The 52,604-nt window shown below is 42.0% G+C and overlaps 1 protein-coding gene across 2 annotated transcripts; it reads right to left on the reverse strand.

The window, feature by feature from the left end:
- Positions 1-4,182: 4,182 nt before the first annotated feature.
- Positions 4,183-32,061, reverse strand: tph1a (tryptophan hydroxylase 1 (tryptophan 5-monooxygenase) a). Of its 2 annotated transcripts, XM_020534498.2 has the most exons (12): positions 31,680-32,061; positions 25,504-25,650; positions 20,316-20,499; positions 19,833-19,862; positions 15,484-15,584; positions 14,188-14,255; positions 11,785-11,981; positions 10,383-10,518; positions 9,498-9,624; positions 9,300-9,395; positions 7,899-8,032; positions 4,183-6,825 (listed from the first exon to the last, which is right to left on the reverse strand). In XM_020534498.2, the coding sequence occupies exons 1-12, from the start codon at positions 31,767-31,769 to the stop codon at positions 6,651-6,653; spliced, it is 1,485 nt and encodes a 494-aa protein (XP_020390087.1). In that variant the 5' UTR covers positions 31,770-32,061; the 3' UTR covers positions 4,183-6,650. The 2 variants fall into 2 exon arrangements, with proteins under 2 accessions (XP_020390087.1, XP_020390088.1); XM_020534499.2 differs by lacking the exon at positions 19,833-19,862.
- Positions 32,062-52,604: the final 20,543 nt, after the last annotated feature.

Below are 52,604 nucleotides of genomic sequence, written 5' to 3' on the forward strand. Positions count from 1 at the left end.
CCCAGTGTGAACTCATGTGGGCCCTGTGTGAACTCGAGTGGGCCCAATGTGGACTCGTGTGGGCCCAGCGGGACTCGAGTGGGTCCAGCACGGACTCGAGTGGGCCCAGCACAGACTCGTGTGGGCCCAGCACGGCCTCATGTGGGCCCAGTGTGAACTCGAGTAGGCCCTGTCTGAACTCGAGTGGGCCCTGTGTGAACTCGAATGGGCCTAGTGTGAACTCGTGTGGGCCCTGTGTGAACTCGAGTGGGCCCTGTGTGAACTCAAATGGGCCCAGTGTGAACTCGTGTGGGCCCTGTGTGAACTCGAGTGGGCCCTGTGTGAACTCGAATGGGCCCAGTGTGAACTCGTGTGGGCCTTGTGTGAACTCGAGTGGGCCCAATGTGGACTCGTGTGGGCCTAGTGGGACTTGAGTGGGTCCAGCACGGACTCGAGTGGGTCCAGCACGGACTCGAGTGGGCCCAGCATGGACTCGTGTGGGCCCAGTGTGAACTCGAGTGGGCCCTGTGTGAACTCGAGTGGGCCCAGTGTGAACTCGTGTGGGCCCAGTGTGAACTCGAGAGGGCCCTGTGTGAACTCGAGTGGGCCCTGTGTGAACTCGAGTGGGCCCAGCGCGGACTCGAGTGGGCCCAGCGCGGACTCGAGTGGGCCCAGCACGGACTCGAGTGGGCCCAGTGTGAACTCGAGTGGGCCCTGTGTGAACTCGAGTGGGCCCAGCGCGGACTCGAGTGGGCCCAGCGCGGACTCGAGTGGGCCCAGCACGGACTCGAGTGGGCCCAGTGTGAACTCGAGTGGGCCCTGTGTGAACTCGAGTGGGCCCAGCGCGGACTCGTGTGGGCCCAGCGGGACTCAAGCGGGCCCAGCGCGGACTCAAGTGGGCCCAGCGCGGACTCGAGTGGGTCCAGCAGGACTCGAGTGGGCCCAGTGCAGACTCGAGTGGGCCCAGCATGGACTCGTGTGGGCCCAGTGTGAACTCGAGTGGGCCCAGTGTGAACTCGTGTGGGCCCAGCGCGGACTCGAGTGGGTCCAGCAGGACTCGAGTGGGCCCAGCGCGGACTCTTGTGGGCCCAGCAGGACTCAAGTGGGTCCAGCACGGACTCGTGTGGGCCCAGCACGGACTCGAGTGGGCCTGGCGTGGACTCGAGTGGGCCCAGCAGGACTCGAGCAGGCCCAGCGCAGGATTGAGTGGGCCCCGTGTAGATTCAAGTGGGCCCAGCGTGGACTCGAGTGGGCCCAGCGCAGGATTGAGTGGGCCCCGTGTAGGTTCGAGTGGGCCCAGCGTGGACTTGAGTGGCCCGGCGTGGACTCGAGTGGGCCCAGCACGGACTCGTGTGGGCCCAGCACGGACTCGAGTGGGTCCAGCGCGCACTTGAGTGGGCCCAGCGCAGGATTGAGTGGGCCCCGTGTAGATTCGAGTGGGCCCAGCATGGACTTGTGTGGGCCCAGCGTGGACACGAGTGGGCCCCGTGTAGATTCGAGTGGGCCCAGCATGGACTCGAGTGGGCCCAGCGTGGACTGAGGTGGGCCCTGCGGGACTCGAGTGGACCCAGTGCAGACTCGAGTGGGCCCGGCGCGGACTCGAGTGGGCCCCGTGTGGACTCGAGTCAGCCCAGCGCGGACTCGAGTGGGCCCTGTGTGGACTCAAGTGGGCCCAGCGCAGGATTGTGTGGGCCCAACGGGACTTGAGTGGGCCCGGCGCGGACTCGCGTGGGCCCAGTGCAGTCTCATGGCAGTGGTGTCAGAGGTAGGTCTGGGTTCTCTGCAGCTTCTAGTGGCTGCTGCAGCGGAGGTGAGTTTGGGTTCCCTGCGGTATCTTGTCCAACACAAATTCACACAGGCAGTGGCGGAGACAAGTTTGGGCCCAGTATGAGACACAGCAGCATCGGCAGTGGCTGCATCAACAAGATGGGCCCGAAGCAGATTCTTGGCAAGTTCTCCTCCAAGTCAATCACCATCCTCATATGGAAATACTGTATGTTTTAGAATTATTATTTAACCTATTTTTCTAATCAACATATATTATTACACAACTCTGGAGCAGGTGGGACTCGAACCTAGACCACCTGGTCCAATAACAGTGCACAGCAGCAGCGGCGTGTACTCTATAAAATATGTACTGCAGCACCTCAGCCGCCCTACTATAGCACCTTCCAAATCCGAGATCTCTTCATCCTTTAAGATCAAGGGGAGTAGATACGTAGTACCATCATCGTCTGTAAGTTCCCCTCCAAAGCACGCAACCCTAACCTTAACCCTAACCCATCCTGACTTGGAACTTTATCACCACTCCTACACTATCACTAGGTTAAAACTCAGGAGCTCATTTTACACCAAGATGATCCTAAAATTTCAGGCACTGAATAAGTTTATTTAATCTGTACTTATTTAATGGGAGTAGTAATTTATTGCACGGATTACTTAATTATTGACCACCCAACTGCTCATTCAGGACACAACCAGGACTAAAGAGAAACCAAAATAATTCAAGATGTTGTACTTAGTTTAAGGATCTAAATGTAAATAAAACAGGAGACAAGGGATACTGAAAGAATTGTGGGGTTCCATGTTTGAGTTGCTGAGATTGAGTTTGAATGGATAAATTGTAATAAGTCTTGGTTACAAAGAGAGGGTGGGAAAGGAAGAAATATAAAGAATGGACTTTTCTAGATATTAGGAGGATCAAGAGATCAAGCGTTCAGGGAAATAATGGATATGCTTGTACTAATAACATAGAGATTGGCAGTAAAAAGTGAAAAACAGCAAGAATGAGAACTATATGGTAATCTGGGCAAAGGATTTTTTTGCATCTCATTGAGCAGTGTGAGACAGAGGCTAGTTGATCCTTTCCAGGGAAAGGAGCAGTATTCAAGTCAAATCAAACGTGCGCTTCATAAGCAGTCAGTGAGATACTGATAGGATGAGAAGTGTTTGCTCCCAAAGGAACAAAGTGTGTTTGTGGAATGTTAACAATACAGGAGATGTGAGAGCTCTATTCAAGGCCAGAGGAGATAGTCAGCTACCATTATTAATTGATGACAAAGGACCAAGACTGCAAGAAACAATACATAGAAATTCAAGGCCCCTCCTGAAAACTTTCCCCACACGCACTTGAAAGTCTGCTTCCATCAGCAACTCTTGCTTATGAAGGTAAATGAACTCTCGTGTGTAATTGGTACAGCCTTCCAGCTATTGTACGATGAATGCCAAACTAACAGGCGATAAACTTAGTTGGAAAACTATATATCTAGTGGATTAAAATTAATAGAAAACAGTATCTGATTTAGAGGTTGAAATCACTGGATTGGTAAATCAGGGAGGTTCAGTTAGAGGTCGCCTAACTTTGTAGTTACAAAAAACGCTTGGTAAAGTTCCAGTTGAGGAATTCTATCCTAAAAGTAAGTTCCATGATGTTATGGGTAAATATAGGTAGATTGATTGCAAATTACCTAAAGGACTATAAGCAAAGAGTGTTTCTTTTAGAAAGAGCTATTCTTGTCAATGAGGCCCAGGTCTCAGAGCTCTGCACCCTCTTGATTATTATATTTATATGTTTGAGTAAAAGGTAAAAATTGCCATAGTCTTACCAGGCCATAGGCTCTATCCTCAGAGAGAGAGTTGAAAGATGGTGGTGGTTTAACCTGAGTATCACTATACATCATGTGATTGGGGAGATTGGGTTGAAGAATCCTTCATGGTAACCTCAGCCAGTGAGAGAATTGAACCCACAGTGCTGGTATCACTGTCTGCTAAACCAGCCATCTAGTCAACTGAGCTAAACCAATAGCACCCTCCCAACCAATCTGCCATGAAGGTAAATATGCCATAGTCTCACCAGACCATAAGGCTCCTCCCTCATTAGAGAGATGACGGGTGGTGGTCTAATGTGAGAGTCACCATGCCTCAGGTCAGGGAATGGTTGAGAAGGTGAGTCCTTCATGATAATGTCAGTTGGCATGGAACTGAACCCACACTGTTGGCATCACTCTGGCCATCCAGCTAACTGGGCTAACCAACTCCCACAGAAGGTAGACTTATTGAATTTGTAGATGATATTGGCAAATGTGTGCAGAAATACTGTCCTTAATACACATCAAAAAGCACAGAAGACATTAAGGTATAATGATTCAGCCATAATTACTCAATAAAATTAAGATGCATTTATTGAACAGAATTTTTGTTGCATCACATGACCACTCCCAAAAAGTGGAAACAAAACTACAGTACATTGAGTTAGGCTCAGCCATTGCACACAACAGCTTTATAGGGTAAATCTGATCTTTATTAGTGAAACATAAGCGTATTGGGCAAATAATTTGGCACAAGGACAAGCGCATTTAAAATCTAGAATTAGAATCTAAAATTAGAATCTAGCAAGAGTTGTAAAGTTGAAAACTGTGCCTACATGGGATGAAATGTAACTTGTCCTTGTTAGGCTATTAATATCCATTACACATAAACTGAAGGTATGGTCTCTTCCTGCATAATCCCAGTTTCATTTAGTCCCAAATTCTATGCATAGTGCTAGCCTAAAACAGCCGTACTCATTAGCAACCCCTTTCCCTTCCATCTGGATCTTAATTCAAAAGCACTTTCCCTTTGTGAATGTTAACCAAATTCAGATTCAACACTATATTCTTTTTTAAAAACTGTTCAATTACAATTATCTCAGCTTTCATCCAGCTAATAAATGGACTCTTAGAACTGAACACATACTCCAATGTTATTTCTCCAAAGTGCCACCCTCCAACGCAAGAACTGAAAGTTTTGGTTACTTTAAAACAATGATTTTCTGAGCAAAAGCATTACTGGTCATGGCGAATGCATGTAGAAACACAACAATCAGTACGCAAATACTACAGCTGACAGTCAGGGAATATGAAAGCCATTCACACAGCAGCTTCAAAATCTTCAGGGTGACAACTATTGCAAGACAACGGGATTTCAGCAAACATTCTAGACTAGTCAGCAACTGCCAACATTAACCTGCAAAACTCAGTGAGCATGGATAGGGTACATCATTGTACCAGAGGGACAACAGTCATGCAGTCTCTTCATGACATGATCATTATACCTGAAGCCAGCTGCTGGATTATATTCTGCACCTTCAACTATCATCAGACAATCCTCCAATTGTAAATTATTGCAAGACTAGTCTCCAGAATATATAAGAGGTCTACCACCAATGTACCAATATTCCAAGTTTCACAGCCCAGCGTATGCCCACTGGATATTTCATGTGACATCCTGTAGATTCTAACCTTGACATTCTGCTCCATTGGTTCCCCGTTTGACCACTACCAGCAATGTAATTGGGCGTAAGTTATACCTTCCCCATAATTACACACAAATTACAGGAATTTGTCATGTGGCATTTTCTTCAATTGTTCTCAGCAGCAGCTGAAGGCAGCAATACCTGCTTATTCCTGGAGTCCAGTATTCATGCGGGTAGGTACCAAGGGTTAAGAAATAAAAGGAATGGAACCCCTTTGCATTCCATCAGGATGGATCATTACACCAGGTAAACAGACCAGCAAAGGCCTGAAAGCTGAATTAACCCCTTTCACCCCCAAAAATATCCTGGCAGGAACTTGTGGGGGTCAGAATTTTCACCCTGTCATTGACATTTCTGATTCAGCAAAAGCAGAAAATCTAAATTTCTCTCTCTTCTGATTCATTATCACAAATAAAAGTTTTCACAGAGGAGTTTCTTCTGGATCTTCTTCATGACTTTATTTTTCTGCTCTCTGGCAATACTAGTCTACCTTATTTTAAAGAAAAGTCAGGATCTAAATGATCCAAACTCCTTAACAGTTAATTTATTTCAATGAAGATTACTTGTCAGTGCAGCAGACCCAAATATTTGGCTAATCCTTGACAGATTTTAATTTCAAATTCTTGGAACTGCAGGTATGAGGGTTTTTCTTCTGATAGGTAATGGACATCCATTTAGTCTGCTTTTTTCTGTTCATGGAACTTTCAAATGAGCAATGTTCCACAGGAATTCTGTCATGTTCACAAAGGAGACCATTTATCTACATTCTTTTAATTACAATCAATGAATAAATGAAGAATGTGGGGTTTTTATTTTGTAAATGGCTCTCTACAATGCTCCCGCCGGTCAAACAATGTGAATAATGGAAATTGTCAAACAAGTATTTGAGAATTGTAATTGCCTACTCTGAGCCTTGCTAGGGAATGGAGAATTGCCTGACAGAACACAGAAATACAGTACTGGAAACCTGAAATAAACAATGGAAAAAGTTGAGAACGCTCAGCCACTCTGGCAGTATCTGTGCAGAGAGAAACAGAGCTAATGTTTCAGTACTGTGGCCTTCTGTCAGAGCCTGACAGACCTGGCTACAATGTCCACAGCCTGGATACCTGATTCAGTATTGAGATTTCTTAAAAGATAGCAGCTTGAACAAGGATCAGTGTCTGCATGTATAGGATGCTAGTTTTCCAAATGCAGACTATGTCAGCATGACCTAGTTTTGAACCAGTCTGTTTTTTTATATATGCTGTCACCGTTTGTACTTTTGCAGGTTAATGTTTGGTTAATTGTTCAGGATATTATCTAATCATGCCTTAAGAATAATAACCAGGTACGAACTTGCAACAGGGGTGAGGGATGGAGCAGCGACAGGTTAGGGTTAGATGCCATATTGCTTGTTGATCCTGCTGAGGGCATCTGAAACAATATCGAGCTCCTGTCGAAGTTCCTTCACAATATTTGTGATGCTCTTGGTGTCCTTCAGAACTTCCACAGTCTGTGTGTATGGATTGTATCTCACACTGAATGGGCGCTTGATGGTCTTTGCAAATTCCCTTCAAAAACAGAATTCATAAAATTGGGGTTGAAAATTTTCTGTATCAACATGCCAAAAGAGAGTTTCTTAAGCTAAACTGACCAGAAGATGCTAGGTTCTAAGCCTGGTCTGTGTTAAGCCAGCTGGTCACAGCTAGGGGAGCAATTTGGCTTCAATGACATTGGATGAAAAAAGAAGAACAGCCTGGGGTTGCCATTCCTTGTTACTCTCCATTAACTTGCTCTCTTAAGTGTACCAAATGAGCTATATCAAATATTTACGTTGTGTTGCATTGTGGTTAAAGGAGTCTGTGGACATTGACTGAAAAGGCTGAAATATGAAGGGTGACCACTTGAGCGAGGTACCAGAGGGCTTATAAGAGTCATTGTTTTCTGGAAAATTGGATAGAAAAGAGAAGCATACTCTTGGCCTATAACTTGTATTCACGCATATTTTCCAGGACAAGTAACTAAATTGTGATCAGGAGCAGGAACGACGGCTGATTTTTCCTTCCATCGTTTGAGAAAAGTTTGAAATTATAAAGGCTTTCTCAGCCCCAGGCTGAGATCAGTTAAATCAAAGATTAAACAGCTGTCCGTCTCTTCAATGGAGCTCTTCCCTTGATGATAGTCTCGCTATTTTTCAAATAACCTATACAAGATTTGTTGCCCTTATACAGACAGTCTAATTCAACAAGAGCTAACTAGATGATTAAATGTTTTCCTGACATAAATAGAGTTGATTACCTGCCTTTTGTGTAATTTTTTGCCAAGGTAAGGTATGTAAGTGCTGGAGAAGAGAGAACTTGGCATTGTGGGCATCTATTGCCAACATATGATGGAAATTAAAGTTCCTTTTACTAGACTTGACATTTTTTTGTTGTCCATTTTGCAGAAGCATTCAACTTTCTAATTAAGATGCTACTTAATGTTGGATCAGAGGACTGTCGATAGGAGCCAGCTTGACAACTGCCCCAATTCATTTCACAGCTAACATTTTTATCACAATAACTTAAAAGTGGATTTAAATTCGGATCACGGCATTGAAAGTTCAGTGCACTATCTTGCAGATTCTACTAGTCCTTCCACTTACCTCATCTTCTCTTTGGCATCTTCAAAACTTTCTGAAACAAAATAGACATCTTGGAATGTGGTGATGAGACACTCCTGCTTGCAAGTGACTTTTGGGTCAAAAGGCTTCACCTTGGAATTTCCTGAGAGTGAGTACTACAAAATTCAGGAAGAGCAGATTAATATTCCTCAAAACTAAGATGTGCAGCAGTTACAGTCCTTCCATTTAGTTGAAACACATAAATGCAAAGAACCAACATGACCAAAGCTGCAAGGAATAAGACTGATTCTGAGTTAAATCTAGATCAATAACTTGTTGTCTGCGGATGTTAAGAGAGGAGAAATGGAAAGAGATACAGAGTTTAAGAGCTTGCAGACCTGGGAATGAATACTTTGAGGTAGAATATGGTGCAACAAGTATCAATGGCAACTCAGTGAAAAGGAAGGAAGAACCTGGGAGGTGTTATATTTGGAGGTTAGAAGGAACAAGAGAAGGACAATGACCACTGGTGGTGAGATAAAATAGAAAAAGACATGGTCAGGTTGCAATGGTGAAAGGGAGGTTAGAGATGAGGAGAAAGTTACGACGATACAGTTTCTTCAAGCTTTGGATAATTTCAAATATAGCACTGCACAAAAGAAAGCAGTGACAATTGAATGATTAATCATTTAGGCGAATTTTACAGACCCGCCTGGGTATTTGGAGGCAGCGATGTGTATAATGAAGCGCCAACTTCCTGCCACTAATCACCAGTTCCCCATATAACAGGAGCTGCAGGAATCCCATGCTTAGACCTTAGGTGACCAATTAAGGACGTCATTCCTCCTCCACTGCTACCACACAGGTTTCTGGCAAAGGCAGAAGGGAGGTGATCAGTCCAGCAGACTTCATTGCTTGGACTAATGACAGGCAAAACATTGATATTTCTTTAGGGGGGGTGCTCTGTACATATTGGAGGTGCGCATGCCCAGGACTGTAAGCACACCCTCACAATTGTACCTCAATCCCTGGCCTCCAAAACCCTCCACACCATTAACATCCTACCCCACCTTAAAGGGATCTCAATCTCTGCCTAATCTAAATACCTGGACTTATATTGAGTCCAGGAGTCACAGCCATTCTTCTCAGCACTCCTTGTAGATCCAGCAATGGCCAGTACTGCTGGGATGACAGAGCTACTGCACCATTCAGAATGCCTGATCTGCTTCAGAATGGGACTTTAATTAAGTCATTAAGGCTGTCCCCAGTGTATTATCACTGTGGGGATGCCAAATTTCTAGTTGGCAAGGTGTCGACCAACCTTTTGACCGGAGAAGCTGACAAATACACCCCTCCTGTAATGTTCACCCCATCCTCAATGAAAAGTTAATTATCTGGACCCACTGAATTGTCAGATCCCTGTCGACTCAGAGTGATACTAACCTTCAGTTCACTGACAGAAGACAGCAGACCAGCTCCATAGACTCTGAGTTGACCATCTTGCTTACATAGACCAAATTCCACAGTAAAAAAGTAGCACTGTAAAATTAATCAACACTGAACATCATAAACAAAGCACAATCAACAGCTTATATGTTATAGTTGTAGGTTCTGACTGAATCATAATTTAACATAGCTTACTGTGGCTAGTTTCTGAACTGCTTCATCAGAAGCTCCCAGAGAAGCCAAGCCAATCTCCTGAGAAAACTGAGCAAAACTTGGTTCAGCCAGAAGAGGAACGTGTCCCATCAGCTCATGGCATGTGTCACTGAAAAAGAAGAGCAAGAGAAAGAAATTGCCATAAATTGTGATATTCTATTTGGCATTTCACAAGCATAAGAACAGAAGAAATAAAAGCAACAGGAGACCATTCACAAATTTGATGATGCATTTGCAATTTAATATGATAATATCTGATCTATTATTTAACTGTCCCTTCTGTCGGATCTGTATTTCCTTATCAACTAAAGCCAATCCATTTCAGTTTGAAAAAACTCAACAGCTGAGCATCCACTATGTTTCAGAATGCAGAATTTCAACGATTCACAAGCAGTTGTGTGAAGAAATTTCTCCCCATCTTAAAGCTAGATAGAAGTCTCTTAGGGTGAGACTCTGTCCCCTCATTCTAGATTCAGGACATATAGATAAACATGTATCATTTAAAATAAAATGGAACAAAATCAATTCGCTCCAGCTCAATCCTTCATGAACTATCTTCCGGAATAGAAGATTCAGATCAATTTTATATGCCATTCTTCTGGGACAGTTGTTACTCCGAGAACTTCATCAGGGAAGCATCAGAGTATAAGGATTCATTCAGAAATTTTATTAGAGATACTAACATTCCATTTACTTTCAGCAGTTCAAGCATTTCAAGTGTACTTGATGTAGCTGTAATCACTCTGACTACAATTAAATTGAAATATAGTTCTTTTAAGTCATATTGTGTGTTCTTTGTCATGTTGCTGTAGCTTGTCTTCCTGACTACTCAGTGTCACACCCAGCCACAGCCAATAAAAGACTCACGGTTCAGGGGTGTAGAGTGGATCCGAGCTGTGTCTCACATATTGAGTACAATGGAACACCCGAAATGCCAGACCAGCCAGAAAATCCCGGGGAGACAGATAACCAGCTACTGGTCGTATAGTGAACCCAGTCCTTTCTGAAAGATAAGAGATAGGTGTTATCGTGGTAATAGCAATAATAAAATCCATAATGTGAGCAATTAAATAAATTACATGAATAGAAAAGATCATAGTTTTATTCCATATTGATACATTATTTGATAATAAAGAAAATAAAGCCTCATTATGCATTCCTGACAAAGAACTTGGGTATCTGTTAGTCTAGCTGCAACTAAGGGACAGAGATTGTTTGATTACAGCTCTTTCCCTGTAATCTTATGTTTATTGCACAACTTTTATTTACACAAGATGACGCTCAGTAGCAGTATTGTTTACTGTCGAGAAGATGTACTACAGAGATTCGCAAAGATCCTTAGACAGCACTTTCCAAACCCAAGACCACTTCCATCTAAGAGGACAGGGGCAGCAGATATGCCACCACCTACAAGCTCCCCTCCAAGCCACTCACCATCCCTGACATGGAAATATATTGCTGTTCCTTCACTTTGCTGGTCAAAATGCTGGAATCCCTTCCCTAAGGGCATTGCTGGTCTACCTACAGCACATGGACTGTAGCAGTTCAAGAAGACAGCATACCACCGCTTTCTCAAGGGGAGCTAGGAACAGGAAATAAATGCTGGCCAGCCAGCAATGCCCACATCCCATGAGTGAATAAAGAAAAATGCTTGTAGTTTCTGCTATTGCAACATTAGAGGCCTAGATGACTGATATTTTAATACAGCGCTACAAAAGTAAGTTCTTTTTCAAGAAAGTAGAGAGTTATGAATGACTGTCATTTTCAAGATGTTGCACGCATGCAATTGTTACTATTGGATTCATTGGTTCTATACAGGTGAATCGACATGAAAGCACCATATATTAGCATGGACAGTGTAAGAGGCCATTGGGGATGGGTGCAAGGGAATGCTTTGGAATGGAGGTTGTTGGGAGTGAGTGTAAGAGCATGACTTGGCATTCTGGGTTTGAGGGGCATTTTGGGTGGGGGAGTTAGGGGTGGTCTGGAGGATCATGGCTTGGCAAGTGAATGTGGTGAGCACATGTACTTAGGTGGTAAGCGTCACAGTAGCCAAATCTCAGATGGTGTGGTATGAGTTACCAAACCACAGAGAATGTGATTTACAGCACACAACAGTAGAAAATATAAAATACAGAGTTCAGAGTGTAATACCATGTCCTCCTAGGATTATAATACACTGCTATTACAAATTATACAATGGCTCTACAATTTTCTTATCAAAAAGTAGATTGGGATAAATAATTTTCCCATGGCTTCTGTGACTCACCCTTTAGGAACCTGGAAACATCCTCCAACTGAGGAATATTATCTTCCCTATAGCCACAGTACTTTGTCAGCAGAGGCAAATTCTTCAAATATTCTCTGCAGGCATGGGTTGGGTATAGCTTGGTCAGTTCTCGGAAAACTGTGCCCCATGTTTTCACTTCTTCCTCTGTGAATTCTACCTGTGGAATAGGGTCACCACTGCAGAGACAAGTCATAGTCAATCAAGGATAGTCTAGCACCTTGGCTGTCAGCAATTACCATACCATATGAAGCCATCTCAACATCTAGTGTCTGACTGCAATCATTTCATTAATATGTGGTAGAAATGGTTGAACTCCAATTGACAGATATTTAGCTCTGGGGAATGGAAATGTTTTGCAATTTCTGCTGGTAATGTCGGTTTAAAATGTTTCCCAGATCAGGTACAGCATTGCTAAAGCATTTTCGGGTCTTTTCTTAACTTTAAATGTGGCATCTATGACCTCTGCGATGATGGGTCAAATTAATACCAACCTATGAAAAATTAGGAATAGTTTGAATTTGATTCCTACTGTTCCAAACTCATTTCTAGTCAATAGTTGAAAGCAGATTGTTAAATTATTAGAACAGTTAAGTCTATCACAAAGCATCAATTTGATTCTGGCACCCATCAATCAGCATGTCCATCCATACCGTTTAATTTGGAACTACATAGTGAGCTGGATCAAAATCCTGGAATTCTTTCCCTAAGGGCATTGTAGGTCTACCTACAGCAAACGGACTATAACAGTTCAAGAAGGCAGCTCACCACTACCTTTTCAAGGACAACTATAGATGGGCAATAAATTCAGCCAGCCGTCAATGCCCATGTCCCATGAGCGAATGAAGAAAAATGCTTGTAGTTTCTGCTATTGCTTCGCTATCACTCAATCAAAATCCTCAAATAGCATTCTAAGTGTAGCTTCACGATGTGAACTGCTGCAGTTCAAGGCAGCACCACTATCATCTTCTCAAGGGAAGTTAGAGATGGAAAATAAACCCTGGCCTAACCTTTATATTCACATAACTCCAGAGGCACAAATCACATCACCAAGTCACCCTTTATTTACACATGGACAGTCCTTGACACTGATCCAGCTCTCGGGTGAACCTGTTCTTATCTGTCAGCCACGACTCCCTAATCGGACCAGATTAACAGCCCCAATCAGGGAACTCAGACTCGACAAGGCACACTTGGTGACCTCGTTGTAATCACTGCAACATCCCTTGAACATCCTTTTCCCCCCAATATGCTGTTACACTTCCAAAACAACCAGTGTCAAATTTGCGTCGACACCTCCCCCTTTTGTTCAGTCTTGTACATGTGATGTAATGCCACCCAATTTCCACACGTAAATTCCAATACACAGATGGGGCTAAATGCATTGGCCTTTGATCTCTGCTGCATTGGTTTAAATGCAACACAGACAGATTAGATGAAAGCCCCCTTCCCCTGTTATCTGTCAGGTATCTATATAAATTAGTCTATTTTGTCTCAATCCAATTCATAAATGGATACAAGCCAGAATTAGATTAGGCACTAAATATTTTGTTTCAGTCAAGAAGCCTCAGGATGGCCAATTTGGAAAATCGAAATCTGTCATATTGTCGTTTTGAGACTTTAACAATGTGATAGGTAGGAGGGATTTTACTCTGTCTAAAAAAAAATCATTCCTAACATGATGGGATAGTGCAAAGGGGTTTTACGCTTTTACTTAGTGATATATGGGATATGGAACTGCTTGATACTGATACAAGATCCATGAAACAATAAACGATCCAATCCCCAGCCTCAACATCCCTCATATTGATATCTACCAGATTCAATCTGAGAAAAAAACATTAAAAACAGTTTCTGCGGGAGTGAGTTGTCTAAGACCCAGTGCAAAGACTCCATCAGTTGTCTATTATCCTGATTCAAAATCCTGGATCTCCCTCCTTAATGGTATTGTGGGTGAACTTGCATGAAATGGGCTGCAGTGGTTCAAGAAGGCAGCTCAATACCACCTTCTCGGTGGCAATTAGGATGTATGGTGAATGCTGGCCCAACCAGTGATGAACACATCCCATTAGGGAATAAAAATAATCCACATCTCTACCAACTGTCACAGTTCCCTCAAGTTGCCCTGCTGCCTGGAACAACACTGGCTAATTCAGGACAGGCCAGCAACTGAACGTGAGACCTTCTGAGTCTGAACTGAGTCTCAATTTGCCCCAACTTGACCCGCAGTAGCTTCTGCAGATGACAGCACAAGAGTGTAAAATATAACATTGCCAGACATTAAACTGTAAGTAAGTATTTTAATACAGTAAAATAAAATCATTTCACTATGAATGGATGAAAGAAAGATTATATAAATTTCAAGACTGCTGTTAACACACTTACTATTTGTACTCCATGGCCAGATCTGCAAAATATTTTCTCCTTTTGCGATAGACATTGTCTTTGAATCCCTGTCAATATCAAGGCAAACAGATAAGAAAGCAGACAGCCATTCTCAAAGTCATTGCAAAACATCGTTAAGACAGTAATTGTGAAAAGAAACTTTATACAGTAAAACTTGGAGTGTACCAAAATGCACCTCCAAAAGCCTAAGAGATGAAGAAAATATCAGGCATTGAACTGAGCCGTTCAGACTCAGAAAGTCCCACATTCAGTTGCTGGCCTGTCCTGAATTAGCCAGTGTTGTTCCAGGCAGCAGGGTAACTAACTATTAATCCCAGAACCCCAGCCCAATCTCAGTCTCCATCTAACAGCAACACCCACAACCATTCAGCCCATCTCAAGTGGAAAGTAGATCCCAGGTCAAGAGGAATTAGTTCAAATAATCCACAGACCAACACTGATACAGCTCAAGTGTGCAGGGGACAATTTTAATTCTGTGTAAGTGGATAGGTTTTGAATGAGTTAGAATCTCATATAAAGAGCGGGTTGCAGGAGATCTGGCCAGGAACAGTCACAATCCCGAACAGGAGAGAAAACAAGAGCAAAAAGAATTGAAAACACAGCAAAAGAAAAAGCAACTCTCAGTTCAGATGGAGGCACATTGTCTAAATTGTGTTTCAGAATATTGAGGCATGAGCAGCTCCTGACACTTGAAGCATAAATGCAAGTGGTCATAAATACAAGAAAAGTATCACTGAGGAGAGATAAGGGGCTATTCTACAAATACGAGGGAAAATCTGTGGGTGAAATGTTCCCAGTTCACTATAAAATGTTTCAAAACAATGCCAATTTTGTGTTTTTGTTTCTGAGGTTTGGGCAGAAACGCCTTATCAGGTGCAGTGGTGAGAATTTTATTCTTTGATTATTATTTTTTGGTCTTAAAGGTGCCAGCTGCTGACACTGTCCAAAATACAGCATTCCATTACTAGCACTGACATTACTGACCATAGGTATTCACGCTAAATCTCAAAGTTATTAGGAAGTAGCTTTGGATTGCAGTACAGCAGAAAGGGGAAAGGTGGGATTATGCCCACAGTATGCCATTACAGTTTTTCCTGAAGGTCAGTAGTATTTCTGTAGGTACAGTAGAGATAAGTATTAACCCATAGACATGGTTCTCAAGTAAAGAATGGCATAATATCATCAAGATGACATTTTAAGATAAATCTACAAACAAGGCTGACAGAAATAACTAGGATAAGGAAGTGAGACCAGATGTACCAAAAGATTTCATACCGGATGATCTGCATCCAGGTCTGAGCCATACATTAGCACCCGGTTCGCACACTTGTCCAGATCAGAAATCTTCTTCGGAAACCAAGGAACAGCTTCCATGTCTGTAAAGAGACAAATAACCAAATTACACAAAGAACCACTCTCCATATCAGCAGGAACAAATAATAAGGAAGGCAAACAGCACCCTCCCATCATTTGCACATTTCTCCAAGAGGAGCTAAATTTGCACCAAGAAACAAAAGGTTCTTCAGGGCATAGTCATGACAATTGGAGAAAAGGTTACAGAGAATCTTATTCCATCACAGAAGGACAGACAAATTGAATGCCTTGCATTGGGAATATCAGTTGAAAGCCGGCTTGTGTTTAAATGTACAAGTGCAAAGATTTAAATGTGAACAATGTCAGCAATTGTGTCTGTCAGATCCAACTCAAGCCCAATAATATTCCACATACATCTAAAGTCTACCACAGATTTAAATATCATTTTCCATGTATCCCATTTTGAGACAAACAAGTCAACAACTAATATCACACATCTGTATTGAAGTACAAATATGTTCAGAAATTATATACGTAATTATATCCAGAGAGAAATACTGAGATTACAGACAGGTTATATTCCATTCTTATGTTGAAAAACAAAGTTACTATCAAGAGGCAATATTCTATATTTATATAGGAACAGTGATTTATAATAGAAATATTCTACATTCCTAAAGATGACGGCATAGTTTTTACAATGGAATAATATTCAATATTTATGACAAAAAGATAGATCACAGGCAGATAATATTCCATTTTTATATTGCGAAGCAAGCATATCATTAGAGGGGTAACAGTCAATACCTATTGTGAGAGAGAGAGAGCAATATATTATCATAGGTAATATTCCATAATTATTCTAAACACAGATAAAGCAGAAAAGAATATTCTATAGTTGTAGAGTTAAAAACTTGATAATGCAAAGATAATGCATATCTTTAAAGAGAAGGACACTTATTAAACCTGAGTAAAATGCCAAGCATATAAAGAGAAATGCACAGGTTATAAATGAGTGATATTTACATGTATAAAAAGGGTAAGGCACAAGTTATAAAGGAGTAATATTCACATGCATAAAGAGGAAGGTGCAGGTATAAATGAGTAATATATGTGTAAAAAGGAAGGCACATATTATATTTCAGTAATATTCTACATGAAAATTAAAGGAATATATTACAGATAAATAATATTCCATATTCAAAGACACAAGTCCAAATACACTTAACACAAATATTTATATAAAGATAAGCACTGAGATTACAAGTAAGTAGTATTTCATAACTGAATTAGGAAAGGCATAAAAAAGAGGGGTATTATTAGAGGGTAGTATTACACATCAATAAATAGAAAGATATTGAATATTCCAGTGAGATATTGCAATTGGCACAGATATTACTGAGGGGTAATATTCGATATTCATATAGACAGACACCAAGATTAAAACAAGCAATATTTATATTTGAACAGAGACCAGTGTAGGCAGCAGTGTGATATTCCATTCTTATATAAAAGACAGGCATTGATGGTTATTATTCCATATTTACATAGAGATAGGCACTGATTAAAGCTGTGGCTAAAGCTAAAGATTATGGCTTATTCAGACCTATTCCCATATTTAGATACTATCTGTTATATTTTTTCAGGAAATATACTAGCACATTACCAATTTAGGTGTAACCCTTATCCGTGTACCGGTTGCCATGCTCAGTGCCTTGACTTAGAAAGCATTTCTTCACTTTTAAATCCTTCACAATCTCAGAGTGCCAATCTCTGCAGACTCCACTAGCTATACATCTAAGTTTGCTTCCAACTCTCCTAAACACCTTGTTTACTCCTCCGTAATCTCAGTGAAAGAGCATTTAACTATCTCACTCAGTATATCAGAATTATCTTTGTAAACTCTCCCACTTCAGTATATCCCATCCCACATCCAAAAGCCTCATTGGCTTTTGTCTTTGACTCTTGACTCTATTGTTTAGCTCTGATGTTGAAGGTCAATGCACATTTGAATATTTTAAGATGCTAAAATGTATTGTAGAACTGTAGGTTCTTTACACTATTTTCCTGTAATTATTATCATTATTATTATATTTCCACCTGCTAACTTTAATACTCAGAATTGAAACATTTAATTTCTAGTTGTATTATACTGAATGATATTTATGTTTTAAAATGCAATATTCATAATTCTTATTAAAACCATGATCTAAAATTACCAAGCTTTCTAGCTGATGTAGATTGAATTTTCATTCAAATTTCCTGCAACATTTAGAATTTTTATGGACCTGAGGGGCAACTTTTTCACACAGAGGGTGGTTTGTATGTGGAATGCACTGCCAGATGAAGTGGTACATACAGGTACAGTTACAACATTTAAAATACATTTGCACAGATACAGGAACAGGAAAGATTTAGAGGGATATAAGCCAAATGCATGAGCCAACTTGGTCGGCATGGATGAGTTGGACCGAAAGGTCTGTTTCTGTGCTGTGTGCCTGTATGAGTCTGTTTGCTATTGATATGTTTACTTGTGATTTATCATTTTATTTGGCTATTTTACTGTAATATTTATCTTATACACAGCTTTCAACAAAATATAGATTGCTATATCTCCTAATATTTCCAATCTATATCCAAAAAATTGCCATGTACTATTTCTTTTTAATATTTCAACATATTACATTATATATTATCCATGCATACACCAAGATTAATTATCTATACTATAGTCCCTAAATATTTATGATTATATAAGTATACTTATCCATCAAGTGAGTCATTTCTATTTGTACATTACCATGTGAAAATTACATAAATGAATACATTATCCTGCAATATTGATAATGTTAATATTTTCCTCTATTATACATTTTATAATACTGTGACTTGTAATATTTTCAAGTATCATTGGGTTTTGTTTCCATGTTTACCTGATTTAAATATATTGGGTCATTTTGTTAGACCCTTCAGGGTGGAAGTTGCCTGTGAAGCTTCCATATATTATGTCATTTACAATTCAAAGTAATTCACTAGTTGTGAAGAGCCCAGGGGTATTCTGCAATCATAAGACTTTAAGAAAATGGATGTTTCTTTCTGTCTACCTACATATATTTGTCTTTCACAGTTCCACAGAATGTGAAATAAAACTAAACCCGGTTGTGCTGCAATGTTTACAACTCAGAAATCTCCTGTAAGATATAAATCTATTTTATTTGTATGATTTCCTGTACTTAGAATTTCAAATTATTTATTTACTGTAGTTTTAATTTCTATTAATGCAATAATATCTAAATTTTATGTTGTTAATAATTTCAATACCTATTTGTTTATAATTTAAAATGTTAATTAATATATGTAATTATTTTCATGTAACTACATAATGATTCATATATTTAATATATTTACAACCCTCATTGTTTCTGGACTATTTATAATTCTATTTATATATGATTCACTATTTATCATATTGATTTACACATTTCTCTTTAATATTTTATTTACATGTTCAATTATTGAGTCAATCATATATTCATGAATAGTAATTTTTTGAATGCTGATTCTTGTAATGTGCTTTTTATTATTTTTATCTACAAATTCCCTACATTATTTGTCATTCTTATTCACTCATTCCTCCCTAATGTAATTGAATCTCTTCATCTTCCTGTAATAGTTAGCAGCTTTGTTTACAATTCCCCTATTGGTTATCATTTCTATTGGTACGTTTACTTTGTAACAATTATACTCTCTATTCATAGATTTCCTCATTGTATTTATCATGTTTATTTAAACATTTACTTGTGTCCTTTTAGATATATTTTTGCATGCAAACGCTATATTATACTCATCTATTTCCCTACAAGACTTACAATTTTTGATTGCATGTGTCTCAGAATATGCATCATTTATTTTTATACATATAGCTACATTAGAAAATGTCTATTACGTTTACAATTTCTATTTGTATGTAATATTATTCAATTTATAATTTCTATTCAGACATTTTACAAGTTATAATTACAAAAACAAATCATGAATTAAATTAATAAAATGAGAAGACTGAGGTACACCAACAATCATTGTGCTTTTTAATATGGTTTCCCTATTGTCGTACCTATTATAAAATTGACTACATGCAACTATTTCTTAGTTTATATTATTGCATGTTTTCTGATAATACATTTTAGGCTCCAGAATGCCTTGTATGATCACTTCCTGTACTCACTAATTTTTCCAATAAACTTTGTGACATTTATTTTGACAAATAGGTAATATTTTAGAACAAAAATGGAATGCCCGATTATACGTACCATCAACATTAAGGCAATAAATTTGTACATCTGTGTGATAAACAAAATAATGATTTCAACTATTTTAATGTATTAATATTCTCAAACTACAAAGCTTTATTCATGGATTTCTATGTACGGATGAGGGATTATCTTATTCAGAGTTTATGATTGGATTAATTACTGAAATACTTCTTTGCATAAACAGCTCAATGGACATGTTCAGTGATAATTAGACAACAACACAAATGCACTAGATGCATTATCACAAATTGGCACACCCATTGACATATTCATTTGCTCAACAACAGTGATACAGCTGCAGCAACAAATAACATACTTACTGACACTCAAGCTGTCATGCACTGACATACCAACAGTACAATGACATACATGCAGCTATACTCATTACTAATGATGCATCTTAGTAATAACAGGCCCATTGCAAAGCAGACACTATTTCAGCATCACACTCTGACAGTGATGCATTGACATGTTTCTTACCACCACTTTGTGCATAGGAGTTGTCAGGTGGGTTCAGGGTTACCACATTAACATGACTTTTCAAAATTTGGATGATTTCATTGAGTTGTTCTCTGTTACTGTCACAGTCCAAGAAAATCTCAAACTCAGAATTCCTTCGCTTAGACTTTCGAGACTCAATGTGAACTAGGTTCACGTGTTTTTCCTGGAGAGTGAATACAGACAATACATAAAATTATGAGGTTCAAATGCAGATTACTGAAAATATGCAACATGACTTTAATTGTTTAGAATGCTTTCTTTTCATCTAAAACATGGGCAAAAGTATATACTATACACAACTAGGCTCAACATGCGAAATCTAAAACCAAACAACTGTTAGATGCAATTCTGTGATTGGGCAACACGCGATGAACAATCTAGAGTGTGTTTTAATAACAACCAATTTGTGATCATAATGAGCTAGTAACATTGCTCATTTACAATTGCGAGAAGTGATGTACTTTGATATGCAGGGACCTGCCTCTGAAAACAAAAGTAGGGTGTTCAAGCCTCACATCTTTTTCAATTATACAGGAGCTGGGAGCCTAGTGTTGTCCATTACTTTCTCCAAAGCAATGCCTCAGCCAGAGTTGACTTGAAAACTAATCAGCATCCTTTTGCCTGTAGTAGAAACTATTTGGATCATTGGAAATTGAGCATCATTATGTCTGTTCAGTGCGAGATTAAAAGCTTCAACAACATTTGTCCCTTTTCTCTGTCCTACAATGTAACTGCAAATATAACGTGCTTTGTTAACTTTAACTGTGAAATACTTCATGAAACAATTTCGAGGCCGCTAAAGTTCAATTAAAGAAAGCACTTGTGATTATAAGCAAACACAAATATAGTGTACAAAGGTTTGGTTTGGGGATGGGATCTACCTGGGGCACAAATATGGTTCTCAAACTGGGACAATAGACCAAAGACTGTCCCTAACAGACAAGATCCATACAGAGCAGTTCAGCAGAAACAGAGTTCATTCAGAGTTGCAGGTAACTACTGGGATTAAATCCATTCAGAGACCTGACAGTGAAACTGCACTGGGTTGCAAGCCCTAAATGACTATACTGGCTGTACTAAACCAGGGTGAGTTTCTTCCATTTCACTGTTTTGCAAAATCTTGCCCTGTTCTTAAATAACTTTAGTATACTTAGCAGCAAAAGCACTATTTCTTAATTGAAAGCTTTTCGAAACTGTAAGTACTCAGCAGGTCTGGGCAAAGGAGATAAACTCGTCTTAACATTTCAGATTGATAGTCTTTCATCAGAACTGGATTGCTTTCTCCAGAGATACTGCCTGACCTGCTGTATGGCTCCAATAATTTATATTCTCAATTCAGGGTTTCATTAGTACATTGTTTGTGCTATTTGTTAATTGTTCACTAAGCACTCTTAAATCATTCTAAAGTAATCAAGATAAACTCATGCAATTTTGTTCAGGGTGAATTAAGTAGGAAGATTAGGTAAATGACTAATTCTGAGGAGATTTAGAGAGAGTTCTGGGGATTTCAACACATCTACTAATTAATCTGGTTTAAACAGACAGTCCTTTCATGACTCATCCAGACTTTACAGGTGACAAGTCAATAACTTAGGTTACTTAGTGTGTAATTTACTTGATTAATTCCATTATTTTAAAAAAATTTAAACATTTATAGTGGTTATAATGAGGTCAGCCAGTGGACCTCATAAAATATGAGTTCCCTGATTGGACCAGATTAACACCCCCAACCAGGGAGCCCTGGCTGACAGATAAGAACAGGAGTTTCTGTTCACTCAGAGCTGGCTCTGAGTGAAAAGCAATGAGTAATTCTCCTGACAGCTTGTGGACCCGCAGCTTTTTCGGTTATTACGAGTTTGACATTTCCTGAGGCACCAGATACAAAAACCTTTCAAGAGTTGATGGATTTACTTAAGGAATATTATAACCCCAAGCCTCCTCTAATTCTGAGATGCTATTGGTTTTACCTGGCAATTCTAGAACCAGGGGAAATCTGTGTTGGGATTTTTGAGGAGGTTAAGATGACTAGCAGAGGCACATGGCTTTTGTTTAACCATTCAAGAGATGCTGAGAGACCATTTCCGATGTGGGATTAATGATGTAACTATGAAAAAGCACCAATTGCTGAAGCTCAACTGGACTTCAAGCAGGCATTACAACTGGTTTTTCATTAGAAAAATGCCGCAAGTGGGGCATATGAGTTATAGGGTATTCCGATGGAAGTGAACACCCTCACCAGGCTGACTGAGGTATCCAGGAGAGTGCACAACCTGGAAAGAACACCTACATCTGGTTTGGAACAGTTAAATTGCTTAGCAACATCCAAATTGGAACCAATCAAAATAAATGTCTGGTTAAATTGTCACTCAGTTCAAATGGAGATTGATACTGCCACAGCTATATCAGTGATTGCAGTACCAGCCTTTACCAAAATTTGCACTGGAGTCTAACCCTTAAGTTTGTGTAAGGCCTTGGCTATAACGGGGAACCCCAACAGATTAAAGGTACAACTTTGGTTACGGCCTCATACGAGAAGCAACTGGTTCAGTTACCACTGATTTTAATAAAAGCCTCCGGCCCAAGCTTGATGGGGTGAAATTGGTTGAGAAAGATACACCTTGATTAGTTCAATATTCTTCAATTAGAAAATGGCTTCCCGAAGTGAAGTTCTAATTAAATATCCAAACATCTTTCAGGAACATCTAGGGACTATCAAAGGAGAAAAGGCCGCCTTGCATGTTGACCAGGAAGCAATTCCATGATTCTGCAAGGCCCGGACAGTGCCATTTGCCCTACAGGCAAAAGTTGAGGCAGAAATCAGGAGGTTGGAAAGTGAAGGAATCATCAAACCTGTACAGTTTGTGGAAATGGGGGGCACCGGTCGTACCGATTGGTCGGTTCGCTTTTGTGGGGATTTTAAGCAAATAGTAAACCACTTTTTGCAGCTGAATACATACCCAATCCCTCGCATAGAGGATTTATATGCAAAGCTGGTAGGGATGGCTGTCCTTCACGGAGCTGGACATGAACCATGCGTACCTGCAATTGCAGTTTGATAAGGATTCCCAGAAGTATGCGACAATTAATACCCATCAAGGTATTAATTGTTGTACCAATATAAGAAATTGGGGTATCATCAGCCTGTGCCGTTTTTCAGCAGACAATGGAGAACATTTTACAAGGTCTACCCTAGATCATCATTTACCTGGATGATGTGCTAATAACAGGGAAGACCAACAAAGAGCACTTAGAAAACTTGGATATAGTCCTTAGACATTTCCCCAAGGTGGGCGTATGCCTTAGAAGGGAAGAACGTGTGTTCCAGGCACTCCAAATGACCTACTTGGACTACAGAGTTGACAAGACTGGGTTACACCCTTTGGAAGATAAAGTGAGGGTGATTAACAGTTCCCTGGCTCCCACATCTGCACCAGGGTCTAGGTCTTTCCTTGGAATGGTGGATTATTACAGAAAGTTCATACGTAACCTGACCTCCATCCTAGTACCCTTACCTCTGCCATGGAAAAAGGGTCAGCCTTGGAAATAGTCTTATAGACGAGACATAGCCTTTAGGGAAGTGAAGAAGCAGATATCATTTTCTAAGGGCTTGTGGAGAGGAACACCCAATAGACTGTACTTCCCGGACTTTGGCTGATGCAGAGCGTAAATACGTCCAGATAGTGGTGGTCATCTTTGGTGTGAGAACATTCCACCAATACCTTTATGGACATAAATTTGTAACAGTATCAGACCACAAACCCATGCTAGGACTACTCAAAGAGGACAAGGCTGTGTCACCCATAGCTTCAGGTTGAATTCAGCAGTGGACTCTCATTCTAAGTGTGTACAATTACAAGTTGGAACACTGTCTGGGAGACCAAGTAGCAAATGTGGATGCATCGACCTGCCTCCCACTGGCAGATATATCACTGGTGGTGCTGCCACTGGAAGAGTCTGTAATGGTTTTAAACTTTCTGGACACCCTTCCAATCACTGCTGACATCAGATTGTGGACGCAAAACAATCCGGTCCTGGCAAAACTAAAAAAGCTGATAATGATGGGGGAACCAAAAGAGCCATCACAACTAGAATTGAAACTTTTCTGGACCCACTGAGACCAGATCACAGTTGAGGACAGCATTTTATTATGGGGAGCAAGAGTGATTGGCCCGAGCAAAGGTCGCTGCCAGATACTGGCTGAACTCCACCAGAGTCATCCAGGGGCTTCCAAGATGAAGATGTTGGTGAGAAGTTATGTCTGACAGCCTGGATTGGTCGCAAATATAGCTATGTTGGTGGGGCAGTGCCCAGAGTACCAACAAAGACAAAAATTACTACCAGCAGCTCTCCCAAATTTGTGGGAATGGCCGGGTAAACCCTGGACTCAGTTCCATGTTGACTACGCCAGCCCTTTCCTGTGTTCAATGTTCTTAGTCATTATGGACACCCATTCAAAGTGGTTGGATGTGCATAGAGTTCATTCATCAAACACGGGACAAAAACAGAAAACTGCAAGCATCTTTTACAATACACAGACTGCCAGAAGTGTTGCTCACAGGCAACTTGCCATCATTTACCAGCAGGGAATTTGAGTATTTCCTAAAGTTGAATAGGCATTCGGCATGTAAAGATAGCTCCAGGCCATCCATTGTCCAATGGTCCGGTGGAAAGACCAATCCAAACTTTGAAGGCAGGCTTAAAGAAGCAAGACAATTTTGGCCATATGATGGGTCTCAGACTTCTCATCTAATTTTCGCAATCATCACACAATAGTCCACATCGCTCAGACCTCTAAAAGACTCTGCTCATTATTTTCTATCATGCAAAGTGCTATAATCTTTAATCCTAAAATAAGGAAAATATACTCCTTCAAAATTCAAAATTGCAGAAAATGAAGAAGACAAACATGAGACATGGGGATGCTGTTTGGTATTAATGACAATCCGTAACTAAGGAATGTGTCTCCTTTTGAGTATATGAGGTGCTCCTGGATGCTGGATCCCCAGACTCAAGATTGTATGATAATATGGACTTGGAATCTATTCAAGGCCAGAAAGTAGGAGTTACAGTCAAAAGTGTGAACATGAATGAGTGACAGTGACAGTGACAGAGAGAGAGAGAGAGGCTTTTTCTTTGGGTTTGCACCAAATGTGTGACATTCTGTTACCTGGAAGAGTTTCAGTGCTTTCGCAAGCCCTCCAACTTCATTTTTGAGTGAGAAGACCACAGCAACTCGCCCCCGTTCTACAGACACATTGCAATTCTCTTTATTCTCCTTATTCTCTTCAATTTTACTGAAATTTGACTTGTTGATCTGTCAGATATAAAAGGACAACAATAAAGATGAGAGAATAACAGCAGCAAGGATCGGATTGTGCTGGGGGCTGTATCACTCAGGAGATTGCAAGCTGTAGGAAAAGACTGGGACTCCACGTTCAAGGTAGCTCATGTGGCCTATATTGCTGTAACTAAGAATAGAATAATTAATAATGAGACGATTAGCACAGGTAAGATCGAGAAGAACAGTTTAATTAATAGTTTAAACAAGGTATTAACAGCATTCTAGAAGTGGAGGCAGAGATTTTTTTAGCTCATATATGGGGAGCTGAGATGTATTGCTTACACTTCCTGTGCCATATGAACTCTTAAGGACACTTCATGCATCCTGGGGAACCACATGTGAAGAAAGTATCTCCAACTGCATAAGTTCAAGCCCAGAGTTTTCAAGCTTGAAGAACAACTGGAGTCAGTGCAGAGTGTCAGAGAGGTTGGACTGTACTTTCCAGCAGGTAACCCCTCCACAGGCAGGGAGGGAGGGGGAGAGACAGGGGGGGTGAAAAGAGAGAGAAAGAGAGAGGGGCGAACAGACAGAATGCAGGATAGAAGCTGGGTGGCCAGCCAGAAGAGTAAGATAAGTCAGGGAGTACAGATGACTTCAGGGTATGTGCCACTCTCAAACAAGCACTCAACATTGGAGATTGTTGACAGGAAGGACAACATCTTAGGGGGGGAAGTTAAAAAGTAGGACCTTAAAAGTAGTAATTTCTGGGTTACTCAAAGCCATTGTGCAGAAGGGAGACATAAGATTCTTGGGGTCAGAGGTATCTATTTAACAAGGATGAGTTGCATATCAACAGTACCAGGTCCAACATCCTCACAGGGAAGTTCATTGTGGTTAGATAAGGTTTAAACAAAATTTTCATGGAGGTGGACACCAGTATATAAAAATAGAAAGAGGAATAAAGTGCATGGAGGACTGAGAGTGTTGGATAGTAATAGAGATGGAAATAATATTATAATAGGTAGGAGAACATTACAAAGGACTACAGGGAGTAGAAAACTAGTTTAGAATGTAAATGTACAAATTGCAGTGAATAAGATTGATAAACTAGAGGTACAAATAACATATGGAACTATGACATTGTGTCAAAAATGGGAATCAATCACAATATTGAGCAAGAATATGAGAATGGTGATAATGTGGAACTTCAATATTTTGGGTAATTTGTTTAAAAGATGTATTCATGGGATGTGAGGCTGACCTAGCTAGTAATGCCCAAATTCTCTGAACAAATTATAAAAAAGAAATACTGATATCAGAATAAAGTGAAAGGTGGTGGGGGTGTGGGGGCTAGAATTTCTGAAATTGTTCAGGAGAACTTCCTTGACCATATATTTTTTTGTCCAGCTGCAAAGAAGACATTCTTGGATCTAGGGCTAGGAAATGAGTCAACCAAAGTGGACTAGGGGCTGTATCTTCCTAGATATTTGTCAGTGTCATTTCTTATGAGTTTCACAGAGGGTTTGACTGCATGGCCCCTAGGAAGATTTCTCATGCTATCTTCCTAAATTTACCCCTTAACTATGCACCATGTCCCAGTGCCATCCTGCTCATTGTATTCTTCCACTTGCCACAAGCTGAAGTACTGACCATTGTTGGGACATTTAATAACAGCACATTTTAATATCAGCTATGCACCTAGTCAAGGGCTAGCAGTCTGCAGATCATAGAATCCCTACAGTGCAGAAAGAGGCTGTTCAGCCCATTGAGTCCACACCAAACCTCTGAAGACCTACACAGACCCTATCCACCATAACCCCGCCTTTAATATGGCTAATCCACTTAACCTGCATGTCCTTGGACACTACATGGCAATTTTAAGCACAGCCAATCTACCAAATCTGCACATCTTTGGACTGTGGGAGGAAACCGGAGCACCCAGAGGAAACCCATGTAGATAAAGGGAGAATGTGCAAACTTCAGACGCACAGTCACACAAGGCTGTAATTGAACTCAAATCCCTGGTGCTAATCACTCAATACTAACCACTGAGCCACTGTAGGATTCCTGTCAATTGCCCCAGATATGTTAGACAAAGGGATATTGGCACCCCACTTTGCCAACAGGCATTTGGAGGTCCTGGTAGACAAGAAGCATGGCAGTCACTGCCTGTGGAACATGCCTTGAGATACTGGAGACTGATGGAGGACGAGAGGAGCAAGCGTTGAGCTGGAGTCACCAACTTAGTACTGACCTTCATGTCAGGAATTGTAACCATCAAGTTTCTACCTTGTGAGCGGGAGAATGGGAAACTGTTCATCAATGTGGTGAGATTCTCGCCACTCACCAGTGAAAATCTTATTTCACCATTCAACAATAACATGTTTTCCAACTGTCATCAGGTAGTTCCTGATTGTCAATCTCAAATGATTCTGCCAGCATTGTCGCCAATGCTGACATCATTCAGGACCTGAGAAGTTTCCACAACAAGGGTCTGAGGCAGTGGGGAGGGGACATCATATTAAAGTTTAGGTTAGTGATTGAAAAAAGCAAGGAACAAATTAAAGCAGAACATCTGAATTGGAAGACAACTAACTTCAATGGCAAGAGAAAATGCAGCCAGGGTAAAATAGAACCTAAGAGTGATGTGAAAACTGTAAGGGAACAATGGATGATTTTTAAGAAATAGATGTTTCAAGTGGAGATTTAATGCACTTCAACAAGAGAGAAAATGTAGAGGAACCAAAGTTGGGGATGCCATGAAAGGCATGACATACCTGGGCAATCTTCCACATTGTCAGGTAAATGTTAGTGTTGTAACTGTACTAGAACAGCTTGGCCAGGGGAGTGGCAAGCTCTGGAGCACATGTCTTCAGTACTATTGCTAGAATGTTGTCAGCATCTATAGCTTTCGCGGTATCCAATGCCTCCTGACATTTCTTTATCATGTGGAATGAATTGGATTGGCTAAAGACTGGCAACTGTGATGATCGGAATCGCTCGGAAAGGCTGAGATGAATCATCTACTTGGCACTTCTGGCTGACAATTGCCATGAATTCTTTCGCCTTATCTTTTGCACTGATGTGCTGGGCTTTCCCATCATTCCAGATGGGAATATTTGTGGATCCTCCTTCTCCATTGCATTAATTGTCCCTTCACTGTTCATGACTGGATGTGGCAGGACTGCAGAGCTTAGATCTGAACTATTGGTCTAGGATCTCTTAGCTCTGTCTGTCATTTGCTGATTATGCTGTTTGACACCTAAATAGTCCTAATTTGTACCTTGACCAGTTGACACCTCATTTTTAGGTATGCCTGGTACTCCTCCTGGCATGCCTTCCTGCATTCTTCATTGAATAAGGGTTGATCCACTGGCTTGGTAATAATGGTTGAGTGGGGGATATGCCATGCCATGAGGTTACAGATTGTGTTGGAGTACAATTCTGCTGCTGCTGATGACCCACAACACCTTATGGATGCCCAGTTTTAAGTCGTCTATCCCATTTAGCACGGTGATAGTGCCACACAACATGATGGAGAGTATTCTCAATGTGAGGACAGGACTTTGTTTCCACAAAGGACTGTCTGGTCATCACTCTCACTGTTGCTGTATGGGCAGATGCATCTGCAGCATAGGTAAGGATGAGGTAAAGTATGTTTTTCCCTCTTGTTCGTTCCCTCACCACTTGCTGCAGACCCAGTCTAGCAGCAACATCTGTTAGGACTTGACCAGTAGTCCTGCTGTTGAGCCATTTTTGGTGACGTCTCCCACCCAGAGTACATTCTGCACCCTTATCATGCTCAGTGTTTCTTCCAAGCACTGTTCAATGTTGAAGAGTACTGATTCACCAGCTGAGGACAAAGTGGTGCACAGTTATCAGCAGGAGATATCTTGCCCATTTTTGTTTGACCTGACGCTATGAGACTTCATGGGGTCTGGGGTCAATGTTGAGGACTTCTAAGGCTGCTCCTCACTAAAGAATCTCCGGTAGGTCAGATGAGGTAAGGACAACAGTTTCCTTCCCTAAAGATTATTAGTGAATCTGATGGGTTTTTGTAACAATCAATAATCATCATCGTTAAGACTTTTAATTCCAGATTTTCTATTAAATTCAAAATCAACCAAATGCCATGGTGAAATGTGAACTCAGTTGAAAGTAAAATCATTGGGGGGAAGATCACATTTCCCAATATGTTTGTTCAGAAGTCAAGTTATTGATCCATGTCTCTGGATCTGATTTGTCCTATTTCAGTGCTGATAGCCTTCAGTTATCTGCTTATTAAAAGGGAAGTGAATAATCTGTAAATTCTGGACTAGGGGGCACAAAAGTGGGAACCATTTGTGCCGATTAGTTGCTATCTGTTAATTAGTCACTATATATGGTAATATAGACCTATTTTTATTCATTTCAGCCACAAGTTGCTGAAAGCGCAATTTGATCACAGGGAAACTGAAGATCCAAGAGGCTGTGTAACCAGCTTGAAGGATTGTGGAATTAACAGTGTAAGGATTGAGAAGGAAGTGAGTGGATGAATTCAATGTCAAGTCAGGGCCAAACAGGTAAAAGGCGGCAACAAATATACAGATTGGAGGTCGTAGGGGAGAGGACAGAGGAAAAATATGCTTGTGAAAAATACATTTTTAAATCTCCAATACTTGTAACTTCCATGACTCTACGCACTTGTAAATGACTATGCTGTTCAGAGTCAAGAGGTTAATAATCATCGAGTGGCTGTGAATACTTGGGTTGAAACAGACAGGACCTCTCTCTCTGGAAAGTTTAGTTCCAATTTGCCAAACTAATACACAGAATTCAATGGACTTCCAAGTGTTGGGGCAAAAAGCTGCTGTCTGGGCAGAAAGGTGAAACAGCATCTCCGACAGTAAACGGCTGAATTTCCTGTTGCAACATTGAAGCTGCTGTAACACTTGCTCATAAATAACGGTGGATGCCATTATGATCTTGGCTATGGCGCAGCCATCAGTATATTTACTCAACTATATTTACTGTGGCCAGGACTATTTCCGCCTTAGTTTCAACTCGATCAGACAGTTCTTCCTCAATGCACTTACCTGTGTGTGTGTGTGTGTGTGTGGGGGGGGGGGGGGGGGGGGAGTGGGGACGGTGTTGGTTTGAAAGGACAACCAGTCTCCAAATTTTCAAACAGGTGTGACCTACAATCCTACTTAATTTGACAAGGGTTGACCACGGGTCAGCTATGTATAGCTGGCTTTAGTTAATGCGCAATAAACAGGGCTGTAAATGCTGGATTAAATATCCTATCTCCGAGCGGCTCTAGGGGCAGGGAGATGGGAAACTAAGAGTGAGTTTGGGATGAGCAAAATATTGGTAAACATCACAAATGCATCAGTGCCCCGGGCTCACCATCTGCCCATTCCCAGCTCTCTACAATAAATTATCCTAATCACTGCTAACTATTGCAGGGGCCTGCAAACAGCAACAACGTCTGAATGGGAGCAACTGAGCTGCGTCGGAGTGTCCTGTGACCTTCGAAGGAAGCGGGCAGTCTGAGCCTGGGAATGATTGACACAAATCTCCGTTGCACACAGATCCCTCACACGTTAAATCCCGCAGAGCCGCTGAGCACTGGGTCAGGACCACAGCATCTCAAACTGGTGCAGATTTGGAAGGTCTTTCTGACCAATTCTAGCTCTGCAACACTATTAATGTAATCAGAGAAATTATACAATTTGTGTTTCTGTTACAAAACTTCGAGTTGTGTAGAAGGATGTTGGGGAGTGTTTCTGTGCCGGCTATTCCCCAGTGAGGGTTCACGACTGACCCTGCACCTAAACCGTACAACACCAAGCCTCCAATCTAAAGCCTCGCATTTCTTCAGCGTCTCTTAGCGATGATCTCCAAGACCAGTTTGACCAACTGGAGCTCCAGGATATCAGCCGGTGGTGGGGTACTTTTAGTGGGGAAGGGGTTCATCACCTGCCCTCTTCGCCCCCGATCCCACAAAGTGGGCCCATAGCTTCCAAAGCATTTGATCACATGAAACAAACCCCGAAAACAGTCGCAGCAACTCGACTAACCTCATTATTCAGGTGCTTCTCGTCCATTCCGGAGTTCACAGACTCGAAGGATCGCCCTCTCCTGGGTCCCTCGAACCTGTTGGAGTACATGCCGCCGAGCTCCCTGCTACTCTCTTCCGTGCCACGCTGTGCCACTGCCCGCCTCCTGCGCTCTGCTCCACCGCTTTGCCCACTCTGCTGCCCTCAGTTACTGCCCTGTCCTGCCTGGTATTAATACCCTGTCCTGCCTGGTTTCCTGCCCTGCCTACTGCCCTGTCCTGCCTGGTATTATTACCTTGTCCTGCCTGGTCTCCTGCCCTGCGCTACTGCCCTGCCTGGTATCGTGCCCTGCGCAGTGCCCTCTTAACTGTTGTACCTGCTCTGCCCGGGTATCTTGTTGTAGTCTGGCGCCTTCTGCTCTCGTCTTGGCTGCTGCGCTCAACTATTTATACACGGCTTGGGACTGTCCCACCTCCCGAGCGCCTCTTAATCCACCCACCTCCCCCACCCACCCCACCACCACCACCACCACCACCCTCTACCCCCAACACCCCCGGAAAGTTACTCAACAGCAAACATGGAAATAAACACAGTCACGTCATCCTGGTCATCATCCTGAGTTCCTGCTCAGACAGCAGGGGCAAGGGGCTGTCTGGAGAGGGCTGTGTGTGGGGGACAACGGGCTGTGTGCAGGAGCAGGAGGCAGTGCGGAGGGGCAGGAGCAGGGGGTTGTGTGTGCGGGCAGGGGGCTATGTGCAGGAGCAGAAGGCTGTGAGTGGGGCCAGGAGGCAGTGTGGAGGGGCATGGGCAGGAGGCGGGGGGCTGTATGTGGGGGCAGGGCAGGGGTCAAGGAGTTGCGTGTTGGGGGCAGGGGGGTCTGAGTGGGAGAAGCGTGCTGTGTGTGGGGGCAGAGGGCTGTGTGTGGGGGCAGAGGGCTGTGATTGGGGGCGGGGGCTGCGTGTGGGGGCAGGAGGCTGTGAGTGGGGGCAGGGGGCAGGGGACTGTGTGTGGGGGCAGGGGACTGTGTGTGGGGGCAGGAGGCAGTGTGGAAGGGCAGGGGGCAGTGTAGAAAGGCAGGAACGCAGGTAAATGCGCAACAAGCAGCGTCAGTATCTCATATTTTCCCATTGAGTACACACCCCCAGGAAAAAATAACAAAGTATTTTTTACTAAAGTGACGTGGGAGCTCAAAGGGGAAAGAAAAACCGGAAAGCAAACAAGTTGAAGCAATGAAAAGGAAATAAAGAGTTCGAGTGGTTGAAAGTTACAAAGTACACAAATTGTGGAATTCACAAAGTGCCCCCAATCAAACACAAAGCTGCTCACCAAGGGCTCCAGGAAGTGATAATTGTGCTTTCAACAGATTTTCCGAAATGAATAACAACTCATTCTTGGAATTTAATGGCATGTTGCTGATGCCAATTCTCAGGCACGGGGGCAGCTTTCGTTCAAACCTGGCAAAGTCAGTTCAATACGAACAGCCTGTGGCTGTTCACATTCATCCCTGCGGAACGAAAACATCGCTTTCTCCACGGAATCGGTAGTTTGCCGCTTCTCGCCTCTGGATAGCATCTGAGTGACCACCTCTTCTGTCCTCAGTCTTGTTTCGCTGGTTTTATCTTCATCATTCAATCCTTCACTCTCTCTCCTTCCATCTTTCTCTACTGCTGCTTTACCTTCTAATTCTCCTGTTTACATCTTTATCTGTTTCCCTCCTATTTCTGTCTTTTCTATCTTCCACTGTCCTTATATACTTGTTTACTTCTTTTATTTCAATTGTCTGGTTTTCCATTCGTTTTTGGGAACCGTTGTGCTGTCTTATCCTGGTACGACTTGCTCCCCAGGTCTCTCCCTGCGGGCTTACGCCTTGTCTAAGTTTCTCTCACTCGTCCTATGTGCATGTGTCCATATCTCTCTCTATTGCTTCTATTGTTTCCATCCTCCTCGCCTTATTTCTCTGTACATTCCTTTCTGTCCCTGTCACCGATTTATGGTTCTACCTTCTCCTGTTTATCTGTGTCTGTTCTCACTGTCTTTGTATCGATATCTGTCGTCACCTGTCTGCGGTAGTTGGTTTATCAATGCCTTCTTATGTCTGTGTTTCTGTCTTTGCCTGTCTCCACACAATTCGCTTATTTCTGCTTTGCCTTCTACAATTATCTCTTCCTCTGTTTCTTTTCGTTTTGCCGGTGTTCTCTTTCTCCTTGTCATACTTTAATATTGACTTCCAACATAACGGAAAACATTTTCCGCGTTTATGTTACACCGCGCTCAGTACGGAATTGTTCCCTGTCTTTGTTCCAGCGTAGATAGGACCCTCCAGGAGCCCCATGCGAACAAGGCTCTGAGGGAAATGCTGGGGGAGCAGGGGGAGGAATTGAATTTTCCACTGAGCAATTCTCCAAAGCCTGGAGCCCTCTGAAAGTCACCATGTAAATCGAAGAATTTGGGGGTGTCCGTTCTGATAAAATGAAGTCAAATACTCAGGAAAGCTTAGACCATTCAACTGACGCCATACTTAGCTCACACCCCCACAACTGCAACTCTATGACTGGAACCAGTAGAGAATTTTCCTCCTGATTCCCACTGACTCCAGTTTTCCCGGGGCTCCTTGGTACCATCCTTGGTCACATGCTGTCTTGAGGCCTCTCACCTCACCTCACCTCTGGGTTCAGCACTTTTGCCTGTTTGCATCAAGGTTGCAATTAGGTCAGGAGCAAAGTGGCCCCAATAGAATAAAACTGATGGCCATTCTCCTGAAAGTGCCACTTGATAGCACTGTTATCAAGCCTTGGGCCCTCTGTCCCTGTGACAACTGGGTGACATAAGTTTGTCACTGGGCAGAACTGCTCAGATGTCACAAGTCCCTCTTCATGACTCCATCTTGACTTAGGTACAGTTTTAAAGTGTAAGGACACTGGGAAAGGACGGGGTAGTGGGACTCACTGAGTTACCTTTCAGAGAGACAGCATTGAAACAACTCGAGGGCTGTAATGATATAGTGGTAGTATCGCTACCTCTGAACCAGGGGCCCAGGTTCAAGTTCCATCTTTTCGAGAGGTGTGAAATAACATCTCTGAACAGGTTGATTAGAAAAATATTTAAACACAACTCTTCTATATCGTAAACATTCTATGATTATCTCTATCTATGTAAATGTAACCCCTAGTAATTGCAGAGCCTGTATTTTGGCCTGGTAAAAACGTGAATGCAGTTCATTTTGAAGGAAAGGAGAATCATATTGGACCATGTGAAGTAGTCAGTGTCAAGTCTGTCTGGACTAACTGATCCCTGGGCAAGTTGAGATACATTGAAGATAATAGAAGCGTGAAGGCCACTGACAGAAACGGCCATTCATTATGTATTGGACAAAATATTCTGTTTTAAAACTCAAACTTATGGCAGTCACCAACAAATTATTTTGTTCTTGTAGCATGCTTCTTTACAAAGTTGGTTCCTGGAAATCAAGATCACTGCAACCCTCACCTCTTGTGCTCTGAAGTTCACCCAGAATATTGCTCATAATCAGTCATGTCCACACAGTATCAAGGCTACAAAAGCAGCAGAGAGGCAGAACATTTGTTTAAATGTCAAATGGCAGCATCAAAGACAAAGCTGATCTTGAAGCCCCTTTAAATATCACAAGCTAATAGAAGATGAGCTCCAATAAGTTGTCCTCAGTATGCATGGGTGAGAGTTTACAAGCTGCTCCACAAGTCCTATGGTGAGATGGTGATCACGTATTTCAGAGTTAAGTGAAAATGCAACTTCAAGTATTTAGGAAGTTAAAGAATTGAGAAGTTGGGCCACTGGTTTAAAAGCTGTGTTTGCAGATGTGAAGTAACCTGTGAGCCAAATGCTTGGTGCTTTCAAAGTAGAGCTATCAATAATGAATCCCATTATTACTCATCCCTGCATCCCTACCCTTCCTCAGTCACAAGAATTATTAGCTCATTTACTTCCAGAACCAATACATGATAACACAGAGTAAACGCAGCAGGAGGTGCTTTTTCATAGAGGCTTTCTCTCTGCCCCACAAAAGTGTCGCTTTTCTTATAGCTGGCTTATAGGTTCCCTATATGTATGGAAAGAAAATTGCTGTTTGCCTAAAACAGTACTGTGCTCCAGATTCTGTGATTCTCACCCACCAAAATATCAGCAAAAATGAAATGAAGAGAATGTGAAGGTTTAAGGACATGGTAAAGCCACTGAGAACATTGTGCAAATGACCTGATCCCGCAGTATCTATCATTTCACTGCTCCTACCAGCTTCAAACTTCATGCAAATTGCCCACAGACAAAACTCCACATTCCTCGAAGATATATTGGAATAAAGAATATTGAAATCTATAATTCTCAAACTCAAATAGAGCAGCCAGTCAAATATAAACATCAGAAAGAGCAACAGAATTTCAAATGAAATGAATGTTTACCAATAATAATAGTCTTTTGTGACTTTTTTAAACCACTATCTGTCTTTATAGGACATGCATATCTGCTGAATATATATTTGAAGGATGTTGCTGGACAGATTAATAGTAGCATCCTAGATATTAATGTATTACGACACCCTGTGAACAACTTACGGTTAGTAAATTAATAAATCACTTTGAAGTGGGTAATTATCAGTCTTTGGCAATGCAGACCACATTGGATATTTCCTCAGATTTGTAGAAGCTTACAGTTATATACCTTTAATACACGTCTAACCTCCATAAAAAGATTCCGAAATATACAGGTTTTTGTTAAAAATGACAATAGTTTCTATTCATTCAAGCATCAATGCCACAAACATCATCTTGCAACACCAAGTGCCATCCTTTCAGAGAAACTCCCCTCCAGCAGAGACTTTCCCCCAAGTAGCTGTAATATGAAATCATTAAGCAGAAAAACAAAGACTCCAAAATTTCAGTGAAACTAGAAAGGCAGAAATTTCACAAGGATCTGCTGATGGTATGATGCTATAAATAGACCTGTGCCACAAACTGCTATACATCTCCTTAGCCTTAATGTCAGACATATGCAGTTAACTTAAAGTAGATTATTGTAGGATATTGTAGTATAATGGAAAATAAATATGACAATGACGATGATGTAAATTATGATGCTGTTGAGATCAGAGAGACATGTGACTGAGACTCAAAGGATCAAGAGCTGTATTTAGCATAATGTATGTTAATATGGAAGCAAAGAGTTTATAGGACTTACTGAGAGTGAGGGAAAGCTACCCATAGTTACAGTTATAACAGAGATGCAACAGACTCAAAGTAGTAGCAGTCCAGCCAGATATTGCAGTCTGAAGAGTGCCATATAGACACCAAATGTGCAAGGAAACCCAAGATAGATAGAATCCATGAAGGGACAACAATGCATTCTGTATTTTTTTTCTTTACTTTTTCATGACATGTGGGCATCACTGGCGAGGCCAGCATTTGCTGCCTGTTCCTAATAACCCTTTGAACTGAATAGCTTGCCAGGGCCATTGCAAAGGCAACCACATATCACATATAAGCCAGACTGGATAAGTTGGCACATTTCCTTTCCTAAAGGACCTTAGAGAACCAGAGTGGTTTTTATTATATCAATGATAGTTTGATGGTCACTATTCTCAAGACTAGCTTGCAATTCTTGGTTTTACGAATTGAAACTCCACTAATTGCCATGCTGGGATTTAAACTCATTCCCCCAGAGCATTAATGTGAACCTTTGAATTATTGATCAAGTGACAATATCACTACAGTATCGTCTCCCCAAGATCTGAATGCTAGCAAAACACCACATAACTGAGTTGCAAATGTTACTATCTATTAAAGAGCTTTAACTTTCCAATTCAAGTACCATGTTAATGGCTGAGATATACAAGGCAGACATTCAAACTTGCACTTCAGTGAACAGAGAAACCAAAAGGCTGGCTGCTAGATTCAAAGAACTGAGATGTAAAACAATGCCTTGGAGGAAGGCCTAAAGGTGATTTTATAGAACCTATGATAATAATCAACAATGTCAATGTGATCCAGGACACTTTAAGTTAAACTGTTTCCCAACAGTTTAATAACATAATTATAGAAATGGTCATTTACAGCAAGGACATTGTGTTTCCAATGATGAGCTAATAAATATTAGAAGGTAATTTCCCGACTATATCTGTGTTAGAATCCTATAACTGGCCCTATAACATCCTAAACGCATGCAATTCTGATCTCTGGGGTTTGACCGTCACTATTGGGAAGTCCATTCCAGCATTCCAGGATTACCTCGTGTAGCAGGCTTTCTTGTTTTCAGTGGCAGCAGTGCGAGCCAGAGTGCCGACGGGAAGGTAAGGTTGTTTTTTTTCCCTGTATAAAAACTTACCTCGTGCAGCAGCGGCCTTCTTGTTTTCAGCGACGGGTGTGTGGAGAGAACGCGAGCCAGGAAGGAACTGATATATTCGGGCATTGGCTAAACCCAAAACACTACACATGTAGTGTCTCCCACCCATCTCCTCCGCTAACCAAAAAAAACAGAAAGTGTGGAGGGTCGGTAAGGTAAGGCTTTTTTTTATTCTCCTGGAAATCTGGAGTAGAGGGAATGGAAGCTAGGGCAGTTGCATGCTCCTCTTGCAGGATGTGGGATGTAAGGGTCACTGTTGGTATCCCCTCTGACTTCATCTGCGAGAAGTGCACCCAACTCCAGCTCCTCACAAACCGCGTTAGGGAACTGGAGCTGGAGCTGGATGAACTCCGGATCATTCGGGAGGCTGAGGGGGTGATAGAGAGGAGTTATAAGGAGGTGGTCACACCCAAGGTACAGGTTAAAGGTAGCTGGGTAACTGTCAGGAAGGGGAAAGGGAATAGGCAGACAGTGCAGGGATCCCCTGTGGCCGTGCCCCTCAATAATAAGTATACCGTTTTGGATACTGTTGTGGGGGACAACCTACCAGGGGAAGGCCATAGTGGACAGGTCTCTGGCACTGAGCCTGGCCCTGTGGCACAGAAGGGAAGGGGGGAGAATAGGAGAGCAATTGCAGTGGGGGATTCAATAGTAAGAGGCACAGACAGGCGGTTCTGTGGATACGAACGTGATGAACGGATGGTATGTTGCCTCCCGGGTGCCAGGGTCCGTGATGTCTCGGATCGTGTCTTCAAGATCCTTAAGGGGGAGAATGAGCAACCAGCAGTCATGGTACACATCGGTACCAATGACATAGGTAGAAAAAGGACAGAGAATGTGAAAAACAAGTACAGGGAGTTAGGTTGGAAGCTGAAGTCCAGGACAAACGGGATAGTTATCTCTGGATTACTACCAGTGCCACATGATAACGAGGTAAGAAATAGGGAGAGAGTGCAGCTAAACACGTGGCTACAGGGCTGGTGTAGGAGGGAGGGCTTCCATGATGTGGATAATTGGAGCACGTTCTGGGGAAGGTGGGACCTGTACAGTAAGGATGGGTTGCACCTGAACCGGAAGACCACAAATATCCTGGGAGGGAGGATTGCTCGAGCTATGCAGGATGGTTTAAAGTAGATTGGCAGGGGGTGGGGAACCGGATTTGTAATTCAGAGGATGAGGTATTCAGCCTTCCAACAGACATAGCAAGGAGTGAGGTTGTTAATAAAGAAATGCGGTCGTTGGAGCGTAATTGTGGACACAGGGATGGTTTGAGGTGTGTATACTTCAATGCTAGAAGTATCGGAAATAAGGCGGATGAAGTTAGAGCATGGGTTAGTACTTGGAACTACGCTGTTGTGGCCATTACAGAAACTTGGGTAACTCAGGGACAGGAATGGTTGTTGGAAGTTCCGGGATTTAGATGCTTTAAAAGAAATAGGGAGGGTGGAAAAAGAGGCTGGGGAGTGGCATTGCTAGTCAGGGCTAGTATAGCAGCTACTGAGAGGCAGTTCAAGAATGATATGGCTAAGAAACAAGAAAGGAGCAGTCACTTTGTTGGGGTTTTTTTACAGACCCCCTAATAGTTGCAGAGAAGTGGAGGAGCAGATTGGGAGGCAGATACTGGAAAGGTGCAGAAGTCACAGGGTTGTAGTCATGGGTGACTTCAACTTTCCAAATATTGATTGGAAACATTTTAGTTGTAATAGTTTAGATGGAGAGGATGTTGTCCAGTGCGTTCAGGAAGGATTCCTGACACAGTATGTAGATAGACCAACACGAGGAGAGGCCACTTTGGATTTGGTGCTTGGCAACGAACCAGCCAAGTGTTAGACCTGTTGGTAGGAGAGCATTTTGGTGATAGCGATCATAACTTTGTTACTTTTACAATAGTCATGGAAAAAGATAGGTACATACAGCAGGGTAGGGTTTATAATTGGGGGAAGGGTAATTACAATTCTGTTAGGCAAGAACTGGGTAACGTAAAATGGGAACAGATGCTATCAGGGAAGAGCACCATTGAAATGTGGAGATTGTTTAAGGAATGCATAATGCGTGTGCTCGATATGTTTGTCCCTAGCAGGCAGGGAAGATGCAGTCGAATGAGGGAGCCTTGGTTCTCAAGAGAGGTCAAACGACTGGTTAAGAGGGAGAAGGATGCTTATGTAAGGTTTAGGAAACAAGGAATGGAAAAGGCTCTAGAGGGATACAAGTTATCCAGGAAGGAGCTAAAGAATGGGCTTAGGAGAGCTATAAGGGGGCATGAGAAAACCTTGGCAGATAGGATCAAGGAAAACTCCAAGGCTTTTTAAATGTACGTGAAGAATAAGGGAATGACGGGAGAAAGGGTAGGGCCGATCAAGGATTGTAAAGGGAATTTGTGCACGGAGCCTAAAGAGATAGGAGAGGTCCTTAATGAATACTTTTCTTTGGTATTCACAACTGAGAGGGATCTAATTGTAGAGGAGGACAGTGTGAACAGGCTGGTAGGCTAGAGGAGGTTGCTGTTAGTAAGGAAGATGTGCTAGGAATTTTGAGGAAGTTGAAGACAGATAAGTCCCCCGGGCCTGATGGGATTTATCCAAGGATTCTATGGGAAGTGAGGGAAGAGATCGCAATGCCTTTGGGGATGATCTTTTCGTCCTCACTGTCCACGGGTATAGTGCCGGAAGATTGGAGAGAGGCAAACGTCATTCCCTTGTTCAAAAAAGGGAATAAGTATAACCCCCGAAATTACAGGCCAGTTAGTCTTACGTCAGTGGTGGGCAAATTATTGGAAAGGGCTCTGAGAGACAGGATTTATGATCACTTGGAAAGGAACAGTTTGATTCATGATAGTCAGCATGGATTTGTGAGGGGTCGATCATGCCTCACAAACCTTATTGAATTCTTTGAAGAGGTGACCAAACACGTGGATGAAGGTAGAGCAGTGGATGTGGTATACATGGATTTAAGTAAGGCGCTTGATAAGGTTCCCCATAGTAGGTTCATGCAGAAGGTAAGGAGGCTTGGGATAGGGGGAAATGTGGCAGTTTGGATTCAGAATTGGCTGACCCTTAGAAGACGAAGGGTGGTAGTGGACGTAAAATATTCAACATGGTGCTCAGTTACGAGTGGTGTACCACAAGGACCTGTTCTGGGTCCTCTTCTATTTGTGATTTTTGTAAATGATTTGGATGAAGGAGTGGAAGGGTGGATTAGCAAGTTCACGGACGATACGAAAGTGGGTCGCGTTGTGGACAGTGCAGAGGGCTGTTCTAGGTTACAAAGGGACATTGATAGGATGCAGAGCTGGGCTGAGAAGTGGCAGATGGAGTTTAACCCTGAAAAGTGTGAGGTGATTCATTTTGGAAGGAAAAACTTGAAAGCAGAATACAGGGTTAACGGAAAGATTCTTGGCAGTGTGGAGGAGCAGAGGGATCTTGGGTTTCATGTCCACAGTTCCCTGACACCTGCCACCCAGGTGGATAGAGTTGTTATGAAGGCATATGGTGTGTTAGCTTTCATTAATAGAGGGATTGAGTTCAAGAGCCGTGAAGTTATGCTCCAGCTATACATAAGCCTGGTTCGGCCACATCTGGAGTATTGTGTCCAGTTCTGGTCACCTCATTACAGGAAAGATGTGGAAGTGTTGGAAAAGGTGCAGAGGAGATTTACCAGGATGTTGCCAGGAATGGAGGGAAGGTCTTACAAAGAAAGGTTGAGAGAGAGCTAGGGCTTTTCTCTTTAGAACGATTAAGGATGAGAGGTGACTTGATAGAGATGTACAAAATGATCAGAGTGGACAGAATAGATAGAGTGGACAGCCAGAGACTTTTTCCTGGGATGGAGGTAGCTATTACGAGGGGGCATAGTTTTAATGTGAGTGGAGGTAGATATAGGGGAGACATCAGAGTAGGTTCTTTACTCAGAGAGTGGTAGGGGCATGGAATGCATTGCCAGAAAGGGTAGTGGAGTCGGCCTCATTAGAGGCATTTAAGCAGCTATTAGATAGGCATACGGATGATAGTATAAGGTAGGGTTGGAGGTTAGATAGACCTTAGGATTAGGATAAAAGTTTGGCACAACATCATGGGCCGAAGGGTCTGTAATGTGCTGTACTGTTCTATGTTCTATGTTCTATGATTCTGGGTGTTGATCACATTTTGAAGGAACTGTATCTTTTCTCAATTTTACCTTCTGAACCCCTGCTCCCTTGTGCTTCATAAAATTTAATTTAAAGTGTCCTGGAATTATTTTTACATTGTTGATGCGCCGTCTGCTGAAGTTGTTGGAATTTTGTCAATTCTTGGGGATTAGCAATGAGGAAAAACTACTTTGGGAAATCCCACCCAACCATCTCAGAGTGCTCCAGAAGATTGCAGTTACCAAGGATGAATCACTGGATGCAACTAACTACAATTAATCCACAGGCCCCCTCCCACCACATCCCCCATTCCCCACCGCCACCATTAGGGCATTCTTAGAATAGGGCAGAACAGAAGCAGAGAATACAATTTCTATCCAGACAGCCAGAGTCGCAATCACAAGCTCTGTCCACCTTTCACATTATTCAATATCCAACCTCTTCTTGAAGTTCATACCATTCTACTGCCCCCTGGCTAACATATCTACATCATTGTGTTAAGAAATTACATTTTCTCATTTCTGATTGAGTCTGTTGTGTGTGCTGCCTTCTGTAACTTTGAAATGTGTGCATTCTTTCGGGGCTTACATAGTCTAGTGTGTGTGAGGTTAGCCACCTTCTGGTCTAATGAGAAGTCTTGTAGAGTAAACCAGATGTTTGTTATTGAATCTTTGCAACTATTTAAACATTGTAAGAACGTTCTATATTACTACAAAGATTATTTGGGAGGACCTTGGCTTAGATCCATCTCCCTTGAAATCCTACATAACAGTATTACCAAGTCTGCAATGACACCATCACAGTGCTTGTTGTACTCAAATAAGTATTGACCCTTTCTGACCCTTCCACATCTATAGATAATGAAGTCTCTGTTCTAGAGCTCCAGTTTATCCATATCTTTTCAGATCTTATGTATCTTAAAACTTCAATTTGAACCACATTAGCTCAGAAATCTAGTCATATTTATCAACCTAATCACTTTATGAAAGTTTCAAGGCCAGATGTGACCACTCCCAACCGCTCAACTTGCCTTCCCCCATGACATAACACCCATATTGAAGGTGGGCAAACCATTGCTGGTACAAATTAATCATCACTACCTGCCATTTGGTCTTGATTGCCTAAACTATCAATTTGTACGTTCATTCCTTTGTCATTGTACCTAGAGCTTTGTATTAAAAATAAATCTGTAGAATGCTATATGCTTTGCTTGTGTCATTTTGATCAATTGCTTATATATTGTAGTTTTACTGTTTGTTTCCCCACAAACATGACTTTAAGCTCCTATATTAATCTGAGATCACGATTGTCACTGACCCAAATGCCTTTATAATGGGTTCATTTATTCCATGTAGTTTACAATCCCCTCAAAATTGGGATTATTAAACAATTTGAGACCTTTGTTGTTATTTATTGATCCACTTTAAAAATAATTGGCTTCAGGCTCCAACCCTGTAGAACCAAGGAAAGGATTTTGGGTAATCCAAGATGGAGGATGGGAAAAAGTTGTGGCTGTAAGAGCTGCTCCTTTTTTGAGGTATTTTCAGTGTTGGAGCTGATTTCCTCAAATTCCAGGAGCAGTAATTACTGTTTTATAAGCTGTTGCATTGTTTTGGAACTTTGAGATAAACAGATTAAAGCAACAGCACTTTAGAAAAGACGGAAGGGAAACAAAGGCTGTGACCACACGGTGGGTAGTGAATCAACAGAGAAAAAAACCTACACTGCTGTCTGACACAGCAATGAACCTGCACAGCTACTGCCTCTGCTGTTTGACTTCAAGTATCTCTGGACATTGGAGTTAGTCTAAGAAAAATAAACAAACAGTAAAATTCACAACTGACCTTGGACCCTGTGTGGGGAGATCACAGGAGGGGAGCAGCTAAGTGGCTAGTTTATTTTAGTAAATCTACTATAGTGAGTAGAGTGGGTTCTTTTTGAATATATGTTTTTATTGAGATCTGCCTCTTGATTAAACTTTGAAAACATAAAACGTAGATACTAAGTTAACCTGGAACAGTGTTTTTAGAGCAGTAAGACTGCTATTTTCTGGGTCTGTAGATTGTTAAGGTGCATCGATGGCCTTTAGTAGATTGATGTGCTCTTCCTGTTGGATGTGGGAGATTAGGGAGAGGTTCCATGTTACTGATGATTATGTCTGCGGGAAGGGCGTTTGGTTGTGAATCGTATCAGATCGCATGGATCAGTTGAAGCTGCAGTTAGAGGCAATGAGGAATTTACAGGAGCTGGGGAGTGTGATCGATGGTAGTTGCAGGAGGGGAGATAAACCGAAGATATAGTCAGGTAGAAGCGTTACCACCGGGAAAGGGAGGCAGGTAGTGCAGCAGTCTCCTGTGGCTATCCCCATCTCAAACAAGAATGCTGTTTTGGAAAATGTAGGGGGTGATGGACCCTCAGTGGAATGTAGCACTGACAGCCAGGTTTCTGATACCGAGACTGGTTCTAATGTAATGAGGGGTCTGTCAGGATCCAAGTGATTGATTGTGTAGGGGACTCTCTAGTCAGAGTCACAGACATTTCTGTGGCTGACAGTGAGACATCAGAATGGGGTGTTGGCTTTGTGGTGCCAGGATTAAGGATATCTTGGAGACTGTGCAGAATATTCTCAAAGGCACAAGGGGCTAGCAGGAGATTGTTGTAGACATTGGAACTAATGACATCGGAAGAGATAAGGATGATATTCTGAGGAGAGAATATAGGAAGTCAGGCAGGAATTTAAAAAGGAGGTCCCCAGGGGAGTAATATTTGAATTATTCGTGCTGCCACAAGCAAGTGAGGGTGGGAATAGGAGGATAGAGCAGATGAATGCATGGCTGAGGAGCTGGTGCAGGGGAGAAGGATTCACATTATTGGATCATTGGAACCTCTTCTGGGGTAGAAATGACTTGTATAAGAAGGACGGATTGTACCCGAATTGGAAGGGGACTAATATACTGGTAGGGAGATTAGAGCTGCTTGGGAGGATTTAAACTAGTAAAGGGGGGTGGTGGTGTGGTGGAACCTAGGGAGACAGTGAGGAAAGAGATCAGTCTGATACTGGTACAGTTCGGAAAAGGAGCAAGTCAAAGAATCGGGGCAGGCAGGAACAAAGCAGAGAATGAGGTAGGACTGATAAACTAAACTGCATTTATTTCAATGCAAGTGGCCTAACAGGTAAGGCAGATGAACTGAGGGCATGGTTGGGAATGTGGGATGGGGATATCATAGTAATTACAGAGATGTGGCTCAGGAATGGACAGGACTGGTAGCTTAATGCTCTGGGATATTGATGCTATAGGAAAGATAGAAAGAGGAGCAAGAGAGAATGGGGAGTGGTGTTTATGATTAAGGATAACATTACTGCTGTCCTTAGGGAGGATATTCCTGGGAATACATCCACAGAAATTATTTGGGTGGAACTGAGAAATAAGAAAGGGATGATCACCTTATTGGGATTGTACTATAGACCCCGCAATAGGCAGCGGAAAATTGAGAAACAAATTTGTAAGGAGATCTCAGTTATCTGTGAGAATGACAGAGTGGTTATGGTAGGGGATTTTAACTTTCCAAACATAGACTGGGACTGCCATAGTGTTAAGGGCTTGGATGGAAAGAAATTTGTTAAGTCTGTACAAGAAAATTTTCTGATTCAGTACGTGAATGAACCAACTAGAGAAGGTGCAAAACCTGACCTACTCTTGGGAAATAAGGCAGGACAGGTGACTGAGATGTCTATGGGGGAGCACTTTGGGGCCAGCAAACATAATTCTTTGAGTTTTAAAATAGTGATGAAAAGAAAGGCCAGATCTAAAAGTTAAAAGTTCTAAATTGGAGAAAGGCCAATTTTGATGGTATTAGGCAAGAACTTTCAAAAGTTGATTGGGGGCGGATGTTTGCAGGTAAAGGGATGGCTGGAAAATGGGAAGCCTTCAGAAATGAGATATTAAGGGTCCAGAGACAGTATGTTTCTTTTAGGTGAAGGGCAAGTAGGATTAGGGAATGCTGGATGACTAGAGAAGTTGAGGTTTTGGTCAAGAATAAGAATGAAGCATATGTCAAGTATAGACAGCAGGGATTGAGTGATTCCCTAGAAGAGTATAAAGGCAGTATGAATATACTTAAAAAGGAAATCAGGAGGGCAAAAAGCAGGCATGAAATAACTTTGACAAATAGGGTTCAGGAGAATCCAAAGGGTTTCTACAAATACATTAAGGACAAAATGGTAATGAGGGAGAGAAGAGTGCCCCTTAAAGATCAGCAAGGCTGCGTACGTATGGAACCACAGGAGATGGATGAGATACTAAGTAAGTATTTTGCATTAGTGTTTACTTTGGAGAAGGATGTCGAAGATATAGAATGTGGGGAAATAAATAGAGACATCTCGAAAAATATCCATATTATAGAGGAGGAGGTGTTGGATGTCTTAAAATGCATAAAGGTGGATAAATTCCTGGGACCTGATCACGTGTACCCTAGAACTGTGTGGGAAGCTAGGGAAGTGATTGCTGGGCCCCTTGCTGAGATATTGATGTCATCGATAGCCACAGGTGGAGGTGCCGGAGGTTGGCTATCATGGTGCCACTATTTAAGAAAGGTGGTAAGGAGAAGCCGGAGATTACAGACTGGTGAGCCTTACATCGGTGATGGGCATGTTGTTGGAGGGAATCCTGAGGGACAGGATTTACATATATTTGGAAAGGCAAGGACTGAATAGGGATAGTCAATATGGTTTTGTGTGTGGGAAATCGTGGCTCACTAACTTGATTGAGTTTTTTGAAGAAGTAACGAAGAGGATTGATGAAGGTAGAGTGGTGGATGTGAATTATATCGACTTTATTAAGGTATTCAACAAGGTTTCTCATGGTAGACTGGTTAGCAAGGTCAGATCACACAGAATACAGGGAGAACTAGCCATTTGGATACAGAACTGGCTCGAAGATAGAAGACAGAGAGTGGTGGGGGAAGGTTGCTTTTCAGACTGGAGGCCCATAACTAGTGGTGTGCCACAAGGATCAGTGCTGGATCCACTGCTTTTTGTCATTTATATAAATTATTTGGATGTGAACATAGGAGGCATGGTTAATAAATTTGCAGATGACACCACAATTGGAGGTGCAGTGGACAGCGAAGAAGGTTACCTCAGAGTACAATGGGAGTTTGATCAGATGGGCCCTGGGCCGAGAACTGGCAGATGGAATTTAATTTGGATAAATGAGAGGTGCTGCATTTTGGAAAGGCAAATCAGGGCAGGACTTATATACTAAATATTAAGGTCTTGTGAAGAGTTGCTGAACATATTCCCTTGAAGTTGGAGATTTGTCAAGTAAATGTCTTTGTGCATGAATCACAGAAAGTGGGTATGCAGGTGCAGCATATTAACAAGAAAAGCAAATGGAATCCTGGCATTGATTGTAAAAGGACGGGAGTATAAAAGTAAAGAAGTGTTGATACAATTATATAAAGCACTGGTGAGACCAGCCCCGGAGTATTGTATCCACTTTTGTTCTTCTTACATGAGGAATGATGGGATGGCACCAGAGGCAGTTCAGAGGAGGTTCACCAGGTTCATTCCTGGGATGAAAGAGCTGTCGTATAATAAGCAGTTGAATAGCTTAGGCTTATACTCACTGGAGTTCAAAAAAATTGAGGGGGGTGGGGGTCTGATTGAAGTACATAAAATGCTAAAGGGAATTGATAAGGTGGACATTGAACAGATGATCCCCCTTGTGGGACAGTCTCGTAAAAGAGGTCATAGATCTAGAGTAAGAGGAGGTAGATTCAAAACTGAGATGAGGAGAAGCTACTTCTCTCAGAGGGTTGGGAATCTTGTGGAACTCACTGCCCCAGAGTGCAGTGGAGGCAGAATCAATCAACAGATTAAGAAAGAAATAGATCTGTTTCTGATTAAAAAGTGGGATAAAGGGCTATGAGGAGCAGGCAGGAAAGTGGAGTTGAGACTGGGATAAGTTCAGCCATGATGTTGAGAAGTTGAGTACAGTATTTGTGGATTCGGGGGCAGGAAGTTAGAATTTGGAGTTTGTAAAATGCTAGGGGGGAAAGCATTGCATGGCCCCTTTAAAAGATTATGTGCATTTTCTATGCTTAGAGATTTAAATGGATGTCTGTGAGCAACAGCTTAAAAGTTTGCAAGTATACAGAGAGCCCCTAAATTGAAACATTTGTATCAAAAGGCCATACAGTTCGTAGGCCAAGCTGCAGTTTTTACCGAGACAACAAGTTTTGAATTTAGCCAATCAATTTGAACCAGGCACTTAGAAACCAAAAGCCAATTAAATTTAAAATCTGATGATTTTGACAACCTAGGACCAATCCTATTATAAGAAACATTGATATATCATTAAGGGTATAAAATACTGGGACAGTTGGAAAAACCCAAGAGGGCCAACTGCCATCCACCAGAGTTAATATTCCTTGGCTGTCAAGAGAGAATTGCTGGCTCTCACAGCCTCCTCTATCTCTTAGAGAAAGCACCATCTAAATAACAAAGGTACCCACGGCATAACTAGTGAATATTCCTGACACAATAATCGAAGGAGAAGACACCGAGCTTTCCAGAAGACACGTAACCTGGCGGTAATTTTGATTGGTAAATTATTTTCTATTAATATAAGTGAGACTTGTATTTATTGGAACAGCATAGAATTAGAATCTTGTTTTATTCAGTAGTAGTTAGTACTTAGAAGGGGTTTATTCAGTTTGTTAATAGTTTAGTTAATTTGTTCACTGTTAGAGTTAGATAAATGAATTGTTACTTTTTGATTGTAAAGTGAGTGTCAGGCATTTTTTTTAACCACTAGAAGTTGCTGAAAGGCAGGTTACACCACTTTTCACATTCCTTTTACAGATTATTGGGCAAGATGCTCCTCCTTGGATGTTTCGGTCTTAGTTCTCGGGGGGGGGGGTCAACCTCCACTTCATAACAATGAACATGTTAAATGGTGGAGTGGGCTCAAAGGGCTGAATTGCCTACTCCTGCTCCTAATTCCTAAGTTCCTATGAAACCTACCACTTCTAAATCCATATTACCAGTAACTACCAGTTGGATTTAATTGGCAAAAGAGGAAACTGTGACCCGAGAAATGATATTCTTTATACAGTGAATAGTTAAACATACTTTCTGAGAGTGGGGTGAGAGCTGGAAAGGAAAAATATGCAGGACTACAGGGAACAGGCAGGGAAATGGCACTAATTGAATTGCTGCTGCAGAGGGCCAGCAGCCACAATGGGTTGAAGGGCCTCCTTCTGCACTGCAACCATTCTATGATTCTATTTGTTGCCCTAGTCAATGCAATGGTTTACAGTTTTGAATAATCTCTAGGAGAAGCTGGCTCTTTTAGAATATATTGATAATATTTACAGTCTTATTGAAGACTGAAATAATTCTACTCTTCAATATGGTTGCTTACCTTCAAAGATTTCCCGCAAGATTTGTCAACTGCTGACATGCAAATTCTTCCCATCTCCCACACCCTCTCCACTTCTGATAAGTAACTCACAGCAGCCTGACTTAGACTGACAGCACAGCTCACTGACCTTGTCAACCTAAGGCTGAATAATAAGCCTGCCCTGGGAGCTCAATTTGTATCAGCGCTCTTGTAAACAAGTGGCTACTAGTTCTGCTATGCATGTATCCCTCACGATTTATGCCTGGATCTAGAAATTGGTGCTGTGGTGACTAGGGAGGAATGTAAAAGGAGCTTTTCCTGCATCAGGTCTTCTTGTCAGCTGTATCAGCCTCGACACTGTGGCTGGAGTATTCCTGAGTAGTTATTTCTCTATTGTTGCGAAGGAAGTGCGTTCCCATACTGATAGAAAGTGTAACATGTTGTACCACGCTGGTCTCAACCTTGACAAGCAACATGATGATTAAATCCTTCTTATCTCATGTCACTCCATTCAAGCAGCAATCCTGTGCATTCCAAGCCCTCAGCATTAACGTTCTTTAGGCAGCAATAAAGTTGTGTTAAATTTGACCCTCAAATTTTGTGTGCTCAATCACAGATTAGTGTCTGTAAAAATACTGACAGATATCAGAGGCTCCCGCACGGAGAGTGATCAACTGGACAGAAACATGGGACAACAATTGGAATTATAGCCCAATATAAGTCACCACCTATAGGAGAGGAGATGGGGCAAGGAGACAGATGGGTGAGAAAAGATGGAGGGGGCACCTGACGAGTCTGTTTCTACGATTTCGTTAAATGATATACAAATATATGACATGTAAGACAATACGAAGAAATAAATAGAGTACAACTTATTCAGTAGGCTGGATGGTGTTTGACAATAACTCTGCAACCAGATCACATGCCATCAAGTATTTTACTGTAATGCATTAAATTAATTGCTATAGAACAATAAGAAGGTAAACCCTCTCACAGGCAGGATTAAATAAAGCTAATTCCAAACCTGCCCACTCTAATGACTGCTGATGTAAGTTTGTGCCAGAGGTTTAATCTGTTTAGAGAAAAACCAACCTTGAGAATGCCAAACCAATCCAGGTCAAATCTCAAACTTTTTTTACAGAACTGAGATGGCCTCTTTATACAATGTTTCCAAAGTCACCATAAAGTGCTGAAGTTAGAGTTCTATGTGATGGTATGATAGTATATTGCTCTCCTTTTCCATTATGGTGACCAGGCGACTCAGTTTGCCATCAAACTTCCCAGTGGCCTGACAATTTACTCAAATTAACTCAAATGTCCCAGTTTACACTTTTGTCCCTCTACATGAGGCACATCAGAGATTTGCACAGCGTCAACATTCCTTCTCTTCCTCTTTCCTCTCCTTTATCTCATGCTCCATTTACTGTTGATAAACCCAAAGCAAGCCCCTCCTGGCTGCACCCTACAGGGTGGACCACCACCCACTCAGAGACCAGGAGGTGGCTGGGTCAGGACACTCCTACATCTCTCTGGTAACTCAGAACCAGCGCCAACAATCTTATTCCCCAGAGTGGATTGGTTCTGAGCAGATTGGTTCACCTTTCGGTGCTCTGATTGGCTATTCCATCGGAACACTCAACTTGGTCAACCAGGAATTCCATGGAGGAGGCTAATGGAAGAAAATGAGGGAGACGGAGATCCAGTGGGAGAGAATGAGAGAAAGGGAGATCCAGTGAGGGAGAGAGAGAACCAGAAGCCAATGGGGGAGAGTGAGGGAGAGGGAGTTCAAAGATGTGCAGGTTAGGGTGGATTGGCCATGGGAAATTGCCCGTAGTGTTCAGGGATGTGTAGATTAGGTGGGTTATATGGGGATGGGGCTGGGTGGGATGCTCTGAGGGTCAGTGTGGACTTGTTGGGCCGAAGAGCCTGTTTCCACACTGAGGGGATTCTACAATTCTAAAACAAAAGAGAGAGCTAGTGGGAGAAAGTGAGGGACAGAGAACCAGTGGCCAGTGGGAGAGAGTGAGGGAGAGTCAAAGGCCCCTGGGAGAGCTAGAGTCCAGTGGGAGAGTGGTAAGGAAAGCCTGAGGCCAGTGCAGAATAGTCAGAGGTGAGTGTTGGGGGATGGAGGGAGAGAGTTAGAGGCCAGGGCACAGAGTCAGAGGTCAATGCGGGCGAGGAATGAGCAAGCATACCCTCCTGTTGATGTTTGGCACCACTACAATGCTAAATTTGATGGAATTCAAACATATCTCGATGCACAAAACCGGGCAATCCTTTCACAAAATCTGTTATTCCATGGTCCATCATCTCGCCACTTTAACTTTACCATCAAGTCAACCCTGGTTCAGTGATGAATCCAGGAAGGCATCACAGGAGCCTAAAAATAAGTCATCAACCTAATGAAGCTACAACATTGAAGTCTTGCATGCTAAATAGTGGAAAATACAATGTGATAGGCAGTGCCAAGCGATCCAGTAGCTAAAGATCAAATCTTCACTCTGTAGACCTGTCAGTCATCTGGTTGTGAATGGTGGTGAACAACTGAACAAAAAGCATGAAGAGAAAGCTTCACATATATCCCTACCCTCAATATTGGGGGAGCCTAGCACATCTGTGCAAAAGATCAGTCTAAAGTATTTGCAACCATTCTCAGCCTGAAATGGCGAGTACATGATCCATTTTGACCTCTTCCTGCAATCTCAGGCATCACAGAAGCAAGTCTCCAGCCAATTGGTTTTGTATCATAAGATGAGAAAAAATGCCTGAAGAAACTGGATACTGTAAAGGCTATGGTCCCTGGCAATAGCCCAGTACCAAATAAGCAATGCCCAAAGCCAAGCTCTTTCTGCTCAGTTATAAGCCTGAAATCTATCTGTGAATGCAAAAAATTACTCAGAAATGACCTGCCCACAAAACTCATGACAAATCCAATCCAGCTAGGTACTAAATAAAAACCGAAAGTACTGCAGATGCTGTAAATCAGGAACAAAAACAAAGTTGCTGGAAAAGCCCAGCAGGTCTGGCAGCATCTGTGAAGGAGAAAAC

Source organism: Rhincodon typus, chromosome 17, assembly GCF_021869965.1.
Source record: "Rhincodon typus isolate 14 chromosome 17, sRhiTyp1.1, whole genome shotgun sequence".
Taxonomy (NCBI): Eukaryota; Metazoa; Chordata; class Chondrichthyes; order Orectolobiformes; family Rhincodontidae; genus Rhincodon; species Rhincodon typus.

Bases quoted from the DNA above. Each gene is read 5' to 3' on its own strand.
- tph1a (XM_020534498.2), bottom strand. From the start codon at position 31,769: ATGTACTCCAACAGGTTCGAGGGACCCAGGAGAGGGCGATCCTTCGAG. The intron at 19,863-20,315 runs GTAAGAAACATG...TTTATCACACAG, and splicing joins CTCCTATGCACAAAGTGGTG to ATGTACAAATTTATTGCCTT. The intron at 6,826-7,898 runs GTAAGTGGAAGG...CTGTTTTTGAAG, and splicing joins GATGCCAAAGAGAAGATGAG to GGAATTTGCAAAGACCATCA.